A 72,089-nucleotide genomic window follows, 5' to 3' on the forward strand; every position below is an offset into this window, starting at 1 on the left:
AAGGAATGCCTGGCAGGCATTAAACCAGAGAATATTTTTAGCACTAGTGCAGGAAGATGTTTATGATCAGGACAGATCATACATCCCTGAAATAGATTCTGTATCATGAGAGGGTTGCCAGGTGTTTGTAAAACTTACAGTGCTAACATTTTACAATTAGAACCACTTTGTTTTGTGCTTTATTTCACTGACTGAGGTGCAAGAATAATGGTGAAGATGATGAATGATTTCTGACAATAATGAGTATTCTAAGGAGGAGATAAGGCATTTTCTTTTGGCATAAGTAAAAATAGTGCTGGCTCATTCAGTTGAGGATTGTCTACAGTAATTGACAGCTTCTAACAGTGGAGTTATATCTGGATGGGTACAATTAAAAGATGATTTGGCAAATGCAGCCGTTTTAGAAGTATCTTTTCAGAATATCTTAGTAAAAATCTTTGCTTAGAACAGGAAAACACTGAGTATAAACAAACATGAAATTGTAGAGGACATGAGAAGAAACCAATGGATCATGGGCTTAGGCATTAGTTACTGGTCAGTTCTGTGAATCATGGACTTAAAATAAGAGATGTGTTTAGAAGGATGTGGTTGACCCCTTACCTGACTCAGTATATACAGGATTTTGAAGTGTTTCATGTGTATGGAGCTGGATAAGATCTTTGGCCACATGGTGTCTGAAGTCATGGGTAGGATAAGAGTTTACATCTCTGTTTCTCAAGCTTACATCCCTGTAGGATACACACACCCCCTCTTCCTGCTGGGGCTGTGGAGAGGTAGCCTGTGATAGAGTGTGGATGACAGACAGGAGTGTAAACTGTTCAGGGAGAGTAGTGGGCTTTGCACAGATATGGGACCACATAATCTCTTTAATTAAATTGCTGCAGTTGCACCTTGGAACCAACAGAGGAAATAACCTGGGTTTCTAAATAAACCCCCCTATACACTTATATACTGGGTAATGTTTTTGCCTTTAACAGGTAATGCACTGAAACATGCTACTGAATTTATAATTTCAACTGATACAAGGGAGCCTGGCCATGAGTAGTGTTGACAGTGTAATTTGATTTTATTGGTATTGCTGGCACTTCATGCGTGGGACATTCTTTTCTGGTTTATTTTTTAATGAAAAACATTCTATCAGATAGTGAAAAGAACATTTTTTGTTGCCCGGTGCATAGGCAAAAAGCCTAATTGAACAAACCTCCCGATAGTATAAGGAAAAGGAAAATAAAGCACATTAAACAATACTTGACTTTTATGTATAACGCATTGTCTTCAAAAATCTGAGTCGTTTCCATCCATATAAACAAGTTATATAGTAGTAACAAAGTGCATGAAGCAAATTGCTAAATTTAACTAAGGTATTAAAATAAAAAGTACTTTAAAACAATACTTTAACACAGTTTTTTGCCATGATTCTATCATGCATCAACACAAAGCAGATCCTGAGGCAACCTGTGCCTTTGACAGTCTTTCTGTATTATTATGTAAATAAATGGAAGTAATGATCAAACTCGTAAGAGAGTGAAAAACATCAAGACAAACCATCCATTTATAACAGAGTTGTATTTAAAAAAAAATAAAAATCAAAGTGCACTGCTGGTACATCTCATTGAGCCTATCTGGTATGTGAATAACAGAGGGGCGTGATCCAGTCTCCAAAGGTTCCAAGGCTTTGTTTAAGCACCAAGGGAATAAAGAATGACGGCTGTTCTGTTCATAGCACTACTATGACTAGCACAACAAGGGAAAAATTGTACCAGAATATATACGTAAACATCTTTTGTATACTGAGGAGGCAAACACTCTTAAATTATCTGATGTGTACAGTACTGGTACTTAGTGTTTTGGTGCCAGTACCAGACTGGTCCAGTAATTAGCATTCAGATCTATTTCTAATTACAGATAAGGCATATAACAAAAAAGTAAATATTTGGTTATTGATATCTCATATGGTTCAGCAACCCAACCAGTCAGAGCTTATCTTGCCAATTTTAACAATCTTCAAACTCTTGTCTTCCATTTGTAGATAGTACTGATCTTTGAAAAAGTAGGTATATCCTGTTAAAATAAATAAACAAATATTATCAGATTCTGGAGGACTTAATTCTTGATCAAAGATTTTTTTGCCTTCATGATTTCAGGAAGCTTAATGAACTGAATTACTTATTTCCCAAAATATTCATATGTATTTGTGTTATAAAAAAAAGATACATTTTAAAACTACACTAGAATTCCCATCCTGTAGAAGAAAGCTCTTTTTAAATGGAGCCTTAATAAGGTTACTAATAAAGTTACTACTTTGTGAGTCAGAATATTCTTGGATGAAATACTTGCTGGCAAAATAGATGTTGAAAATGTGACTGAGTCAAGACTCATGTGACACCAGTGTTGCTTTCAGACTTTAGTGCATATCTGTGCAAAATTTAAGGCCCCTTAAAACCACAGGCCAGGATCTTAGCTGGACTGTGTAGGAAATTAAGAAAAATTGCAACCTAAAACCCATTCATGCCTGTGATCAGGGAGATCATCATACTTGAGTTCTGGTTGTGCTAGGGCAGGATGGTGCTGAAATGGTGCTGGGACTGTGTGCTGGAGTGGAAACTGGGGAATGTCAGGAGCTGGGAAATGTCCAAGCCACAAGGGCTGGCTCGGTCATGTGTCCTGGGGTGAGGACATCCTGTGCATCAGGCATTGGGTGGCTCCATTTGGCTCCTACTCATGGACCACAAGAAATTAGTCTCCAATAAGTTTTGCAGCAAACAAATAAGAGAGTTGGTTTGTTAAATCAGAATTAGAGCTTACCACTGTCTCCAAGGCCCAGGACAGCATCGAGGTTATCTGGAACACCATTCCAAGAGTCAGCAATGAATTTAGGGGATGCAAGCTCCATTTTCTTCTTTTCTTCATTGTACCTGAAGGAAGTTATATCTCTACATTACAAATCTGCATTTATGTTAATTTGTAACATAATTTTTCAGAGTGTCCTCAGCAAATGTGACTATATAAAACAAACAGAAATATAATAACTGAGATTGTAACATGGCTTCTATTTCATTATAATTATTGATGATTCCTTTAAAACCCTGGGAGATTTTACATCTTTCCTTCAAAAATGCAATGCTGAATTGAAAATACACTTTCTCAGGAAAGTTCTTTCCTGAAATGTAATTTGGATGGGGATCAGTGCTGAGTAGGAGGCATGTCCTGAGCACAGTGATGTGCAATATAGAGTGAACCAGGCTTCAAGGACAGCATGTGAGGCCTCAATGACCCTTCAGGTGCTCAAGAACCTCTTCAGGAGCAGCAGACTTCAGAGAGGTTGTCTTTGACAGCACTGGAGGGAGAAAACCATTTATGTTCCCGATTTCTATTTATCCATGTCTGTAGGTATCTCAGGTTACTTTTCCCTCATTGCTCTATGGAACTACTTGGATTATACCCAAAGTTACACCAGTTCTAATGAGCAGTGGGTTGGTCAGAATCAATTTAAACGATTCATTTAAATTCCTTACTATTTTTTTTCTGGGCTATTTAAAGAAAATCTAATACCTTGCTGGGTAGCTTTAAAACTTCAGCTATGGAATCTGAGCCAGCTCCTTTCCCCCCTCCTCACAACACTCTGCTATGCTCAACAGTCTTCTTATAATAACACTAAAATAGCTTGTGGCTGGAATGAAGGAGAGAGAAGGCTTCCAAAAATCCATTTAAAGTAAGTGTGATAATGACATAGGAAGGACTATGGTATGTAACTACTTTGATTCCATTGACAGAGTCCTTGTATAAAATGTAACAGCTACATACTTAAGGGTTCAACAGAGATGCTGTTCAGATTTTTTTCTGAAATATTTCTCAACTGCTTGCTTTCTTCTTTACACAGATAGAAATCACTTAATCCTATTTTGTTTCCTCAACAATAAATTATGCATTCTGCAGTGACTACACTTGATAAGGTACTTTGGTAGAAATACTGTCTGTGATTGGAGTGATGAATTAGTTGGAGGCCCTGCAGTACAGTTAACCAAAACAATAGTTGGTACAGAGCAGACCAACAGCTTTTAAACTCATGGTCTGTAGGTTTTAGTAGGAATCTGAAATGTTGCAAATGACTGTATTAAAACCACTTGTAAGTGTTTAAATGGTCTCTACAATATGACATTAAAGAATGAATAACATTCTTTAGGTTTTTAGGTTTTTTTTTTTTTCTTTAGGTAATGGAGATTACTGTCCTTAAAGTAATTGAAAATTATGATCAAGTGGCAATTGTATGGAAAGAGTATTTTACTTACTTACAGGAATCCACAGTCATTAGGATAAAATAAAGAAAGTAATTCAGTTTAATCTGAATAACATGAAATTATTGTTCACATAAAAAGACCTCAATTATACTGAGATCTTCTTTGATATATTATATAGAATATCTCTCAGAATGAACCCTTAAAGACTGGAGAATCTCTTAGATTTCTGGTGGTTATTTCTGATGCTTAACTTTCCTCTAAATTGTCATCTAATGAATGAGTCCACTTTCAGCCTGTTGTGTAATGTCTGCATTCCTGAAATAAAGTCCTGTTCCTGGAACAGACCTCTGACAGTGACTGCAGGAGTCAGGGCCTCTGTTTTGTTCTGATGCCATTTTGATAGCACAGAGTTAACTCACAAAGTTCTTCCTCTGCTTTTTAGGATGCTCTTTTGTGCCAGATCTTCCTGGCAATTATGGTAATGAAATTCTATTAAATATAATTATACAATTAGTAGACTCTTCAGGTGTAATGCAGGATATTTATTTCTACCACAGTAATAGCCTTGAGACATTTGAAGGACATTCTTTCCCAATCTAAGATGATAAGAGCATAGTAGCAGGTTACCTGAGTTTCACTGGAAACATGAAAAGGATTGAGAGGCTGTCAGAATGAATTGAAGCTAGGATTTTTCTCAAAGTACTTACAGATACACTTGTGGTTTGTTCAGATGTCCTCAGTGCCAACTATATTAGTAGAGCAAAGGTGAAAGTGATACTAGATCAGCTGCTGAAAGGATTTATAGTCATCCCCAGCATGTTTTGCCATTTCCTTTAAATCCAGTGCCTCTAAACCTGATGGCTCAGTGAAAGAATTTCTTAGGCAATCTGGTCAATCTTTGGATTCAAATGATTGGAGCTCAGTGTATTTTTAAGGAATTCCTTGCAGAGTTTTCTCCCAGCATTTGTGAGCTGACAGTAAGGACAGCTTGTCCCTTTTTAAGAGCCAGGGACTGATGTGGGGCAGTTGCTGGTACATGGGGGCATAGGGATGAGTTAGTGGTGGGCAGCCTGACAGATACTCCCAGAGACCCTCTTCCATTGCTGTTTTTGAGGCTGGCTTTTCTCAAATCCGTGCCAGTTTCCTGTTGCTGTACTGAAGCACTTTACTGCTGTCAGCACTGTCCTGGCAGCCCTTGTTTTCTGTTCCCAGGGGATGTGCCCTATGTTTGGTCCCTGCCTCCTGCAGCTCAGGGTGCATTCAGCCAACAGCATCCTACCACCACTCAATGCATCTTACTTCCAGTATCTGTCTCCAGCAAAAATGTATGTCCTCTTGTTTCTGCCCCAGTTGAAAGCTGCATCAACACGCTGCACATCAGGGGGCAGTCCCAGGCTGCTGAGTTTCTTTGGATAGCCCCTGTCCAAGTTGCTGGCTGAATAAACCCAGTACTCGTTTCCTAAGTAGAGGAGAAAAAAAAAAAAAAAGCAAACAAAACCTGTTTATTAATCACAAACAAAAGGGTATTTCTTCTTTTTTGCTTTGCCATGTGACTTTTTATTGCACTAGCTGAACCACTAGTCTTTCCAGTATTTTACCATCTGTGATTACAATCCAAGTGGACTGTGATTACCACTGCTTTTGCTACTGAAGTGCTCCTTGCCTCAGAAAGACATCCCCTCTTTACTCTTGCTTCCTCCCTTCTTAGCTGATGCACCTTTGAGGCAGACACTGCCTTGGTACATTTGGGTTACATGCTGAAACAAGCAGTTTATACAGGAAATTTTTAGTATGATGAAAATTGTCTGAAACCAGGCAGGGGCACCTGATGTTCAAATGCAGCAGCTCATGTTCACCCTTTATTTGTTTTGGTGACACATTTTATTGAGTGATTAACAGGAATTTTTCCCCCAGAGTTTCTGTTGTCCTTTACCACACAACATTATCTAATGTCTCTCCAGATGTGTATTAGTAGACTATGTAGTAGTGTTCCATGTTCTTTACATGGAATTATAATTTCCTTAGTAAATAACATCATTGGATTCTCTGAAAGCCATGGAAAGACTTATTCATTAAAGGACATTTCTTTGATTCTGTGCTAGTGGGAAAGTAAGTAAGTCAAGTATTAATGTGAGAAAAGTGTAAAGTGTGGCATTTGAGATTCTTGGAAGTTATTGATTCACTATTCAGGAACAAAGGGTAGGACTAACTGGTAAATATTTTAAGACAGTTGTGTTATTTTCAAACCAGTCTTTGTTTTCTGATAATTCATATTTTATTTTTTAAAAATGCAGGTTAGCTACGTTTTCCTTTTGTAAAGAAAAGGAGAGGTTTAGATGTGATAGAATTGTATATACTATCTGCAATATTCGAAGTGTTTTGGTTTGCCTGACTTCTCTCAGTTTTTTTTCCCCCATCCATGTAAACTAGAGCAAATGGCCTCTGAGCCATGTGGAATAGATTATCATTACTCTTTTCTCTCCTGTGCAGAAAATGTACGGCAGCTTTTGCCATATGGTTTTTACATGACTGGAGATGTTTAGTCATGTTTTTAGTAGATACTGCAGCCTAGGTTTTGCTGGCTCAGTTCTTCATGTTGAAAACAGTCTCACAGCTCTGCTCATTTGGCCACTGCAGCTGAACCACATGTGACAGACAGAGCAGAGCTTCCTGTCCTGCTCCTCTCCCATGGAGGCAGCTTGCACGGCCGCCTGCATCCCTGCCTGATGAGCCACCAAGGAAGATGCTTGGAAGGCAAAGTGGAAATCAGTCTTTGGCAAAAGAGAAGGAGACAAGGAGAGGCATGAAGAGAAAAAATAAAATGTAGTTTTCTCAAGCAGCATGTGCTGAGATAATAGCTTAAAATGGAAGGAAACAAGAAAAACAGAGCAGTGACTGGGAAAAGAGAGCTCCCAGTGTTGTTGTTGCTTTGCAGTTTAAATAATGAGACTTGTTTGGTTTTGCTTGTTCTTGAATGTCTCTTTCTAGGTGCTTATAGTTCTCCTTTGTAGTACTGGAGGCTGAATGCTGTTTTGAGTCCTTCAGATTCAGCCTTTGTCCTAAAATTCTCAGGGGGGAATAGGGAGATCTGTCACCCTACCTGAGCTCTGCTGGCTCTTAGACAGGCTGTCCCAGGTACAACTCAGAGGTAAGTGAGCATGAATGCAACATTATGCAAATGACTACTTACATTTTGAAACTTAAAACCCATACATGTGAAAAAAAAAAAAAAAATAGCCTTTAAAGCCAATACCTGAGAAAAACACAGCCTTCTCATCCTGAGGGGCCTCATAGACAGCATCAATTTTCTCTGGCAGATCGGGCCAGAATGTAGCAACAAGAAGAGGACCTGTGGGTTTTCCTCGGGGGTTTATAGTCCTCCACATGAATCTGAGCAGAACAGAAAATTGTACAGGATTTACAATGAGCTAATTCAGCAGCACATCTGTTTCTCATCACTCGTGGCATGCACACACACACACACACACACACACACACATGCGCACACGCGACAGCAGCAGCAGGCACATGTAACTCTTCTCTTCACTGACTGAAAAGCAAACTCGTTTATTTGGGGGTATGCTGCTAGAGTAGCTGCACCATAAGCTGCATGCTGGACTGCAGGTGAAATTGCTGTGCTGATTGCTTCCTGTTGCTCTTTGGCATCAGGGCAAAATTTATGCTCTGCTTTGAGTATACAAATAAAATGCTTTGAGCAAACAGATAAACTCATTTACACAACATTTAAACTGTTAGAGCCCTCCTGCTGCTGTGCATGGAGCAGATGGATGAGCCTTTGACAAAAGCAGAGTTTTGTATTCCATGGACTGCTCTTGCAATTACTATTGTAGTGACATAAAGTTCAAATTTAATAGCAGTATATCATAGTGCTTGGAAGTGAGTTTGGCTGCAAAAGAAACTACTAGCACTAAAAACGTTCATTAGAGAAATGCAAAGGGTAATTTATTGGCTATTTTATGCATAAGTAGGATGATAATTTGATTTAAGCTTTAAAGAACTCTAATTATCTTTAAATGGCAGAGCTTTGTGATAAGAACTTATGGTATTAAAAATGGCACTGCTATTTTATCCTCCATAGAATGAAGAACTTTTTTCCCCAACAGAACAAAAGTTTGGACATGGTCATAAAATGAAATATCAGCAGGCTGGTGGAGTTGCTCTTGCACCAAGCCATAGTCGTTAAATTCTGAGGTCAAACTGCTTTTCTGAAGCTCAAGGTGCTACTGGCATTTTATTTTTTGCAGAATATAAATTGTCATTACCCATTCCTGCCTAGAATCATTATACCTTTGGGAAGCCCAGAATCTTAAACTTCATTTTGTTGCCTAAAATTTGGAGGAGCAGTCCTAAATTAATTTAACAAATTGCTGTATTTTTATCAATAGTGAAGATAGTAATATGTTATCCTTGTTTTGCATAAATAGATGTATTTTTTATATGTACAAAAATATCTCTGAGCACGACTCATAATTTTAATTACAAAAAAGAGGCAAAGAATAAGCTATCTGGCTAATTACTGCTCTTGAAAGTGTTAAAATACATATGACATGCTGCAGTTGGTAATACTATTCATGTCATGCATCTCTTTTTAGACAGAAAAGCAGATTCAATATGATATGGAATAGAAATTCATATAGAAAATCTTTATAGCACCACATTCATAAAGTATTTTCTGTAAAAATCCAAGTTACAGAATTCTTAGTCAAGTTTGGACCTGATTTATGGCTGAATCAACTCCAGTAATTGCTATCTGCATGAATTTCAAACTGTCCAGGGCCAACGGAGACTTAACACCAGGTTTTTAATAAACCACACATTTCAAGGGACTTGTTAAATTGGTGAGGTTTTCTTTTGGAAAGGGAAACTTTGTCAAAGCTGAATTTTATTTTGTTTTTTAATTGGGTAGAAGGTATTTCTATTTCTACACATCTTACTGAGGAAATGGTAAAATTAATTATTTGGCTTTCTCATTTCAGTTTGAACACAATAAAATGTTTTAACTCATCCATATTAAATCTTAATATTACTTTTATAAACAGATTTAAAAATTTGGTTACAGTAGGTTTTTTACATGATATTTTAACATAATCTATGTTTTTGATGATTGATGATGATGATGATGATGATTCTCATATGCAGTTATTGAAAGTGGGCCTTTTTTGGTGTCCTGATAAATTTCAAAGTGTAAAACTTTTGTTCTCTCTCAGAATAAAACCATCTGTGGAATTGCTGTTCTTGGGCATTCTATAGAATGCCCAATAGAAAAGCTCAATTGATCTCTATAGCTAACAGCACCTTCAGTAATTCCCCTTTCCTGGTAATTTCCTTTCCTTGATTTGAGGTGGGGAGGGAAAATACTTTTTTTTTGGAAAGAATTAATCATATCTGACCTCCTTTTTGCTATTTACTCTCTTTGCCATGTGACAGTTGGATTCTATGATAATTTTCATGAATCATGAAAGTCACACAACACATGACAGACAGCTGTTTCTTGAGTTCCAAAAGTGAGTCACAATGCTGCTTGCCTGATACTTGGAAAGCTGCAAGACTGGCAGGCAAAGCCATTCCAGAGCAAAACAATTCAGCAGTTGTCTGCTTTTGCTGCATGCTGGATAAAGGCTGAGCCAGTCTGAACAGATTGTTTTGGTATTTGCACAGTTCTTAGACCAGCTGTATCTAAATGCAAAATAATTCTATTTTGTTGGGATTATATAGAATATTGGATCACTCTGCTGGTTTAGGAGTAGTTCCTTTGTGTGGCCACTGGTTTGCATGAGCAGAAGCAAGGTGGAATTCTGGCTGAAAACCAAGAGCCATGAGTGAGCAGAAGAGGAGCAGTAGCTGGGTATGGTGTGGAACTTGGTAGGGTTTTACTGCTGTGAGAATGTTTTCCCTTTGAAGATGCTGAGCTCAGGTGAATGCTTCAACACTCTTATGACTAAATTAGCAAAAGTGAGCTCAGTTTTTGGCACATCTGGGGGGGCAGCCGTGTGAAGATTTGTGTGAGGCTGATGTGTCGGTAGTGTGGGGACATTTGGTGGCCAAGAAAGGAAAGTTCCTTGCCAGTAGGGATCACTGGAATCTCAGCATGCAGCTGACAGGGCCAAGAGAAAATACAAAAGGTATCAGGGTGATCCCCACAGACCAGATCAAAACTTCTTACTAGGAGAAGGTTTAAATTCCATTTCTGCATTGCTAAAACACAAAGCCTGTGGTAAAGATTAAGTCCAACTTCAAACATAAAGCACCATTATTCTGGGTATCATGTAGATTGGATCTAGAAGGAAATACATGGAATCATTGTATTTACCCTTAAAAATCAACTAACTAACCATGGTTTTTTGTTACTAATAACTGGTGAGTAGAATTAAACCATGCAGCATAGTAATATATAGCTTCATATATCTAGCTGAAAGTTTGAATCTGGAGTAGATGGCTGGACTCATGTCACCAGGAGATACCAAAAAATAATTTTTGAATTGCTATTGCTATTGAGGGGAACTTGTTTCTTAGCTCCTGTTTCTGTGTAAATTTCAACTGATGACTATCAAGGAGCAATGAACAGGTGGGTTGCAATACTTCCCTTAGCTTGAGATGCTTGTATGTGTTTTTCTATGATAGGAAACTGATTTAGGCACACTCATTGAATGTGTGTGGACCCAGATCTTCAGTGGTGTTGGGGGAATGTTCAGGGTAGCTGATGACAAATAATCCCAAATTTGGCATTGATTTATGAGAGGGAAGAAAGGAGCCTGAGTGTCTCTCACAGGGGTGCTGCCAAGTGCCATATTCCTGGAGATGCTCTTCATTGCTGAGCAGCTGAGAATACAGGCCCTGGCATAGGCAAGGGAGCTGCAGCTGAGCAGCCAACTCATTTTATGAGGAATATCTGTTTTTGCATCAAAAATGCCTTTCTGTCTTGGAGGCTTTGCACACATGTAGCCCATCCCAACCACCACTGTCCTTGATGTGTAATTACTGCAGCCATGAGTCATGCTGTTATTTAATGACTTTGGACTCAACCTGAATTAAACCGTTTCCATTTCCCTTAGGAGTTGAATAGGACACTTTCCCATCTCTGAATACACAAAACAAAGGGAGGATGTTGTGCCTGATAATAAATATCTAGATTTTGGTGAATAGGTCCCACAGATTCCTTCAGTTGAGGCTCTCTTGTTAAGCAATTTATCTCACTTACCTGTCCTTGAAGAAAAAGATTTCTCCTCTGATTTGCGCGACCCCATCAAACACGATGTCGTGCTTGCAGAGCTCGGGAGTGACAGGGCCGAGGGTTGGCTGTGGGCCTGGGCCGGGGCCGGGGCCTGGTCCGACGTCAGGGGACACCTCTGTGACGGAGAACAGAGACATTGTTACACCTGAGTGAAGGGCTGCACTGGAGAGCAAGGCCTGCCGTGGCTTCTGAAAGGGTAAGTGTTGAGTTCTTGAAGGAGGAAACACTGATAATAAAGTCTCTTCAGGAGAAGGGAGGTTGAGCAGAGCTGAGGAAGCCGTGACTTCCACTCCTGTCCCAATGCCCCGTGTGGCCTCAATCGGGACACGGTGCCTGTGTGTCTGTCTGGGCTGAGCTGCCTCCTCAACCTCAGAGATAGTTAGGAGGGACTGTATTGCATTCAGAAGTGAACATTACAATTTGTATTTTGCTGGCTTCTAAAAAGAAGATTAAGATTTCAAAGTCCTTGTACTCAGAATTATGTGCAGCTCTGCTGAGAAAGACATCAAAGTGGATTTCTCTTTTTTAAAGAAGTGCCAATATTTGGCAAGTTACAAAGATGTATTTTGAGCCATTTGTAGGATCTTCCTGCCCTTACCGAGAATCAAAATGTGCTTTTCAAAACATGAATTTTTCCATTTGATGTATTATTATTTGGCTGCTGCTTCTCTTGAGGCATTTGCCTCTTTCTCAGACATTAGGTTAACTTACTGCATGAGAAAAAAATGGAATGTAGCTGATTTGTGATAATAATAAAGTGAGAAAAGAAGGGGTTTTTTAATACTTGTTTTACACAGAAAGCAGTTTGTAAAGGGTTGTATCAGTTAAAAAGAGGAAGAAGGATAGTTTTTTCTTGGATATTGAAGCATGCTTTAAAACAACTGGGTTAGGTTCTAAACTCTTATCAAAGGTGCACAGTATGGGCTCAGAAAACTCACTTAATCTTGACCATGTCTCAATTCCCTTCCTTAATTAAAGCAGCTAAGAATAAGGAATAATGAAGACTCAAATCAGATTTTTGTCTCATGTGATAACATTTTTGGCATATTCTTATTAAAATTTCTGAGGTGTGGAATACTGTAGAATATAGTCACAGTTAAAAAGATCTCTCAGTAGAAAAGTGAAAAGCACAGAAAGAGAAATGGAATCTGGGAATGACTGCTTAATTGTAGAATACTGCAAGGCAGAAAGTCTGTGCGTGGAAGGAATCTTAATCATCACACTACTTATGCATTTTACTAAGACTATCTGTGGAGAAAAGAACAAATATTAAAGATTTAGCTACATAAAAAATACTTAAATCCACTTTTTCTCTAGGAGACTGCCTAATACATTTACATTGAAGTTTCAGCTCCCACACTTTCTGCAAATGTTATTGTGATGGTACAGCTTGAATTGTGGGAAGGCAATGTGAACTGTTTCCGAGCTGGGACACAGGAAACAGTGTCCTTCCCCTCTTGCAGAGGGTCACAACCTGGGAAGCTCAGAGCATTGCAGAATGTAACACCCAAACCCATCCACGTCAGGTATTTCAAACTAGAGACAAACATGGCATTTCATCGTCCCAGTAAAGGCACTAGAAATTTTCATCTAAAGTTTTGTTTTTGGGGTGTTTTGATGCTCCCATCATCCTTAAGTTGTGATATTTGATTGAAGTAGCAGACTGGTAATACGAAGAGAGCAGGGGTAAAGGAGCAGAGGATGTTTTTGGCATTGGTGGGATTGTGCTGTTTGTAATTTACTGTCAATTCTGAGTCTGATATTTCAACCTGTGCTGCCTGATTTTCTGATGAGTTCTGCTGGTAGGGGAGGATTTTACCATATAGCTCCTGGATCCCTTTAATGTCATCCTGAGAAAGTCGAAAGTTCTTGGTGTAGGTGTAGATGGGGGCCATGAGAGCTCCTGGGTCCTCAGAGTGCTCTAATCCCATGGCATGGCCAAATTCATGGGCAGCAACCAAGAAGAGACTGTACCCTGAATAACACAGTAAGGCAGAGTTAGCTGCTTGCATTTAAATAGAATTATACCACACAGGTTATTCACAATAAATAATAATGATTAATATTTACAGCCTCCCATGGTGAACATCACACCAATTGCCAATAATGACATTTTACTGGAGAGATCCTAAAATCTTTTGTAGGTGATCTTTGCTGCTGTCTCCTATGCAAGTGACTCTGAGCACAATCTTAATATTTGTATGAGAAAAGAAAGTGTAGCAAATAACATTGGACATCCCTTTCAGTTACAGAAGTATTGAACTTGTAATCTAGATATCAAATCTTCCTTTTCACCATGAAAAGACTTGTAAGTGATAAACAGGTCTGTAAATATGTGTCTCTGAGAACAGACTCTAAATCAGTACTGGTGTACCAAATATTGTTAGGTTAGAAGTAACCTTTTATCATAGAGTGACATTTCAACAATTATACCCAAACAGTCTCTGAAATCTGGCAGATTTCTTTCCTCCTAGAATAACCCCCTAAATCTAGTATTTATTTGTAAATATATAAAAAGCCTTTTGCCCATGTTAAAATATGGCAAATATTCACCAAAACAATTTTAAATAGCAATATTGGCCACATAACCTTTGTGCTGTCATTCGCTTTTTAAATACGTTTTTCATCCTTCACAATATCAGTCACAAATGTATTAATTTTTTACATTTAGTGTTTGATCCTAATTCGTATAGTGTATAATTTATTGCGTACTGGTGAAATACTAGTAATAGTATATATGCTATACTATGTATAGTACTAGTAATACTGTAGTACTTTTAGCCTTGGAAGAAAAAAATGGTGGGGGGAAAACCATGTATTTATTTATTAATTTGTTCCATGGTTTTGTATTTTGGAAGGATCCTGCATCACTATAGGTCTAGAAAATCTGAATATTTCAGACGAGCTCTGGGTGTGACTCTAGCTGTAGTCTCACGCCTCAGTGCAGGGATTTTGCTCAGATTTCAGGCTGGAGTGCTGTAACCAGCAGGAGAGATGAGAGTGGAATCCCTGCAGATGTGGTGCCAGGGTGTGGGTGCTGCCCAGTGGCAGGAGGTGTCACCTTGGTCTGGGCAGAAGCCCCACTTGCGGTCGTCGTCGTAGCTGCTGGTGGAGGCGCACCACAGCTTGCCGTCGCTGCGCCCCGCGCTCGTGCACGACTCGTACTTGTTCCCCAGGAAGATGAAGGGGAACACACACGGGGCTCCCTCAGAATTCCCACCAACTGTTGACATGGCTGTGGAAAATGACAGGAGAACGCAGTGAGAAGGGCATCCCTTTGGCATCCTCCTAACTACACTGAAAGCAGAAAGGAAGAAGAAATGCTGCAGTCCTTCTAGGAACATTATGACTGAAAGTAGTATTTGAAAACTGTCAGAATTAAAAAGGAAAAAGTTGACACATTGCCATTGCAATGGATTTGCAGGTAGCTTTGGTGGAGGTGAGAAGGAGCCCTGGACTCATGTTCACAGCTCTGGGGAAGCAGCAGTTTAACAGAGTTTTATGGAAGGTGATTGTCCGGCAAGTATCTTTTAATTCTCATTCCTGGTGTTATTTTAAAGTGTTTAAGTGGAAGGTAGGGTTATTGTCAGAAAGGTTAAACAGCTGTTGAATATCCACCTGGCTGGTGAGTGTCCCACTGACAAATAAGCTTTATTTGACAGTAGGGTACAGTTTAAAATCATGTGATTTTAGACATTTTCTAAAAGAAAGCGTATATTAAATGGGGATAACTTTTTTTTAAACAAGTATTTTGCAAAAACTTGAGAGATTTTCCCTTGTTTTCTCATCTATGTAGTATATGGCAGTAATATATAAGAAATAACATTTGTATTTTCAGTTATTTCTAGAGGGAAGAGGATGTAACTGCATTTAAAATAACAGTTTAAAGTAAGTATCATGAACAGAATGTGAAAAGAATATTAAACTCATTTAAATTAATTTACACTGCTACCTGGCAATTACAGTTCCTTTCAAATGATGATCTGTCTTCTGGGGAGGTACATGACAGAAATACAGAGGTCAATCTGGTTGTGTCCCTAATTATTTTTCAGTATTTATTTTTCATTCCTTATTATTTATTAATAGCCTTTTGTACAGAAAAAAAAAAATCCTTAACTAAGGGTATTTCTTAGTTCCAGTGATAGTGACTGTGTTACCTAGGACTTTGAATACATTGATTCTAGATAAACTTGTTCTTTTGTCTGCTGAATGATACTTTAGAATTTTCTCTTTTTAACCTTGTAGCAAGTTATAATGAATTTGATCCTTTATTTTCTTTTTTTTTATTGTTTTTTTTTTAACATCTGTAATGTAAAATGGAAAGGTTACACCTGGTTATCAGAAATAACAGAAAGCTAAATACCAGTACATCAAAGCTGTATAGCAAAAGGTTAGGCTATTTTCAAGAGACCCCACAAAATCAAAAAGCAAGATGCATGTGCATTTGAATGTAGCTTCCTCTTGGCTCTATTAAAAGCCAGAGAATTTAGAATTGCCATGGTTCACTTCGTCTCTATGCTTATGACTCTGGTGCCACAAAATGAACATCTGAAAATGAACACCTGCCATGACATTCATACTATAGATTAATTTTTGTTCCTTTATGTAGCAAAACTCAAGTTAGAAAGTATAAAGAAGTGTGAAGAAAGTGGAATTTTTTTTCATGGCTAAGCCATTTCACTTAGTTCTTTTGAATTGCTGAAAAGATCTATTAATACAAGCTTAACATACTAAATAGGATTTCTTTTTACAAGTGTACATGGTAAGTGTTAAGGTAAAATATTATTCATACTTCTGTCCCATGAGACTTCCCTTCCAGGACCATTAACAAATTGTAATCTGCTTGTAATTATCCTGCAGTGTAGCCATGCATTTGTAGGCTCAATGAAATTTGTGTATTCCTGACAAACCTGTGCTGTGACACACCAACAGTTCCAGTTACATCCTTCACCCCTCTCTTGAAATTGTGTCTAACTCATCAACTTTTGTGTGCTGTGGTGAAGGTGTGCCAAAGGAGACTTAAGACAATGACCAATCAGACTGTGTTATGCAGGCAGCATTCCTCATACCAGTCTCTGGACAGAATCCGTATTTCTTATCCCTGTCGTAGTCCTCAGTGGTTCCACACCATCGGTACCCGTCTGTCCTGCCTTCTGTTGTGCACTGCTCATAGGATTGCCCTTGGAATTTGAAGGGAAATTTGCATGGCTGTCCATCACCATTGCCACCCATTGTAAAAAGTGCTGGAGGGAGAAGAAGAGAGGAAAATGTCAATGCACAAAGCTCAGTATCAACAAGGAATCACAGTGTGCCTATGGGAACATGCCGGGGTCTGGACAGACATTGGACACCCATCAGTGACGCACTTCACACTGGGAGTATCAGACATCTGGTCAGTCTATGTCTTCTCCAGGCTGCTCTGTCACTGGGAATCCTCTGTGGTAGGACAATGTGCCATGTACTGGTGAGAGGAAACTATGAAAGCAACAAACTGCTCTTGGCCTTGCCCTGAACACAGATAAAACATCCTTCACGCATTCATGATCTAATTCCCCTGGAGTTTTAAGAACAGCACTGCAGAATAACTTATCTGTTCGAATTCCCCGTGTAAAGCATGCATGATTTAGCCTTTTTAAGGTCTCCAAGAACATCTTTTCCCCTCTTTCTCACCCAGTTTAAAGCAGCAACTAAAACCCAAATGTGTATGTGGGAAGGCTTGGCAGGTTAGCTCTAACTTGGCTGTTGTCTTTGATGACTAAACAGCCATTACAGCCTCAGTGTGTAGGATCTGAGGGGGATTGCCTTTGCTTAGTCTGATACATCAGTGGGAAGAGACATTGTTTGTGTGTGTGCTTCTTTAGAGTAGCACTAAATAAACACCCCGGCTGGGAAATGGTTCTGACAGTGGAGTATTGTGACCCAGATGGTCCATTTTGCCTTTTACACTTAAACCAGTAACTGGCCACAGCACCAGAGACATGAACCTGTATGTTAGAGAATTTCCAGTCCCACTCATGAGAGGACTTGAAGCTATGCAGGCCTGGCTCTCACATGCAAGTTTGCTGAACTTCTGCTCTGCTTATGAGAGTGATTCTATCCTGCATCCTGGGCATGGGTGGGGTCCTGTCATGCAACACACACTGTGCCTCCCCAAAAGAGCAAGCTGCAAATGCTGTTTTTTGTCTCAGGTGCTGTACTAAAGGTGCATGAACTAGGACTGTGGCTATTATGACTGGAGAAGGACCTTATCTTTTAAAAAAAGTAATGATAGAATTGGAGAGCAAAATTAAACTGAGTTGTTTAGATGACTCACTTACCATGAGCTGCTTCCAGCTCTAGGTCTGGCAAGCTCTGCATTTTAATAGCCTTTTTTGTATTGGTTTACATGTGGCTAAGTTGCAAAAACCATATGGAAAGCCAGGCTCTTACTTCTCATGCAGCCTTTGAGTCATAGTCAGAATGCAGCTTTTCATTTTGCTTGAGGCTACATTATGTGATGGTAACAACAATGGTTTATTAAGTTTTCAATCTGCCCCTCCTTACTATAAAATTGCTTTAAGTAAATGAAAATTGGAGACTGGGGCAGTTTTCCAAAAACAAAAGTCCAATTTGCTTCTTAGGGGATCTTGAAAGGCCTTGCTCTGGCAAACCCAGCAATTTAAAACCTGGTGAAGATACACTGAAGTGAGAGCAGATTCAGACTGGACATTACTAATATGTGAACTTCACTTTTAGCTCTTCCTAGAGAAATCAGCCAGTTGTGATGTCAGGAAACCTCAGTCTGGAAGGCTAAAGCCCCTGTGGCACAGATCCAAGGTGGAAGTAGCTGCAGCTTCAGGAGGGTTCTGCCTGGGAGAGCAGTCAGCAGCAGCTTGTAGGATCTATGATGGGCATGGGGGAGATACAGGCAGAGAACAGATTGTACTGGAGGACCAAAGTTAGGAGCCTAAACTTCCTGTAGTGTCACTGGAGTTTGGAAATGAGAGAAATCAAGGTCCCTTGATCCCATATGGCAAAGGAGCAGTTCAGCACCTGTGTAAGATTTGTGTAATAGGTAGATAACTTCCTGCTTTACCTTCTTCTTTGACAAACTACAGTTCAATCAGTTTACAAAACTGGGGTACAGATCTGGGATTAACTTTAGAGAAGCCTGGTGCAGCACCATAGCATTAAAGATGTTTCCATACATGCACTGTGGCTCTATAATAAGAAGAACTGAAACTAACTTCAGTGAGCTAAACATGAGAGAAACAAAGGCCAACAGCCAGGAATGTTGCCCCCAACACAGACTCTCTGATGTAAATCCTCCCCTATCTGAATTTATTAGCTGGGGTTTAGCAAATGGTGCCTTGGAATAATGAGTGAACAATGCCACTCTGCATTTAATAAGAAACATCTGTGCATAACTGTTCATGGATCTTGCAAAACAATTACATCAGAAACAAAAGGCTGAAACCCTTCTGTTCAATTTCAGAGACCTTGACACTGGCATTTCCAGGAACTTCACTTTCATAACCTAGCAGTGCTTCACTGCTTACATTTTCAGCCTTGCATGACTGTAGGATGTTACAAAGATGTATCAGTCAGGGTATGTGGATCTCCATTTCTCCAGCTGTCTATAATCCGGGCTTCCTTCTGACTGTATCTGAGTGCTTGCAGTATTTTATATAAATGAGCCAAATTTTTCTATTTTCTGGCTGAAAGAATTAACCCAAGGGAGAGGAGATTTGGGGAAAGGTGGGGAATAGAGATGGCAAAATTTCACAAAAATAATGTTTATGCAGTTATGTGCATGTGCACACTTATAGCCTGCTGAAGTAAATATTCTGAAAGTCACACCACTAACAATAACTTTTAAAAAATTAATTGTAGTCTGTGTAAAGTTCTCCTGCTTGTCCATCCTCTATAGCTGTATAAATAGCTATCACCAGGGTAGATATCAAGTCTAAATATGACCTAAACCAGGCAATTAGGGGTTTGGAAATTAAAGAATATCTTTTTACCACATTAGGTCTAGAAGACTGATATATTCTGCAACAGATTGTCTTTGGAAAGCACGACCACCCTGATGCAGAAAATATGTACTCTTGTATTTGAAACTCTATGGTCTTGCTTGAAAAAGCCTAAAAATCTGCCAAGCAGGAATCCATATAGTGTTTGGCTACAGCAGGATTCCAGAGAATCCTGTTTAGAACTTTTTCTGTGTACACATACATGCAAACTTTTGAAAAAGTGTTTCTTTTCAGCCACATATTAATACATGTACATGTGTGACAGTACTTGGGTGCTGGGATATGTTGGGCTCTACTTGTGCACTCTTGGGCTGGCAAACCCCTGAGTGTGTTTTGTTAGCTTGAGGCTTAGGCATCACTAATTTTCTTTCAGCAATCTGCATTGTCTTTCCTTGTACTGACTGCATGTAGCCATAATACTATAAGTAAGTTTAGTACAATTGTTTCAAGCAGGATTAGCATGAATCTGAAAAAAGCATCATTGCTTTCTGGTTTGTTCTCTTTCATTTGTTATGACTCAGGAGTAGTAGGCAGGAGTTTAGTGACCAAGGTTTTGATAAGAAAGATAAAAAAGAGTGATGAAACACTCCCCAAAGCTAATAGTTGGTTATGTACAAAGGGAAAAAAATGAATGTGGGAAACTGCAGTACTGGGAATGGCTGTTAATGTATGTGTCAGGAACTAGCAAACAGGAGGTGGAAAGAGTGGCTGAAATCACCTTACCTCCTCTCACTGCTGACAAATTACCTCAGTAGGCTACAGCCAATTATACTTAATTGCTTCTCTAAAGGTTTCCTGCCATGTGATGTACAGGAGATTAAATTAACACTTATGCCAATAAATTATCTGAAATGTTATATCCTCAGGCTGTAAATACTCATCAAGATTTTCAAGCACAGAAATATGTGTTCCTCTTGTTTTAACAGGAAACATATTGTCATAAATACATTTGAAAGATAATAATGATAATCTTGTGTATAATTTAAAAAAGTTATGGCTACATGAAGACATTATAAACTTTGCCTAATCTGCAAATTAAGGTTTTCAAAGATGAAATAAAATTCTTGTGAAAGTTTTGTTCATATTACAAGAAGGTAGAAGTTAAGTTCAGTCTTAGTTTTTGTGGACTTCTAATAATTTTGTAAGATACTGATATGTTGTTATGATTTCATAAAGACATTTATGAAAGTCTTCCTTTATCTGAAAGGGAAGGAAGTGGGAAAAGCACAAGAAGAAGAGGATGAGCAAAGAAGAAGGGAACAATCTGCCAGGAAAAAAGGGAAAAAAACAATAGAAATATTGGTTTACTTACACTCATGGGGACAAAAGCCATATTTCCCATCTTCATCAAAGTCTTTGGTTGTGGAACACCAGAGGAATCCATCACTGCGTCCTGCATCTGTGCAGCTGTTGTATTCCTTGCCATTGAACCAGAAGGGAAATTTGCAATATTCACCATCTGCATTTCCATACTTCACTCTGACCACTATAAGGAGAACAAATGCAGTGGTGAAATTATCCACCAACTGATACAAAAAATACAGTTTCTGGACACCTTCTTTTCCTGGAAGATACTGACATAGAAATGCAGTCTGAATTTCCACTTTGAAACTCAATATGCTGCTGGTCTCTCCATTGGCAAGATGGCCATAGCTGAAATATAAACTGGTAATTTTAAAATAATGACATGGATATTACTCATGGTGTAAGTATTAGAATCAGCCCAGAAAAATATATATGTTGTTACTATGGCAAGGCAAAGTTAAAAACGTGTTGTTAATACATTTAGTAATTTAGTTTCTTAAGTAATATGGTGTAAAATGTTCACTACAGTTTCAAAGGTTCCAGGCAGCAGCTGAACATGAGCTGAACATGCCTTGTGCCTCATAAACCACTTGGGTATTTCCAATGGGCCTTGCACGACATTTGCTGTAGCACAGGGGGACAGGGTGGAAACACAGACACACCCAGATCCTGGGGCTTATTTCAGTTTGTCACATGTAGTCTTATGAATACAGTATTGGTGCTGGAATATATACTAATGTATAGATAAGTCACTTATCCATAGCATTTTTTTAATGGCAGGAATTTTACATTGCAGAAATGAATTTTTACCTCCTAATATTTACTGACAATCAATGAAAGCATTTAATGCAGCATTAAAACAGAGCAGCCAGCAGGTCATGTGTTCTGAAACATGAAAAAGTCTGGTACCTTGTCCCTCCCCAAGAGTCCACAGTTCATCATCATCAAAATGGGAGTCTCCTCCAATTCCTGGCCCTGGTGCAAAGGCATGAGCCAGGAGACCATCCTTGCCATCAAAGGGATAGCCATCACCGTGTTCTGCAGGAGCAAGCAGACAAAGAAGAGCAGTTTCTAATGACCTCAGGCAGAGTCTGTACATGAATGGTGATTATCATGTGTACTTTCTCATTCAAGACAGCAGCAGAATACTTTAGTGAGTGAATTTACTGGTCTGGGTTGTGCTAGCAAGACTGATCCACAAGAGAAGCAGCCAGTTCTTACAAAGTATCAGTTCTGCAGTTGTCACAGCATGGTATTTTATATCTCATAAATACAGTAAAAAGAAATAAAAAATAGTGAAGAACAGTGAAGTATTGTACATGAGATGCATGCCTGCACACACAGTGCTATTTCTCAATGCGGGCTGATAGGGAGTTGTAACTTAAATATTGTAGATGAGGGGTTTGTTCAGGTAGTCTCCAGCACAGAGATTGGAAAGTAAAGGCAGATTTCACTTTGGAGGCTGCTGTTTTCTGCTGCACCTCAGATTGCTGTGCTCTTTCCTTTGTGCAGGACACTCCCTGCCCCAGCAGGAAGGCACAGCTGGGTGTCTCAGCAGCGAGCTCTGAGCCCTGAAGGAGCCTGTTTCCCCTTCACTGTGAGCACTCCAAGACTCAGGCAGCTCACAGCAGCAGGTTAAGCAGCTCTCCTGCTATTACACTGTAGGCTTTTCTTGGAAGTACACCACTTGTGGGTAAGGCAGGCTGGCACGGGCATAGCCCTGGTATTCATAGCTCTCCCACCACACTGACCTGTGCATCAAAGCTGGCTGCCAGCATCTCCAGTTGCATCATTTCTGGTCTTTTGGTCTGATGTCTTGGCATTTAACAGAAGCCCTAAATACACAGGCCTGATTCTCTCCTCTGTTACACTGATTTCAGGCTGGTGTCACTCCTAGTACTAGTTCAATTAATTCCTTTCAGGAGACTAGTGTGTCAGTTGTGAAGGACAAGAATTTGATCTATATTAAGTCCTATTTATTTCAAACTAGACTCTGTATTTAAGAGAAAGGTTAAAAAGGAAGAAACTTTGTGGGTGTCGGGTGTCTCAGCCCCTGTGAATCTGACCTGCAGTAAAGTGATAGGAAAGACTGAACGTGGAAGGAGCTTTTTGCCCACAGTTTCTTAGCTGGCTTAGTCTGCAAGTACTAAAACCAGCAGAAACACTTCTGCTTTTGTAAGACTTTTTTTTTTTTTTTTTTTTTTTTTTTTCTGCAAACCAAGCCTGGATGTGGATCTGAAGTCCTGAGAGTCCTGAGTGTACAGAATCTCTGCAGCTTTTGAGGTCAACTCATCAGAAGCTAAAGCAAAGAAAACCAACTTGAAATGAAGGCTTTTAAAAAGAGTTCAGTTATTTGAACCATTCACTGAACTTCCAAAGTCTACCTCCCAAGTAATTGGCTGCACAAGTATCTTCATTAGTGTTAAAAATTCTATGACTGTTTACACTGAAAATCCATAAACATTCTTTCAGGGGAAACCAAAATTAATTGAGAAGATGTGCCCAATGAAAATGAATCAAATCACCCATCATCAGTTGTACTCAAATCATAGTTCAGCGTATGATCCATATTTTTAAATTCTTCAAGACCAAAGAATGCATTGAAAGCTTGTATTCTGTCATGATAAAAGAATGGGAACCAGCAATGGAGTGAAAATTGGAAGTCAGAAATCCAGTTTTAAGCTCTAATATGTTAGAACCCTCCCCACTGGAAAACAGCATACAGAGCTATAAATAAATTGTATGATGGCATTCCATTCTCTTCTGTGGCAGGAAGCCAGCTCACATCATCTGAAGATCTGTACCAATATGTTTCAGTTCTATTTCTGATTTGTAAATTTAAAAATAAAATGTTGCCCCTAGCAATTCTCTTTTGGAAAGATAAATATAGTGTAAGGATATTGTTACTTCTCTCTCTCTCTTCTCTCTCATACATAAGAAAGGCTTAGTGAAATTAGATCTTAGCTTGTATGAGACAAGTGTGAACTAGGACAAGGTTTGCCAGAAAGGTTCATGGGTGCTACTTATTGAGGTGGATCATTCTAAACTGAGGATTAATGAAAGGAACAAAACCAAAAACATAAGTAAAAATAGAAAACATGTACCCCATCGGCCAAAATTAATCATAATGTCTGCTTCTCCATCGTGTATTCGGTTAAATCTCAGAGGTGTGACATCACTCCAGACTTGAAAGGCTCGAGCAAAGGCATCATCGACTGTCTCAGGATCCAAATCTGGGGTATAGCCTATAATCCTGAGAGGCAAAAGCAGCAGTTAAGCAACACAAAAACATCCTCCCTTATTAGTTGTTTACTGCTCAAATCACTGAGTGGGCTCAGCAGTGAAACCAGCTGAGAGGTAACTGCTGCACATGGATCTAAACACCTCCCTTGGATTCACAGATGTGTCTAGATGTGGCACTTACTGTTTATTTTCTTTTGGCATTGACTCAGCAGCAAGAAGAAAATTATACATCCAGAGGCTGTAAAGCCTGGATGGCAATGGGCCTTGCACAAAACATTCTGGCTTTTGCTTCAGCACTGAGAAAGGAGCTCAGTAACATTCTGAAAGTTTCAAGTGTGGATTGTTTTGCTCTTTAATAAGAACAGAAAAGCAGCCCTTCTCCCTCACCTGTGTTGCTATCTGTATATTGTTTAATCCCTGTGGAATGCTAATCCTTTACCTGTGTGTGGGATACATTGGCAATGAGATACATGGGGAAATAGGAGGAAAAAGCATGAAAGATAAAGCTGTAGGCCTGACCTGAGAAAGGAAAAACTCTTAAGTGTGTTGCTTTCTTCCTCTTCATATGTTTTAATTGGACTTCTTAGTGCCTATACTATAGCCAGCTATATTCCATGTAAAGACAAATTTCCAGTTCTTTGCTGCTGGGGCTGTGCATAGTGAGGGAAACTACTTTGTGCCTAAGGAGGATGAGGAAGATTCAGAGGAAGCACATCAGCAAGTAGGGGCTGCAAGAGCTGCCACAGGGTTTTTCAATCTTTATTAGGTTAGTTGCAGCCCAAGGGATGCTTTGAGTCCAAGCTTGTGAGGGAACAGAGGACTAAGTCATGTAGCTAAGACAAATCTATTATTTTTTCTCATTGGTGGTAAATGTTTGTTCATGGACTACCTAAGGTAATGAGTTTTTTACCACAATGAGAGCTGTGTTGGTCCCTAACTCTTCAAAAGAAGATTAAATTAGAACAGATCAAACTTATTGCAATAGGCTTGTAACTCATGTTTGTATGTATCTGAAATACAATTGTTTGATTTTAAAATTTATTTAATCATCTTTTTAGGGTTGCAGAGTGAAAGGGAGTTTGGCCTCTGCAATCAATAAGTACTTTGATCCTCCTGGAGCAGATGGGCAGGTGAGATACTCCTGCTCCAGCTCCCTTGGGATGCTTGCTGCAGAGCTAAGACTAAACCCAAAATCTCTTTATTTTCAACCAGAACCAGAAAGTTGATGTCCTGATATATTACAATTTGAAATGACAGAGGTATTTGTTAAAGCATTTGGTAGTTATCCAAACACCAGAGGGTTCTAATTAAAGAAATCTTGTCTGGCCCTCTGAACAGCTACTGCATTTCTAAGTGCCTTGTTCAGCTCTTGGAAGGGCTGTGGGTGTATGTGAACAGAACCCACCATTACCAGTCTGTACCTGTATGTTATATGATTCTTTTCCCACTTTGGCTTTCTTGCAAAGAAGTTGTAATTGGCTACATCAGGGTTACCACAGCGGGGTTTCTTCATTGTCTCAATAGTATTTTGATCCAGATCTCCTGTTTCAGGCAGCCCAAAAAATTTCTGCATTTTCTTCAGAGTGTCTTTCAGGACGAATAAATTGCAACTGTCTTTTGGGCAGCCATAGTATTTATTCAGGTATTGCTTGGGGAAAAAAGCACAGAACAAAGAATTTAAAATTCATAAAATAAATAGTTAATAATTATAAATAAATAATTCCATGTTAGCTTTCCACCTGAAATTTGCAAGTTTTCTTTTCAAAAATACAATTTCTAGTCATTGAGGGACCAGCAGAATCTCCTTAATTGACACAAAGCATCTTTGATCACATGATGTTCCTAATTAAACAATCATTTCCATTATTAGCTGTCACCTTTACTTAATGAATTGTTTGAAGTTATTAGAGCATAGAGCTTTTAGAAGTACAATGTAAAAATGGGTCTGGGTTTTTTTTTTTGTTTGTTTCTTTATGATGATTAAATCTGCTTACAGTTCTAGATTTTGTGCAATGTTTTTGGGAAGAATGTGCATTATTGAGAAACTTCTCAAGAAATCAAAGCACCCCCACAAATGAGACCACATTGATTGCAAAGAAAAACCCCATTCTTTACTCAAACCAGACAGAGTTTGAATGTTGAACGTGTTTGCTTTTGAGTCAAACATTGCAAAAACCTGAGGAAGAAAGTATTTGGTAACATCTTGGCTGCTTGGACACTGCAGCCAATCAATATTTGCATACTTAAAACTCCATTGAATGCTCCAGCTCACTATAGCCAGACTGATGTTTCTGATACACCATGGTGGCAGTTCACAGAGTTCTTTCTCATTAAGAAAGAGTGGTCATAAAGAACCCAAATGATGGCACAAATCACATTATTTTCATCTCCTAAATTAATACCCACAAAAGTCTCCTTCCCTTCTCTTAAGGAAAGGTTTACTGTGTTTTATGCCCCTCTGTGAAAGAAAAGCTGCAGCCATGTGAAATGGCAGGTATTCCCAAACTGCACCCAGATGGGTGCTTGGCACTAGAGAGCTGAGAGATGCCCTTGCCAATGGTGCTGTCAGACAGGAAAGTTCAAAGTTACTGATCTTCCCAGTAAAAACATTCTGCAGCTGAGGAAGAAACATCCTTCAGGTATTGTATCCCAGATATGAACTACAAGTCCAAGGGAGGAAAACACCTGAATAAGGTAAAGGTATATTTGCTAAAAATATATGAGGAATATGATGGAGAACTGTTTCAAACTGAGGATAACAAGAAACCTGACAAAATGACTGCACATTTAAGTTCTTGTAAGTTCAAGTATTCCCAAGAGAAACCTTGTTTCATGTGTCTAGTAATTGATTAAGTTCACCCAGGAGACTGGGGATAAAACCACAACACCAGCAAAATAAAGCAGAGGATATTTGATAACTGCAGTTGGTCAAGCTTAGCTTTCACCACCTTCCTCTCAAAGCTCAGGTCAACCTCATCATAGGAAATGGTTCAGTCATTACTCAGAAAAGGATTTAATAAAGATGTTACACCATTTCCTTCAGAAGATCCTCCATCCATCATGATTAAGCACAGACTATGGCTAGTTTTTGTGATTTTTGTGACTTCTGATGCGGTATTTCTCCAGTGGGGACTGTGGCACTGGCAAATAAAGGACACAGAGTGGTTTCATCTTTGCTTCCACTGTGCTGCTCTCCACACATAGTAAATGGGGCCTGGTGGAAATTAGGTGAAATGCATTAAGAAGATAATCAAACAAGCCAGTTTGGTTCTTATCCTAATTTTCATTTCATGTAGTTTGATGGATTTTGTTATGCTTCTGCTTGCACCCCCCACTGACATACCATGGTGTAATACAGACTGTACATCAGACTGACATTTACTGAAGAACCAGGCTGCTGCTCTTGCCATTTTAGGTTTGGGAGCAAGCTATACAATCAAAAATATAAACTGAAGCATGGTCAAGAATTTTACTTGCTAGGATTCTAACTAGAAAGCTAACCCCTTTCAGTTTTTCCTAAAATGGAGATTTTAATGAAGATGAGAAATGACCATGATCAGCTGTTCTATGAGGAGAGAATCTTGAAGAAAATGTAATGTCTGTGCAAACCACATCTTGGCCTAGGCTGTGAAATGCAGTTTCCCCAGAGTCAGCAGGGAGCTGTGGTGATCTGGAATTTTGATCCAGCCCATTAATGAAACAGGGTCCAGCTGCAACTTAGCAATTTGTGTTCTGATGCTGAGTGTTGGGGCTGTTCTGATGGAGGGTGTGAGGAAAGGCAGTCAGACAGCATTGCCCAAGAATACCCCAAGAAAGACAAAGAAGAACTGCAGTGTTAAACCAGCTTGTAATTTTCCTCTGAGTATACATAATAAATATGTTTGAAAGAAACAGAGATGAGGGGGATGTGGATTGCAGTTATTGAATGAAAGCCTGGCTGTGTCTAAGAAAATAAATTCTCTCAGAGTGGTTAAATTGCTCTTAGACACGTGGGACCCCCTCTCCTCTCCCAAAGGCACTGCCCCTGCCCCCAGCTCTTGGCTACTGTGCTGCTGAGGCAGAACCTTGGGTGAATTTGTTTTGTTAACCACTGAGGAATGCCCTATATGGGTCAGTTTGTCTGTTTCTCCTAAATTTTCCGACACAGCTCCCAACTGGAAATTCTCTCTCTACCCTCCCCCAGACCTTCTTAACCTGGCAAGTTTTCTCAAGATGCACACAAACTCCTAAGGAAAAGTGACCAACTTTCAAATCTCTAGGTCCCAAAATAAGAATAATTTATCTCAATCCTCCTTAAATTTACTGCTGAAGAAGAGAAGTAATTTGGTCTATAATTTACATGCTAAAATAAGGATAATCCATCTCAATCTCCTTTTAAATGACTTCCCCATAATGCCACTTTTATGAACATCCACAGGGCTAAAAAAACATTAGAATAAAATGCTCTGAAGTTATAGCTATAATTTGCTAATATCGCAGAAATCCAAACTCCTTTTTTTTATTCCAGATTGGATTTGGGGAAAAAAAATTCTTTAAAACTCTGTGAGATTGTTTTCCAAAGTCAAAACTAGTCACAATGGCTTCTGAAATTCGAGCCAGCTTTCAGTTGCAGTGTCCCTTAAAGTTGTGTTTATGCAAGGCACAGTAAACAATCTGGAAAACACTCTTCTGAAAGCTGGGAGACATGAATTAAGGGAGCCTCAACTGCCCTCACTTCTACTTGATTTTAGTAGAAAAAATTAAATGTCTCATATTTGCCCTTCTCCCTTCTTATCATTGCAATTTTTTCATTAGAGTCAAGATGATTTAATGAAAATATTTTTTATCTTGAAACACAAAGAAAAAAAAAAAAACAAAAAAAAAAAAACCCAAACCCGACTTTCTATGCTGGCTTTAAAATTTTTAAGAGAGGAAACATTACTTGGCTCCAGTTTTAACTTTTGAAAGCTGATACCTTTGCTAGCTAGCTAGCACTTCCAGAGACTCCAGGGAAAGAATGCTACAGTCATTCCTCAGCCTCAGCTGAAACAAGAAAGAAACATCTGCTTATGAAACAACAATATAAATCTGAAGCAAAGATGAAACCAAGACTTACCACTGCTAGTTCTTTGTCTGTTTTGGGAGTGCTGTCTCCAGGAAACTTAATGATTGGTGATGGTGCAGCTAAAGTTTTGTTCAAAAGGTATACTTGCATGAACAGTACTTTAAAAACGAAGGCACAGCCAATGTGAGTCTTCATACTGCCTAAACTCGTGCTCTCCTCTTTGGAAAAAGCTCTTCCCCGCTGTCTCTCCCTTACTTTGGCTGCAAAGTGCACCAGTTGCTTATCTGCACATCCCAGCTCCCAGCACTGCTTTCCTTTTGCTTGCCCTAGCAATTCCTTTGTATGTTTAAAACATCCAGATGCGCAGTCTCAAGCTACCACAAGAGGAAGTCTGAAAACTAGTGGAAACATGAGAAAAGGGCAGTTACCAGATGTGATTGCTGTGATTTTAAGGTAGCAACAGGCAGATAGTTACTACTGCTGAAAGAGGCCGTGTTTTCCCCTTATTTGCATAAATTAAAGCATTTATTTGTGCCAGAGAACAGGAAAAAACAAAACCTGAACTAATCTTGAAGACAAGGTGTCTCACATATATTAAAAAAAAAAAAAAAAAAGAAATAAATAAATTACTAAACAGTATTTTCCCAGCTAAGCATTTTTACTATTTTTTAGGCAATTTTTATGTCACAGACTCAATGATATGCTTTAGTCATGTGTGATTATGCTCCCACACAGTGCCTTGCTGCACACATTTTGATTATGGATTTTGAGACAGACCCTGCACAGGGCAGTGCAGCTGAGTGAGGTTTTTTGTCCCCCTCCTGCTGAGGCTGCACAGTGTGAGTCTGTGCTCAGGGCTCACCGTGTGAGCCTCGCTCCCTCCCTGCTCTCTGCACAACCTGCAAAGCTCTCTGTAAATCACTGTGGCTTCTTGGGTTCAGAACCAGCCTGAGGCTTTGCCACCAACAGACACAGGGTAGCACCTTACCCCTACAGGTAAAAGATGATTAGGCAAATTCAGCAATAGAAATGAATTTCAATAAAGGATGTCAGGGAAATTGTACAAAATTCAGTGTTTGCTTGTAATGGGTGTTTGATAGCCTGGTGCAACTGCCTTAATATGAAATTTTGGTGCAAATATGGCCATTGTCATGGACAGTCCATTTATTGTGTCATTCTTAATATTGCTGACTTTGAGGTGCTAGTACAAGTGGAATATTATTTTATCTGAATATTCCTAATCTAGGGGCTTGGCTCATGATTTTTCAAGATGGGAGGCTGGCAGTTCTGCATGATTGCAAACTATGTTCTGGTCAGCCAAAGGTCTACTGAAGAGTTTCTACTGAACACAAACCCAGCTATGAAAGGAGAAAGAAGGAAAGAAAAGAAAGAAAAGAAAGAAAAAGAAAGGAAAAGGAAAGAAAAGGAAAGAAAAGGAAAGAAAAGAAAGGAAGGAAGGAAGGAAGGAAGGAAGGAAGGAAGGAAGGAAGGAAGGAAGGAAGGAAGGAAGGAAGGAAGGAAGAAAAAGAAAGAAAGAAAGAAAGAAAGAAAGAAAGAAAGAAAGAAAGAAAGAAAGAAAGAAAGAAAGAAAGAAAGAAAGAAAGTAAAAAAAAAGAAAGGAAGAAAGGAAAGAAAGAGAAAGAAAAGAAAGCAAGCATTTGCAGGGCTTTTGCTGCCCATACACTTCCACTGAGAGCCCACACAGCAGCTGTCTGCAGGGCTCCTGGTGAATCAGCCATGGGAAATGACACTTGAAGCTCAGGAGAGAATGAGGATTTACAGGAACTTTGTGCATGGATGGAGCTGTCTTTGTCAGCAAGTGGCTTTGTATTTATCCCACTCATCCTTTCAGGAGAAAATCTGACACAACTTGAGTTACAGTGAACAAATTTCCTCTAACGGTTCAACTTTGAAATGACACATTCTTTTGCAGCTTTTCCCCATCAGCAAAAATCCATGGTCATTTAAAGTGTTGCCTTAATAAACAGCAGTTCTGAAAATATGATCCAGTTTTTTCAGAACCTGGTACTTGGTTGTGGGGAATGACTCTTCTGCTTTGTTTGTGATGACAGCTCATATTTGTATCTGGCCATGTGGCACTGTGAGAGAACAAAGGCCAAGGAAGCCTTCACTACATGTGCCAAGTTACTCTTAGGTCTCCTTAACTAAGCAAGTAAAAATATTATATATCATGTTGCAAATTCTGCAGTTATCTCTGTGTTTCATGTCTGATGTAAATCTTAAGGCGTGAGAACCACGTCATTTTCAAAACAATTTTAATGCAATTTATGACAGTTTAGCAGCTTTCATTTAGAAGGGAACTGTGGTGAAGCTGTTTAAAGCCAAAAGTGCCCTGGCACATTCCTGTTACTCTCATAAGCCTCACTGAAAACTAATGAATGCTCTGTTCTCTGTCTGTCCTAATGAATATCGGATCAGAAATGGATGAGGAAACTTTTGAATGGACTGTGAGGTCTGTGCAGTTTGAAAATCTCACTGTATTTATTTTCTTATCTTTGCTGGCAGTGAGAGGTTGAGGTCACCTTCTAAATACACTTTTTAAAGAAATTGAGCAAAGTAACAGGAACCATGCAGACCTGCAGTGAAGCATTGTTTTTCACCTTTGTTTGCATTTTTGCTGGTAAATTTCTTTGCTACTTAGTGAGTGAGCAGTTAAGCATGTTATGTTCAACTAGTAAACATAATACATAAAGAAATATTGGATTTATGGGTATTGGGTGAACCAATAGATTGAGTTTCTGAGCAGTCAGTGAAAACGTTCTCTTTCATTGGCACATGACATCAGAGATCCTGACTGAGCTGCCCTCTTTCAGATTGGCAAAGGAAAATACATGCTGGTGACACTTTGTGAGAGTAGAAGTCCTATTGTATTGAGGCTAAATTTGAGGTAAAATGTTGGTTTTCTCCTTATATTTGTCTTTAAGCTCTATGCCATCAAGCTGCTCTTAGTGCTGCTTTTCCAGGCTGGGAATGCAGTGGTGCTCAGCTCTGGCAGTGGGGACATTCTGCTGCTGGCTGGCCTCTGCTTTGAGTCAGAGGTTCAATGACTCCTGAGGTCTGCTACAGCCCAAATTACCCCATCCACTCCTGCTGAATTTGAACACATGGTATGATGGTTTTCTTATCTCTACTAGATAAGCTCCAGATCAGGGACAGACTGAAGGATCTGAAGTGATGCATTCTGACATTGATGGGTTAACTGCTGGTAGTGTTTGGTGCACAGACATTCCTCAGCCCTCCACACTCTGAAGAGATTACTTCTGACAGTAACTAGTGACTCTGGGTAGACTTTCTGGAAGTTACACATTAAGGAAAGATGCAATACAAAACACAGGGAAAGAAGATAAAGCCCTGCTGAGAACGTAAGGCCACCTACAAACCTTTTGGAAACAATAATCTAGATCTCCTTTCTCTTACCTTAATCTTCTGTAATATATGTTTTCTATATATGCTACCTCTGGATTAGCTACAGAAAAAGAACAGAGTTGTATCTCCTACTACTGTGTTTATGTATTTGTGGAACAAATTAATTTCTCTGCTGCATATAATTTCTATATTAGGTATTTATCTGATATACACACTGATGTAACTCTCCTGAGTCATAAAAGGCTCCTCTACAGTTACTGAGTTTGTTTCAGGTTGGAACCACTCTATATTGAAAATTTTAAACCATCTACTTTGTGAGTAAGATGCCAAATTTAGTTTTTAAATGTCTACTTTTGTACATTAGTAGCTATTGTATGGCAGACACCACACAGTCTGAGAAGGCAAATACCTCTTTTGAGGACATACTTCAATAATAACAGTAAAAAAGGAATCATGATGTCTTTTGAGCTGTAAGCTACAGATCTCAGTAGATCTGACTGTGATAAGAGAAACATGAGCATGCGTTAACATGCTGTTTTTATCAAAGGATTCTTATGTTTCAGAAAATGATTTTTGAAATGATTCAGAAGCACTCAGCAGTTTCAAGATTAGACTTCAGATGGTGTCCTAGATAATTTGCTCACCAAGTGTCATCCCTCTAGAAACACACTGTAGCAATTCCTACTGTCACTTATTCCAAAATTTTATCAAAAGCTGATGATTTCCTCGTGGTTGCAGAAGAGTAGGCAGAGTGTCATAAGCACAGGCCATGGGAGGATGATGGATTTATTCCTTGTGGAGTTTTATGTTTTAAACTGAAACCTGTTGCTAGGCTGAAGAAATAAATAATCATCAGGACAATTAAGGTCTTAAGAAAACAGCTGATCCTCTGATTACCAGCTCAGCTGGTTCTAACTGGGTGCAAAGTGATGTGTCTGGAAGTAAACTATTACAGGATGTGTGTATAACCTCTTCTCATGTGTTTTCTAGGTCATGTGCTGTCAGTTTATAGCTTCTAGTTTAGGAAGCCAAACAAGTTAATAATGTAGATGGACTTGCATTTTAGCAGGATTTGAAAAATTGAAAATTTAGCAGGAAAAGAAAATAACTCATTAAAATAAATAACTCATTAAAGTTGTCAGAGCTACTATAGTGTTCTCAAAGTGTTTTAATCAGATCTTCTAAGAAACTGGAAAACCCAAAGCTCAGGTGATGGAAAAGTTTGCCTGAACTTCAGGAGAGGTGCCAACGAAAATATCCCAAGGTCCAGTTTAGCCAGACCTTTGGCTACTTTTTGGTTTTCCAGGGTTGCCTTGTGACTCATTCTCTTTTCAGAAATCCCGTTTTGCAATGTCTCCTGGATCAGCATTCCAGAGCCTTCGTCCGTCTTGTCTGGGGAAAAAAAGTTTATAAGTACCAAGAAAGCAAAGAGCTTACAGAAGAAAGCATGGGACTGGACTATGCTGAAAAAGGGATTTTGGTGCCTTTTACCACGTCTGACTTGTGGTTGAAGTAGCCAAGGCCATGAGTGTGGTGCCAGACTGAGGCTCCCCTGAGCCTGAGGTGTGTAGGGATCTTGTATCTACTCACTGCTCCTTCTCTGAAGGTGGCCCATCTCTACAAAGAACAGCAGTGACACACTAAGGGACTGCATTCTTCCTGGGATTTGGCACTGGCCAGTCACTAAGCTCCAAGCTCTGCCTGTAACAGAAACAGAGGGTGCCTGCTGCAGCTGGCCAAAGGAGATGTGTGCCCCTGTAGGGAAGAGGAAGGTGTGATATTTGCACTTCTCTGTTTCAGGAAGGCTGTCTCTAGGAAGCAATGGTTAGTCTCAGCAGTCCCCACTGAGTTTAAAAGGATTAATAACTTCAGCAGGAACTCATTTATATTGCAGACAATTGAGCTCATCTAAGCCCTGAATGTTGAAGGGTTGATCCTGACAGAACGTAAGCCTTAAACACCCACATCATCTATTATCTGGATGTGCTCTGTCTGCTCAGCAGCTGGCTCAGGCCTCAGTGATCTAAGTCACCATATCTGACCACCACATGAGGGAGACTTTAAACTGCTGGAAATCAGTGTGTGTGTTTGTGTGCACGGAGAGGTAGAGTGGAACAATGTACAAAGGGTCAACCATTGGTAACAGATGTGATTTTCAGCATTTAAGGCAGAAATTATATTTTTCTTTTGTTTCTCTCATCCTTTCTAGTTTTAGAAAGTTCTAAGGATGTGAAGTTCCACTGACACATGGATATAATTTGTTAGCTTGCTACTAAATAAGAAATGATGTTTTTTTATTTGATAATGAACTGGACTTTGTGGATACAACGTGCGGAACTAATTTATCTTCAAACATGGTGGTTCCCTACTGGTGCTTCCACGTACTGGTGGTTCAGAAGAAGTCCTGATGATGCTGCATTTGGTTAAACTTGGCAAGCTCTGTATGATTCTCAGTAGCACTGGGAACAGATCCTGCTGCCCACACTGCATTGCCTTGTGCTATATGCCTGTGGAGCTCCATGAGGCACCTGTGTAAAATGTGAGTAAAGATGATGGGACCAAGTCCTTTGCTAGCCAAGCAGCCACCCCTAGCTCCATGGGAAGAGCAAGAGCTAAATGGATGTGATTGCTATTTCTGCTGTCCAGATTTCAGAGACAGACCCTAAGGAATGCTGCACTGAGTGACACATTTCTCAAGTGCTCTGAAGAGGCACTTTACTCACAAACAGTGCCACACCAAAGCCTGCCATTCCCCACTGCTGTTCTGTTTGTATTCATGGGAGACCACTTTGCTGTAACAAGGGGCAAGTGCAATCCTGAACATGTCAGAATAATAGTTCTGCTTGCCCTGCTGCTGCTGCTGGCAGCTGCTTGTTGCTACTCACTGCCCACCTCACTTGTCATCATAGTGTTGGTGTTTAGACACTGAGGGGCCTTCATTAATGACTTTCAAGATATGGTCTTTTATAATTCATACAGAACTTTAATTAAATCAAATATATAGCAGTTGAACTAGCTGAGGATTTAAAGTGCACAATCTTTGATGGAGACAGTGATTCCCTCTGACCACTGGTGATGGACACTGAATGCAAATTAAAATTCCATTTCTCCATTTAATCACAGCAGATTCAGGACAGAATCTTTTTTTTTTTTTTTTTTTTTTTTTTAAGCAGAGGGGTCCCTGTTGTTGTAGACTGGGAAAATGGTAAGGTCAAGAGGCCTGCAGTCATTTGATTCTCTCTCCTACCCCCATCTCCTCCTCTAGACTCTTCATGTATTATAAATGTCTGTATTGGTAGGGAAAAGAAAAGGACACAGTTCTGTGTGATGCTTATATTTATTTACTCATAATTAATGTAATTATACTCATTTCTTATTTGCAGAGATGGTGTGTAGAAGTGCTGTGCATGGTTCACATACACACTCCAGGACTCTTGTCAAAGCAGTAGGAGAATTCTTATTTCACATAAAGGGAAACTGAGGCAGTGCCTTCACTTGTACAATGCAGGAGAAGTTCATGGAATTTTGAAGATTCAGCCTGGTTCACAGATGGAGTACATGTCTTTCTGGTCTATGTTGGGATGACTGGGCTTAAGCAAACATGTAGAATAATTATTTCTGTAGATTAAATCTGTTGTGCCAGGGAGCATGATTTGCTTATGACAGTTGAATTATTTCACTTTATTTGGATTTACTGTCTAAATGGATTAATCTAAATTTCTTTAAAAATACGGTTTTTATCTAGGAGACTTATTCTGCTATCCCACTACTGCCATGATTTTCATGGAGTCCTTTGAATAGATTTCATGGTCTTGCCTACTGCATGGATTTCATGGATACTCTGCCTACTGAGAGTAAATATTCAGAAGATACTTGTAGCTTTGATTTTACAATTGTGAGCTGTGTTTTAAATTTTATCATCTCATTTGGTCTGCTAATCTTTCCTGTGGGATTAGTTGATTGTCTGAGGTTTCCAAGTTTCCCTTCCTGTGTGTATGAAGGTCAATCTATGATCTTACCAGAAGAAACCAACAAACAAACAAACAAAACCAACCAAGAAGAATACATATACAAAAGCTAATAAATAAAACAAAATGTACAATTTAATAGAGCTAAGAAACTGGTCAGTAAGTCATGTCATGATATTTCAAAAAAATGGCCGCAAGAGAGAGAGATGAATAATGGAAAAAATTGCATTTGAATAAATTAGTCACTGCAAGCTGGTAAAAAAATCAGAAATGTCTTATTTAATAGCTATAGAAATGGTTTAATAGTAAGAAAATATGATTCAAAAATGTCTTTGCTAAATATTGACAATCATTCAGCCATCTATAGTTACCATCTTTACCTTTACAGCAACAATAATTTCTTAGTTATAAACATAAAAATAGGAATATATCTTATAAATAGAAAATAACTTTCCTGGAAAGGAGGAAAGGATTTCCTCTGTGGTTGCTCTTGGTAATGTTGCAAAAAGTTCATTTGTTTTATATTACTAACTTTTCATGTAGTACTTCAACCAACTGCTAAAACTACAATTGGTGAACTGTTAAAATGGAATTCCTGGGCAGAATCATGGGGGAGTTTTATTTGAAGTTTCTTTGTTTTGTTTTTATTGTCAATTTGCTACAGCAAATCATTACTCATATTGGATTATTTAAGGCTGTTTGTCTGGCAGATGTGTTTATATGTGAGTCTTGGTAGCACTGGGCTGTTTCTGCAGATCTGACCATGGTTAGGGCAGTGAAGGCTCAGCTTTCAGAATGCCAAATCAAAGGAAATGTCATAGAATTGCAGGTTCTTCTCTGGTTGATTTTGTGGCGCCTCATTATAAAAGCTTTGGCTGATTTTCCATCTGCACTGTGCAGGGGGATGCTCAGGGTTTGTCCAAGCCTGTTCCTGGCCCTGCTCGTGGGGCGGGAGCTGCTGCAGCAAAACTGTTCAGGGAATCAGACTCTGACTTCCCTGCTGGTGCAATCAGGTATCAGGGTCAGCTTTGCCTTTAGCAGGGTCATCATTTCATCATGGGGATCACAGCAACAGAACCACAACCTCAAAGATGCCAAAAAGGAGAAAAATCCAAGGGCTGCATGGAATCCCACGGGGGAGAAGTGAGGAAATCCTGCAGGCCCACAGAGCTGCTGTGGTGGTGTTGAGTTCAAAGGGAACCTTCCATTAGCTGGGAAGGTGAGGAGAGGCACCACCTGCCTGTGCCCCTGCAGGCTGAGCTCCTTCTTAATGGGAATGACTGAATAAAAGCAGCGTTTTCATGGGCAGGGAGAATGTTTCTCTAAAGGGATTAAATTCCAACTTTTTGTCTTTCAATGTTTTTATTACTCTTCCTACGCTTTTTATGAGCAGTTAATTTCTTTCATACTTGGCCATTATTAATACAGAGCAAATAAATGGCTAAACTACTTTCAGAGGCAGCTTGATGACCATACAGCAGGTCTGCATTTTCCTGTCAGGAAGGGCCATTTGCACACATTTATACTGGGTTTTATTCCAGATTTCAAGATGATATTAAAAAATATGAGTGCTGCTGCACACAAAATCTGGATCATGCATTTTTTTTTCTCTGTTAGTTAAGAATAAAGTGCTTAAGGTTTTACTCTGAAATTTAAATGAATATTTATTTTGGCTTTATCCCTGGACTTTCTAGGCTCCCTCCCTCCCCAATCTGCTATGATGTAATAGACAAAGATTTGAATTGGGAATTATGATCATAAGCAGATCAATACATGTTTTTCTGATGATAGCAAGATAAGCAGGGGGCAGTTCTGTGTAAAATGATGGATTAACAGGCATTACTGAAAACATGGCATCTTCTGTGGACCTGCAGCACCTGTACAGTATTACTAAGTTTACCTTATTTAATTTTTCTCAGCATTGCCATCTGTGATGGAGTCATCTTCCTATTCCAAGAAGAGATAGAATTTAAAATGCATTGAGCTGAGTTGCTTTCAGCTTTTCACATTGAGAGCTTCTGGAACCTTACAGCCTCAGTTATAGGTAATTATTTTTTCCTGCTTGATCTCCTTAATAGCTTTGGGAATATCAGTCCACATGTTACCTGAGATGGTGTTTTACCCAGAACAGTGGTTTCTTTCTGGATGCTGCTTTTACTGAGCTTTTGTCCACTGCTCTGATGCCTTTACCTGCAGACTACAAACCTTTCTTGGGTAATTCCAAGAGCAAAAATCTGTAACCTTAAACCCCTCAACACTCTGAGTTCCCAAGGGGAAGGTAGGACATTTAGCCTTCTTTGGGGAATTACATATGTGATTTATCATTTATTTAATTCAGAGATCTCATAAATCAAGAAGCCTTGGCACACTCTTGGTCCAAGATGAAGTCCTACTTCTCCAGCACCCCTTTCTGAGCATAGTAACACTCAGCATTTGCTGCTGCCAACTGCAAATTAATCTGAACTAAATTCCTACAAGAACAGATCCAATACCTTTCATCTCTGCAGAATTTGATTTTTGCTTACCTTAATAATACCTAAGTTTCAGGGAAGGAGGGCTCTTCATGTGTCTCAGCTTTATTAGGTTTTACATTGCATGTCCACTGGAGATTTTATACATTACCTCTTCCAGTTTTCTGCTCCAGACAGAAAAGCCCTAGATTTTATACATTACCTCTTCCAGTTTTCTGCTCCAGACAGAAAAGCCCTAGATTTTCCTCTCAGAATTCACCATTTCAAGAAATATTTACAAGTATGTCATGAATTAAGTCTACTATGTGCCAGGCTGTTTCATGGGCACATCAGCTCCTCTGCATAGAAACTTCCATTTTCATTTGTTTCATTGAAGTTCATCAGGTCTGTCTGTACAGTAAAGCTGCCAAGATCTTTCTAGGAACCTCCATGATACCATATGCAGAAGGGAAGATAATCTTCTGCCTTTAAAATCAGATGAGATCCTAATAATCTGTAACTGCAGATTACAAACGGCAGCCCTCCCACAATGAGTCTCTGACCTAATGCAGCATCTCAGGAAAACCAGTCTAAGTGAGCTCAGGTTATGTTACATTCTGGTTTATTGCAGATAGCATGAGAATGATTTATAGCAGTTTGTTATTAAGGTGAACATTCAGATCAGAATTGATAAAATATGCACAGATACACTGTGTGTACTCCAGAGGAATTCAGGAGTTGTAGTTCAGAGGCTGCACAAACCTCTTTCAGTCCCAGACCAGCCTCCTGATTATATAAGAAATCTAACTACTACTGATAAGTGAAACAGAAAGACAGCAGAAATGGCTGGAGACATTGTTGGTGCATCAGATTCTTGTAGATGTAGGAAATGTACCACAACTGATAAAACTGCAGAAGAATACCTGGCCCCTGTGATGAAGGGAAGAATATTCCTCTTCCCTCAAATTTAGATTTGCAATTAGTGTTGCTTTCCCCTCCAAAGTCAGAACAAGGTATAACAGAGAATATTGAAGTTCTAGGGGAAGAATCAAGTCTATGATGGGAAATAAATGTATTTTTTCTTACTTGTTTGAGTTTTCTAACCTGTGTGTATAGATACCACATGAATTTTGGTGGGACAACAACCAAACTATTGATAGTTTCTCCAAGATTTGGAAGAGAGCTTTTTTCTAATCAGAGTTCAACTGCCAATTGCTGCTTATTCTTGCAAAAACTCTTATGGCCTCAATTTGACAGAACACTTGAGCACTTGTTTTTAATCAATAGTCATGTGAAACAAAAGAGATTAGTCTTATGCTTAAATGCTGGGTTGGAATATATTTGGTTGAAGAAAATTAAATGCATTTATCATTGCAAAGAATGTAAATTCTGTACTGTCAAATTCTTATGGGCTGAAGTTCATTCACAAGAATAGCACTGCTCATAAACAGTACAAAGAGGAAAGCAGGCATATTAGCAAGGAGAATATTTAATACTTCCAAAGCACCTTTCACCCAATGAGTTCACATTGCTGTGTGCATAAAAATTATCAACATTTCAACACTTCTGTGAACTAAGCTGAATATCTCCTTTCTCAGATGGGAAAGTCAAAGCACAAAGACTTTGAATGATTTATCTGCATGAATTGATAGCAGAGCTGAGAATCAAATCTTGGCTTGCCTCAATCTGCCATTGCATTATTGCTCATATGAACTATTCAGTCATTTCTACTACATAGAAGCGACAAGCTCTGTCATTCAACTGGATAAAAATAATTTAAAAATATGATCTCAGTATAGCTCTTGCTTGCCATTCTCCAGATCCTTTTATTAGAAGTTTGCCTTTTTGTCTCCCATGACATCAAGCCTTGGATTTAAAGTTTACTGCGTTAATTCTGCTTTTCACTTCCACCAAACAAAAGGTTTGGACTGGCCAAGTCACCTTGTCCAGTGTTAGGACACTGCTATAATAAAAGTGAGAACAGGCAGGGCTGTGTGGAAAAGTGGTTTCCCATCTACAGGCATATCATAGATGTGAAGTTTGTTATTTGCTTCTCATTGTGAGAGCTGCACAGCAATGAATATTTGGAAGATTTGTAATGTACTCTCCTGAAGCAGGGGCAGAACCTTTTTGTCACACAACTCGGCTTACTTCTCTCTCTCCCAGCCCCTAGGTGTCTCCTCTGCCAGCTATGAATCATGAGAATGAATCATTTATTGTCTTTTATGCATAGAATGTCACACTAAAAGTAATGTTCTTATTATGTTGCAAACTGGAATTTCTATATCCTGGAAAATTGTCTAAGATCCTTAAAATTATGAGTTCTTTACAACCTGTGTGTTTTTACCAAGAACTTTTCAAGTGCAGTAAAACCAAAATATCTTTTACTCCTGGAAGTTTTGATGGTGGATTCTTCCTCTTGTAGACCTTGGAATGTTGGTCATTCACTTTTCTGGGGAACAAGACAGGGTTCCTTACTTTAAAGATCTTTGATTGCTTTAAAGTTTAATATTTCTATAGTATAGAAGCCAGATGCTTTTCTTACTCCATCTTTCTCTCACACAATGCCCACATGCATGTCTTCTAGTTTACATGCTACAAATAGCTTCTTAAATGCCATTACAGTGAGGGAAATGACTGTAAAACAATGGCACTTGCCCCCTAGACCTGCTCCCCATATGTCTGACATATCTGCTTACTTAACAGAATTGAGCTTTTATTATTGCTAGCAATTAAGAGACAGTATAGTTGTGGGAAAGTGAGCTGGTTTTTGCTCTGTCTGGGATATTAACAGCATCACTCTCAGGTAAATCCCAGTTACTGATTTTTATTATCAATGATGATATTTGAGCCCTGAGCATCAGACTTCTGGTTCCAGGTTGCATTTGCACAGCTGGCAGTATGGAAAAAGGAAGGGAAAAAGGGAGAAAAAAAAATTCCTTGCCTCATAAATTGAGTAGACTTAGCCTGGAAGAAATTGAGAGACCAATGGTTCATTAAAGCACATTTTTCTTGTTTTTAGCTTCAAACAAAGTTGGTGGGGAGCAAAGAGGGTTGTTAATGGTGTTTGTAGGGAAAAATGCATCAAGGTATGGTGATATCATGATGGCTTGTGGGTCTTTCTTTTTAAGAGCTGTTACATGATCTTCTTCTGTTGCCTGTTTTATGATGTGCCTCTTCTCCAGGACTTCAGCTCCACCCCATCATGTGGCTGCATGCACCCCCTCCTCTTTGTGCCACTCCAGCCACATCCCAGGCTTCTAAAGAACATGTCACAGTTTCATTCAGATGTGACATGTCCAAAGTTATCTCTCATCTTTCTCAAACACATGTACCTTGGAGGCTCCAACCTGTGGGATGCAGACACTTCTGCAGGCCTGACAAAATACCTAACTCTAAAAATACATGAGCAAATGAACTTTGAGGGAGCTGAGCCATTCCCATATTCTGATCATGGCAGGAAATATCTGCTGTCTCTGGTGTTCAATACAGCTTTTATATAAAGAGAGCTGAACGATGTGGGGTTTTTGTGGATTTTTGGTTTTGTTTGGTTGCTTTTTGTGCCTGGTAATGCAAAACAATTGTCAGCCCCATTTAGCCATGAAGTTCAGCTGTATCTTTGGCTGAGAATGCCTTTGGGAACATGATGGATCACAGAAGCATGGAATCACTTGTGTTGGAAAAGACTTTTAAGATTGTTGAGTTCAACAATTATTAATCCTGTTATTGGCATAACAGGATATACAGCTTTGACTCCAGACAAAGGAATGTTGGATAGGATAGCATTAGGTTATATTCCAGTGTAATAGAGAGCACAGCATAAAGGCAATTCCTACAGATGTGGAAAAAAGAAAAAAGAAATTGTCATGTAGAACCTACATTTCTCCACTAGGATGTCTTTGTCCTACTGGGAGGTCTGGAGAATGCAGACTTGCTATCATTAAAAAGTGTGTTCAGTTCCTTTGCAATGGAGAATGTCACAAGCAAAACATGAACCCTTAGTGTCTTCTCACTAATTCTGATGTTATTAGGGAAGTCATTCACGTTATTCAGGGAAAAATACAGAACCCCACTAGTCAGCCCAGGGTCTGTAGTGGCTTTGGGTATAAAGAAGCTGAAGAAAGGTCACTTGATACAATAACAGATGGTTTCCTGTGGACTTACAACTCTTTCCTAAGGATCAAAATTCTTCCTTTGATGAGACATGAGATTACTGACTGTATGACTTGGTTTGTTATCAGAATTAGAATACTGTCATGCTTCATTTATGAGTATTTGCATAACTCAACACATCTTCTTTAATAAGATGTACAATGCTAAGATCTTAACTTAGGCTAGAGTTGCTTCTTCCCTCATATTTTATGGAGCACATGGACTTGATTTTTAAATTTTTAATTCTAACACATCTTATTAAACGTGCAGGCATAGAGAAGCACCACCAGTCAAAGACATCATTATTATATGCATGGAGGGTTATCTTCTGCCTTTCTACCCTCATCATTCATTAATGATGCACAGACTCTTGTCATTTGTCTTTTCAATTCTTTGACTTTATATTATTGCTCATATTTTATGACACATGGAGAGCTCTGTAGCAAGCATTCATCATCTGCTTTACATGTCTATGGAAATATAATCTCTCTTAGGCCAGGAAAAAGTACCTTTTGTTCTCTTTGGATTTCACCTATGAACTTGGTCTAACATCACTCTCCTATTGTTGGTGTTTCAGTCTAAGTTGCTAAGAAGATAACTAACAGAGCTCTGCTGAAAAAGCAGCTAACCCATCCAGTGGAATGCATGGCTTTTACTGACCTGTATCTCATTTCATTGCTGCTCCTATGAAATCCCATCAGGGATAGTCATTGGGACCTCAGGTGTAACTCCAGATTGCCATTCACATGGTGATCCTAGATCAGATTAAGATGCCGCTCAGTGTTTGTGAAACTGCCAGATAGATATCTCTCCTGCCAACTGTGTTGGGTGTGTGTCTCTGCAAGGCAAGCTCAGGTCCACTGGGACCAGTAAGGAGATTATTAAAGCAGTTCTGACTTCTACATGTCACTTTGGAAAGCCCCCCAAGATACTCTGATCACAGTCTTTGGAGTGTTTTAAGTTTTTCAAATTCAGTTTAAAGAGCTTAATCAAACTTTCTGACACAACTGGCACACATTAACATTTTTCAGCTGTAAACACACAAACCCAGGAATTTCTAATTGCCAGTAATTAAAGTGTGTGGTTGGTTTTGAAATGCTTTCCTATTGAAGGAGTCTGAAGTGGTACAGCTCCCTAGTGATGTTCCCAAGGAGACAGAGGCCTGCCTGAGGCTGCCTTGCTGCCTCTCAAAAGGTAATGGGGAAAAAATTGGGCTGTGTACTCATCTTGCATAAACATTTGAGTTGGGGCTACTGTTGTGTGTTCATAGAAAAGTCGGATAACTCCTTTTTATTAAAAAAATTAATTAGTTCACAGTGCCAAATATCACTTGCTGCCTGATATGACATTTAAAAGGACTCTGGTGTGCATAACTTTTTTCTGAAATGGTTCAAGAGCTCAGAAACACAAACCCATACTGTCCCAGCAGGATGTGGGTGGCTTCCACTGCTTTATTGAAAACATTTATGAGTGAAATGTTCTTTGGACTAGAGCTTACCCTGAATTACTCTGAAAAGATCCAGACACCAGTTAGGGGCCAGGTTACATGCATTTCCTCAGAGCTCTTGGAGCACACAGAGAGGCAGCCCTTGTCTGATGCTTCAGTGCTTTATCCAAACACTGACTATGAGAAGCAGGGCTGGGAGGTCTCCTGGGGAATATGATATACTAGAACTGTCTCAGTTTCCTCTGGAGCATCTGGGGCTAATGACTGCTAAGAGGAATTTGATAGGAGGTACAGCCTAATCTAATATGGTAATTCCTAGATTTTCATGATAGCTTGATGCTTGACAAAATCCACTGCTGCTTTTCCCTTCCATGTACTCACAGAAGATTCTTGCATAATCTGTCTTAAAAAATCCAGCAGAGCTGCTGAGCCAGGCTTGGCAGTCCATCCTCTAGGGACATACTTGCAAGTATTTTTGTTTCTCAGAGTGGTATATCTGGTGGCCACATCACAATTCAGTTTTCAAGTGCTTGTCTTTTATTATCTCTCGCAGGATTTCTTGATCTTCCTGTCTCTTCTAGTCAGTCCAAAAATACAGTAAGAGCAGCCTTTATTGTGGTATTCTGGACCTTCTGTTTTCAGTTTCAACTATAGCGAGGAAGCCCAGAAGGGAAAAAAAAAGCCTTTTTTTTTTTTTTTTTTTTCTTCCCTGTAAGAGTTTAACCATTTACAGCCTGAACTGGTTTAGAAAAATGCAGAATGCGGTGATGCTTCTTACTCTGAAGATTCAAACTGAAAAAAAAAAAAAAGATAACCCAAACTTTATGCATTCACACCAACATGAAATTAGGTTTATAATTAAGATTAGGTTTATAATTAAGTACTTAGAGGGGAAGAGTATTGGAGGATTAAATTGCAGACACTTAATTATCCTGAGTCTTTCCTTAAGTGTCTGTACTCCAGAGTGTCCACCTACTGCACAGTCACCTTATCAAAAGGGAAGACAAACTGAGTACATTTCCATGCAACATGGATTGGAAAAGAACAAGAATCAGAAGCTTAACAAAGCATTTATTGCCTAGAATTGCCTTCTATTTTTTTTAAATTTATATTTTATTTTACATTCTTTAAACAAGGGAGCATGAGTTTGGAGTTTTTTACAATGCACAATCAGTTCTACTCTGGTGTGGAGGACAGATTCTGCAGTACTTTGGGTATAGTGATAAAATGACTCAGGTGTTAGCAATTCTGCTACTTCCTCTAGAAGACTTTCACAGCTGCACAAACATTACCAGAGGAGTTCTTCCTGCTGTGCTTTCATTCAGAAGTGAAGAGGGTTGTGGTCCCTCTCATTCAGTAGGGCAGAAACATCCTGGGTTCACTGGGAAACATCAGGAAGGTGTTTGGAGGAGAAAAGGAAAAAGCCTAAAAGGGTAGGAGAGAAAACATGTGCTGAGGACCTGGGCTTTAAAACTGAACTGGACAGTAGGAGATTGAGAGTAAAATGTCCATTCTCCTGAAGGCAGCTACAAATATCAGACTGCAATTATGGAATAGTGATGTTTTAATTTGTACTTCTGCTTCCAGATCCCACTTGTAGGCAGAATCCATTGAGTGGAAACAACAAATACTCAGCTTGAAGTCAAGCAAATCGCTTTTAAAACAATGAAGTAGTGGAACACCAGAGCTTTAAATGTCCTCCTTAGAGCTTTAGCATATGAGTTTTCAAATACCAACTCTGACATTTGAAAGTCCAGACCAGAGTTTCCCCACTAGCCTCCTAGAAACCTATGGAGCAATTTTCCAGGGATTTACTCAGGAAGTGGCCATGCATCTGCCTCAGCTCTGCATGGACAGCTTGTAGCTCCAGGGCTGGAATCAAGTCCCTGAAAGTCTGAGCAAATTACTAGAAATATGGGATTACTTGGGCTTCATAAAAGTGTGTTGCAACCAGGATCCAGGGGATGTCTGCCCTGCTTTCTCTTATATCCCAGGGTAATGAAAATTTTCCACTCAAAGTGTTTTAATGAGGATAATTACACACACTTGCTGTATTTAGTTTGTGATGCTCTGACTTTCCATCTCAAACTAGCAAAGCCACAAAACAGAATGCTATTTTTAGATGGAGACACTCTCTTGGATTCATGCTGAGTATAAATATTTATAAGAATAAGAAGCCCAAATAATTCAAGAATGTTAAATTCCTCTAAATACTTTCAACAGTGGGTGAAGTTGGCAAGTAAAAAAGTTTATCTCTGTTATCTCACAACAGAATTTGCTGAAGTTACAGTTAATATATATTTTCCAGGCTTGTATTTACTCAGAGATCTTCTAAACTAATGGCAGAAATAGAGACACTCTAAAGATTTGGCATTGTCATCTGTTTGGGTCTTCTGTATCAAGCAGTGCCAGGCAGTTTTCTCTCTGCAGGTAGCAAGTGCTAATGAAGGCACCACAAATGTTGAGGGGACACCAAGATCTATCCAAGTTTGCTGCAGCCAGCTGAGAGTGACTTTCAGGCTCTCGTGCAGAAGGCATCACCTGGACAGTGTGTGAGTGAGCAGCACTAGTGCTCCCACTCCAGAGGCAGCTGTGCCAGGCTTTCTTCTGAAAATTCCTTTGCTGAAGTGTCAGGAGAAAGGACCTGTGCTAAGTGTTGTCAGACTTGGTAGGTGTGCATGGGATTGTGACACAGGGAAATAGTGTGAAAGTTGGAAATTGCAATTTGTTCTCCTTGTTCCAAATTTAAGATGAATCCAAGGCAAACATGACCTTTACTCCCCTTAGACTGACAGCAGAAGTACTCATGGGAATCCATACAGATGCTGTACACGTGAAGAAAACACATCTGGAGGGCAGCTAGTGCTATCCCTCAGTTTTTCAAGCTCTCTTGTGACCCAAGTGCTGCACTGGCAATCTGTGCTTCCCCTGGGTGTGTGTGCTGACTGTGCTCAATACCACACCACTGAGCCATGGAAGATCTGGGAGTCATGGCTCTCCAGAGCTGCCAGGTAGGCTCTGTTTCCTCAGGTGCTTCAGTTGCTGGGTAAAGCATTTGGTGATGAAAACTCTTCTGCTGTAAACCTGTGAACTCTTGAGCAAGAAAGATTATGAACCACCTCAAAAGAGCAATGCCAAGGTGGGCTGTGTAACTAACTATTCACTTGCATTAAGCAGTGAAATACAATCTCTGCAGCTGCTGTTTGCAACCCACAGATTAGGCAGAAAATGTTACTGTCAATTAATATGCATACAGCCATGGTGAATAATGCCAGACCTGTTCCTAATTCTAGTACTGAGCCTGTTGAGTTCATACTAAACTCACTGTGTTCAGAGATCAGTCCATTGCTGCTGATCAATCCATCCTCCTCTGGTGGTGCCTGAACCCAACTCTTAGAAGCTTGTAAAATTTATACATGGAAAAACCATGATATGGGCTTATTGCCTCATGTTCTTCTCCAGACATGCATTCTTGACCCCAACAGAGGCTTTTTCTTTGAACTATTATGACTTTTCTTATGTTCTTAAGATAAAGGCACCCTCTACTCTTAACTTTTGGTTGAGAAACAGGAAATGCCTGTTGGCAAAAATTTAGGAACTTTTTTATATGTGTCCCAGACAATGTAATTGGGAGTGACACCATATTAGTCTTTTTGGATCAAGATAATTTGCTGTACAAATCAGAGACTTGGAAGCAGAGCTGAAAAGACAGGTATCCCATACAGTGTTGGTGCAAGAGAAGTGTTCTGCTCTCACCAGGCCCCTTCAGGCTGGCTCACAGGGTCAGCCTTTCAGAGGGCTCTGGGATTTCCAGTCTGTGTGGCTTCCCCAGACACACTGGGAGAGCATTGTACAACATCTGACCCAGCTCTGCTGCATTCACTAGCTCAGGGCAACACAGGAGATCAACTCCTAAGTTTTGGATATACTAACAGTTGTTAAGAAAGATCTTTTTATTCCAGGGAAATGTGAAGGACAGTCCAGCATCATCCTGAAGAGCTGTCCAAAACTGAATGTTTGGATTTTGAACTCCTTAAAGCATGTGTTTTATGTCTGCATTTATCTTCAAAATGCCTTTAAGCACCCTGTTAAAAATGCAAACATTTATAACCTCTAGCCGTTCCATTTGTGCTTGTTTAACCATGAAAAAAACATTCCTCCCCCATCTCTCATTCTCATCCTTATCCTTTTTCAACTTCTCATTCAGATATTAAGGAGTGATGGTCTGTTCATGTCTTCTGTGGTAATAAAGGTTCTTTCTGACTCTTCTATTCTGCTGTATAAAGACAGCAAAATTAATGGATAACATGGGTAAGAAATGAGTGAAACAAAGGCATGGCTTGCTGCTTGTGAGAGAAAAGCAATCAGATGAACTCTGGGTGTGCAGCAGAATGATGATCCCACTAGGTGTTGTGCTGTTGGGTACTATCTGGGATGCAGCATCAAAGAGAAAAGGAGCAGTCACCACAAACAGATGATTAGAAAGTTGCTTTATAACTGCCTAGCATAGCTTTCAGCAAATTAGAGAGAGATACTTTTCTTTAATGCTTGGTGGCACATGCACAAAACCCCCAGTACATCTGATTTCTAAGGCTTCAAATGATGGCATGTGTTTCTCTGCCATCCAGAATATAAATAAATATGAAAATACCTCTTCATCTAATACTGATTATGGTCTCAGTTCTGAGCAATATGGAGGAGATTAAAGGCTGATGCTTCTGTGTACAGCCTAAGGCACTCTCACAGTGGGAGGAACAGCAGTCCCCTTGTTCCATGTAGTGTTCCAAATTCCATAAATGTCTCTGTCGCTGCTGTCACCTGCTACCATGTAAAGATCAGTCTGGCTCTCCATGTCAACTTTGTTAAGTGCTCGTTCCTATTAGCCTGAACAGTGACAATTTGTTATTGCAGGCTGCTCTGGGACATTTCCCTCTCCAGCAGTGCATTGTTTGCCAAATCTACGTTTGTGTAGTGCAGACTGCCTGGGAGGATAAAGCTAGGGTTTTAAACTGGAACACTTTGTAGCTGTAGGCCAAATTCTGTTTTCAGTTACATCTGATCAGATAAAGGCTAACATTTAGTCATGTCATACAAATACCCCAACTCCTTCATTTACATCAGGATAATTGCAGGCAGAATGGATCACTCAGCCTCAGATATGTTGTTTATTGAAATTTAACAAAGCATCTTTTGTGTTAGTTTGATTTGTACGGTTCCATAAAAGCATTAAAACCATCTAGGTGTTTTGAGTTTCACTGAAGTCACTTAAGAAAACAAGAAAACTATTTTCAGAGTAAGGCATACCAGGGCCATCTGATGGAACAAACCAAACACTTTTGGAGTCACTTCTATCATAGAAAGCCTAGGGCAGCTGCATTCCTAGCAATGGATTTTGGCAAGGTGCATGAAACCCGACCAGGCACCCTCCCAGAGGCAACACAGAGGCTTTATATCTCCTAGAACATTCTGTTGTGGTGTCTGCAATGCATCCTTAGCCCTCAGTGTGGGGGGGGGTGAGATGTACTTATAACTTCCATGCCTTCTTTTGTTATATAGTTCTCTGGAGAAATGGAACAATTCCTCTACAATGTGATAAACATTGATTTTAAGCAAGCAAGATGTGCAAAGGTGGGCAGGAACTGAGGTGCACAATGTTCCAGCTCCTGCCCTTCCCTGAGGTGGCTGAGAGCTGCTGATTTACAGCTGTGCAGGCCCATGCTCCACACATCAATGGCTTCATGGGATCTCCATAAGTAAATACATCTACAGCAATGCCTTCAGCTGGTGTAATTCAATGAACTCTTCAAAGTCAGCGGGAATTGGAATCACTTGTGCCACCTAGATTTGCAGCAGCTGAAAATCTAAGTGATAATCTGTATTTCAAAGGGATCAAAGGGTTTTTTCCCCTCACTCCCTGGAGCTTGCTTGCACTTAGGAGAAGTTAGTCTTTCTGAGTGCTCAAGGACATCTGCATCTTTGTTTAAGGCATTATCTGCTACAAAGTAAGTTCTACTCAATAACAGGTATTTTCCTGTGTGTTTCAAAGAGTGTGTGAGTCATGTAGAATTTTTCAGAGGGACTTTACTCTCTTTACTTTCTTCCACTAGAAAACAAAACACCCTTACCAATCGTTTAGTATAAAATTTAATTTTAAATAGAAACATCCTCATTTTCTGCTTTAAATATATAGTTAGGCCCTTTCAGTTGTTTATTTAATAAATATTTGTTTGTTTTTGGCAATAATTATTGTCAATATCTCTTAATGAATGCATTTATGAAAATGAAGCTCCCTAATGTACCTTCAATGAAATCAGAAGCCCTGTATTAGTTTATATTAGCTAAATGTTTTAAGCATGTGTAGGAAGCAGAGAAATTAAGTAGCTAGAGATCTTTCATTAATGGGATGTGGAAAGTTTTATAGGTCAATAATACAGTTAATACTTTCAGGCTATTGAATAACAAACTGTGTTTGAGACTCAAAGGAGCTTGAAACCAATTTTCTGTCTCTCAAAAAGCAGCAAGTATTTTATGGGTCAGGTTTTGTGTGTTTTGTACCATTTTCTTACCTCATGTGTCATAGATAAAGCTGGAACATGTGAGAAGAGATGATTAACTCTGCAATTCTGGGCCTATGTACTTTTGGGATGTCTTGGTGATAAACTGGTCTGACCATTTGGTGACCTTAAACAAACTTCAGAAAATAAAGCCAAACTTCTGAAATGCAGCTTGAAAATGTGAAGGGCTCTTTCATTAGGTTAATTGAATCTTTTGAGGTGTGCATGTCTGGGTAAGGATAAACCCTGATTGTGGCATTTTTTTAAAAAAATTGCACTTATAATTGAACTTGTGCTGATTATTATTCTTAGGTACTGTAGTTCTGCCAGGAGACCCTGGAGGTACTGCAGACAGTATATCTGGCCCTCTCAATATTTGAGAAGAAAAGAAAACAAATGTGTGGGATGGAATATTTCCTAATAAAATATCATGTCTTGAGTATTTTGTTCCTGTTTAAGAATGGTATCCTGTAGTGGGGATTGATGTAATCTCAACATAAAGAAGTTTAGACTTTAGTCAAAGCAGCCTATGTGTTTTGATTATAAAAAAATTCCTCATTGCCTCTAAGTGGTTTATTTGGGTTGCTTCTAATTATGAAGAGTATCTGTGCTAGGCTGCTTATGAGGACAATATAAAAGATAATATGATAAAGGGCTTTTAAAATTTATTTTTCCAACTGCTTCAAGCCTTAACATAGACTCATCTGCCTTCAGCCTTTATGAGCCAATTTGACTCAGATTTCTATTGAGAGAAGGTAATAAATTTCTTCAGGATTTTGGGAAGCACAAATGTGATGTGTATGTGCCCATAACTGTAAGGGACTAACTTCCCAAAACTAATTGGACATGCTGAGTAAGCAAAACCAAGATTTTCTGCCTGTATTTTCAGTTTTACTGTGTACACAAGGGAAGATATTCTCACTTGTGAAAGCAACTTTGCCTAAACCACTGTCAGTAATTGTGCATCTACAGTTGTAGAGCTGAAGTTAGTATTTTGTGCCAGCTCATTTGGAAATCCAGGACTTGAGAGTACTTCTGGCATTGTCTAAAAAATAGTATTGAAAATTATTGTTTGCAATTTACAGTGAGTGTGTATTTGTCTCTGCTAAGCTTGCTTAGTTTAACTCTGTGACTTCAGGGGTGTTCTCTGTGTGTTTTGTAGTAGATGCAATTCACAATAAGAGGATTAGAATGTGATGTGCTGCTGGTTCATTTACAATTGTTTTGTCTGAATCCAGAAGTTATGAAATTTGGTAGAGAGGGAGAGAATTCAGGAGTGGGAGTCTGAAAGTTGACAAACAGTTGGAAAGTTTTCTGTGTCTAAATATTTTTTTTTTTTCTTTAGAGGCAGTAAGAGATCCAGTCTTGTAGCTGTGGAGTCAGTCAGTAGATTGGATGGTTTGGTAACTTTTTTCAGCTGTGTCATCCCCCATCCCACTCTGCAAGGTCATTCAGGGCTGGAAATGTACCTGGCACTACAAACAGTTTGTGGGATTCACCTCTCTTTTATACCTGAGCATACCTGGTGTGCCCCATCACAGAGGGGTTACAGATATCTCCATCTGAAACTCAGCAACTGTTGGGGCTTTTTTTTCCCTCCTGTGTTTAATTTACAGATTTGCTATATCGACATTTCAGTTAACAAATAGTGCAGCTTCTCTGGCATATATTGGTCCTTTTGCCTGTAAAAAATAGTTGAGTACAACTCTTCAAACAAAATTGTCAGGCTTGGAAACATAAATGCACTGCATTCCTGCATTATTTTTCTGATGGCATTAATCAAAAGTCCACTGAAAGAACATGAGAAATAATGCTTCAAATAATTTTAAATGGAAAAAAAAAAAAAAAAAGGCAAGAAAAATCCCCAACCAACTCTATGATCCTTTTCTATATTTGCACTTCTAAAAATATGTTTTAGAAGGTTAATTGTGGCCTTTTCCCAGTTTGGGAAATTTAACCCACTTTTAATACATCAAAGAACATGACACGACCTCTGGGAATTTCTTGCATCTTCTTTTATTGCTGCTGCTGAGCCACTAATAGTTCCTTATTCATATTTTACATAATAGTCTGTGCAATTTCTATTATCTTTATGGTACCTTAGCAGTTTTTGCTTTTTCCATCCATTTAGATTTGCACACAAATCACTCTGTTGTTGTGCATTATGCTGCAGTTTTATTTCTGGTCTGCATGTCAGAGGAGTTTAAGTGGCCATGACATGCCCTGACATGTCTTGTAAATTATTTTTTTAAGACAAAAAGGAAAAATGGGGAGTGGAACAAAAAAAAAAAAAAAAAAAAAAAAAAAGTCTGTGAGAAATTTAAACCCCTCTGGGTTGATACCCTCTGGTGGAGGTGTCCTCCAGGCTCTGGTTAATGCAGAATCCCTGTGCCACAGCCTGGAGCAGCTCCTGGCCTTGCACAGCTGCAGCTGGAGGTGGCAGCATCTGTGCCCTGCAGCTCCTGGTGGGAGCCATGAGACAGGATTTCACTCAGAAAGAATGTCCTGGTGGGAAGCAGCCTTTGGGCAATGTGTGACAAATGTCTTGTGGAATAAACTGGCTGTGCTTGCCAGAAGTGCAGAGCAATGTAGGGCACCCTGCAAAGTGAGCAGGTTTAGAAGTTTGTATTATTGACAGCAGGAAAAAAAAAAAAGAAAAGGGAAGAAAGAAATTAAATGACACATTGCCCTGGCTGTTCATGTGTGAAGGGGATAGAGTAATTGAGATGTCTTATTATTATAACCTTGAATTTTCAGTAATTGGCCAGTACAGCCACAATATTTTTTATTTTTTCTTTCTGAAATTTAGGTCAGTATATGATGGTTTGGTGTCCTGTAATGGACACCCTAAACTTTGGCTCTGCTTAATGTTCAGCTCAAATCTTGGGATTTAGACCTGGTTTTGGGCTTCTGGAGTTTATTTCAGCAGACAGTTCAAGTCAGATGGGACTTTTTTTGGTGTGAAACTAGTGTGGGGTAGAGGGATTGAGTTTATCTGCAGAATTATTTTATATGTATCCCAGATTTTAAAGACGAGCCCTCTTTAAATATTTTACTACAACAGAGAGGAAAATATTTGTCAGAGTGATTGTAATGAAAGTCAAAATTTAGAGAGCTCTGTGCTGGAATGTTAAGTTATTACTTCCAGCAGTAGATGCAGCTTGTGTGCCTCTGTTTCAAAAAAAAAATTAAAGCAGATATGAAGTTATTTTAAATTTAAGGTATTTTATGGTATAATCTGGGCACTCAAATGGGGATGCTCTTGGAGAAACACTGCAGAGTGCAGTGCTCACCAACGGGACCAGTACTTTGAAATCCCAGGCTGAAAGGCCTTGATTGAGTAAATATGGGCAGTCCATAGTTGTTTTCTGAGGGGTATTTTCCTGTGACCTTCAAACAGCCTTTCTGTGTATTTATTTTCTCTTTAAAAGCAAAAATCTTTTGTGAGAACTTGTTTTAAAATGAAAAAATAAAATCTAAGTAAAATGTGCTTGAAATGCTGCAAGGCAGCAGTTTCTGCTTTGCTCTTGTCATGGTGATTGGTTTCTGTTCCAAAAGCCTCTGGATACCAAATGCAGACAGGTAAGTGCTGAATGAGAGGAAGAAATAGTGCTGGGGCTTTGCTATTTGCTGTGGAGTTTCCTGGTAGTGCAGCACAGAAAGTCTATGGCTTGGCAGGTCTGCACAATGTTATTTAACACATCATAAATGCTCCAAAGTGCCCTTCCCAAGGTCAGATATCTGCAGTCAACTCCAGAGTGGTTCACAAACGTGAAAGAATGAGTGTGAAAAACCAGAGGATTGTTTTTGAAGTGCCTTAGTAGCTCCAGTGAGTTGTAAGCCCTGGTAACTGTGATGCAGTATTGCTTTGGGGGATGGACTGACTCTGGTAGGAGCAGCTCTCCTGGTTTCTGATTGCCAGCTGGGTGCAGGCACTGGAAGTGTTCATGGGTCTTGAACCAAATGCTGGTTTGGATGTTGCACTGCTGCATCTACAGCTGGGAGGGCAGGATGGAACAGACACTGCTGCTGGGCACAGTCCCAGCCCCAAACATGGCAGGGAAACCCTTCTATGAGTAACCTGCTCCCACTCTCCTACTCTTATCTTCAGGCTTCACCAGCAACTGTAAACAGCCAGACTCGAAAAACAGCAGAGTTTTGGGAAGGCTTTTGATCTCAAGTGTGAGGGTGGTCAGGCATCATGGTATGGTGTAAAAGAGTACTTAGACTTGCTTATCCTAAAGCAGTTTGTGGGATTTCACTTCTTACCAGGATCAGGGTTTGCAGTGTGAACATCTCATTCTTCAAATTGTCTCCATGAGAGATGCCAGACTCCCACAAAAAAAACCACCCAACAAAAGCCCCCATGTGCCATGTCAGTGGCACTGTGAGCTCACTGTGGGGTTCTGTAGGGACCTGTGGCTCTGGAGGATCCATCTGTGAGCAAGGGGAAGAGAGGGAGTGGCATTAAAAGCTCAGTGCCATCAAGGAGCATTGTAACACTCTTAGGGCAGAAGTGCCATCAGGGGATGTTCCTGTTCCTTCACACTGAGTTGGCTCCACATGGCCAAGCTCTAACCCTTGAACAGATCTGGTGCAGCTCTTGGTGTGTTTCTCCTACTGAGACAAACATCTCTGCTTGCTGCTCCCAAGCACAGGGAGCATGTTAATGCTGAGCTTCCCTTCCTCTTTGTCAGGCTCTGGCTTTATCCTTAATCACCTGAACTGTGCTGAAGGCTTTACTAGAGTTTGACAAATCAGTTTTATTCTGAAGGGAAGGGAAAAGGAGATGGCTTCCTGCCAGTTCTCAAAATTGTGGGTCCACATGGGAGAGACATCTTGAAGAGGGAAGAAAACTCTGCTGTAAAATATTTCTTAAGTTGGTCTTCCTGTGTAGTATTGCCTAAATGAATCCTACCATAAAAAAGTGACTGGTCAGGACATCCTTGAATTAGTTAATGAGATTTTTTTTTTTTTTTTTTTTTATTCTGAAAATTCTCAGCTGTAATGACATCATGTTAAACTGTGATGTGCCGGGGCTAAAAGACAAGGGAATGCTGCAGCTTCACCCCTTTTTTATGATTAAAGAAATCAAGGTCATCTAAATGAATTCAGGGAATTTATTATAACAAAGAGAGACATCAAAGCATAGCATAACTTTGTCTTCAAAACATTTGTAAAATTCAATATTAGTCATTCAACTTGGGGAATAAAATTTGATGTGTGCACATGTCAGTGCTGTAATCCCTCTATCGACATCATGAATCTGAACTTTCTCAGAGTTTGATTGAAGGTTAACTGTACAGGATTCTTTTTTTTCCTCTATTAACTCATTTTCTTCTTTGCACATCCTCTAGGGCTTTCACTAATGACATCTTTCACAGTATTTAACAAACCCTCAAATAAATAAAGTATCAAACTGGCAGACCTGGTCATGTTCTAGAAGTTTGATGAGGCTGAAGACCCTATTGCCCCTAGTTTTATTTTATTGACCTATAGAAGAGAATAAAATACTTTGATATTTTTAAGGGATGATTTTAAGGATACTTCTGCTGCTTCTATTGGGGATAAATACATTTTCTTTTCAGGGTCCTTGTTGAAATCTGCTAGAGTTTGGCTCTCAAACACATCTGGAGAAAGTGGCAGAGTAGGAGCTATGTGCAGAAAATGTTGAAGCGGATAGATTAAAAAATAATTTGGGAACAAGGAAGAAGTTTGGCTTCAATGTTGCTTGTTCTGGCTAGTGGGAGATTTTCTGTCCAGAAATTCATCCAGACTGGAAGTTGCAAAATGTACATTTATAGCAGTTGTGTTCCACAGCAGGATTATGAAAAGATTTGTGGGCATGGGAGAACTAGTTTGGGTCCAGCTCATTTAAGGGGTCACACATTGTGTTCCACTCAATAGTAGGACTGCATTTTGTTCTGAAACTATTCTCTTTTGGAAGGGCTGTTTTATACTTGAAAGGAATGCTTTGGACCTCCGTGAAATACAAACTACTGTTCCCATAAATATGAAAGAGAAAAGAAACTCTCAAGTCCTATGTTTATTTCATCTGGGCAGATATTACAGAACTGCCAATTTCTCCTGTCCTGTTGCTCCTTTACTTGTATTTGATAGTATTTTTTTGTTTTGGTGATTTTTTTGTTTGTTTTTCTGTCTTATTCTTTTTTATTTTTTCCTATGCTAATCCCTTCCCCTGCTGAAGAAAATTCCAACATTTTTCTTTTTGATGTTGTCAAGATGATGATGCACAGCTTGTAATAGACAGATACAAGAACCAGTCCTGCAAGAGAACGTGAAGGACCTCTATACTTGACCATGGTGTATAAGAGAGGAGTATTGTAAAAAAATCTAATAGGCACAGGGATTTTAAGTTAAATTTTAAAGGCATAAAGTTGACTGCATTTATCAGTTTGTACACTTGAGTCACATCAGAGGAACCACTGCATCCTTTGGATAGATGCAGGTTTGAAAGAACAGGTGTGGGATCGATCCCTTTAAGTCTATTGACTCCTCTCCCAAAAGTTTCACTTTGGACAGCAGTGACTGAAATATTTTACCCATGGAAACATTACAGAAGCAATCTCTTAGTTACCAAACCATGCACTGTTCTGAAACTAGGAATCATTTAGCAGCACAGTTTATCAGGAGGTCAAACCTCTCATGAAGCCTTTATTACTTCCAGTATTTATATGGCTAAATCAATTTTTATTGTTCCTTGGTTTCCTTCCGAAATTTAAGGACTTGGTAATTTTCAGGTTCAGCTTAAATAGCCACGATGAGATCACAAATGTATCTGCACAGCCACTCATGGAGTGGTTCAGGGTTTTGGCTTTGCTTAAAGGAGTCATTTTTTGCAAGGTGTTCTTCTAGTGGGGTATTTTTTCTCTAATGACAGGTGAATATCTGATACAAAGGTATGGGAACAAACATTTGGGACTGTTTAAAAGAAATCAGTATCTTTGATCTTCCAGAAAATTTGGTAGTTTTTTGTAGTTTGTCCTGATACTCTGTCTCAGAGTTAACCACAGCTAGGAACAGAAATTAAAGACAGTAGTTTGCCAGATAATTTTGAACTGCAAATAATATCTGGCTCAAATTTAGATGAAAATTTTAGATTTTTCATCTCTGCTTTCTTTTTGTTGACGTAAGACCAGTTAGCTTTGAACCGAATGGAGATTAGGGTGTGATCTAAAGCTTTTGCAGGACAATCCCAGTGATCTGTGATCAATGTGTGTGGTAGATCACAGGGTTCCTTGAGTATCTGACTAGGTTCATTTGTTTGGGTTTTTTTTAAAGTATTAATATAAATGTAAAACCTGAAAGATTTGAATGCAATGTGTAGTTCAGAAAAAGCTGCAGTGAGTCTCCTCTTGTGGTGGGACAGGCAAATTCCTCACTCTGTAGATAACCAGAAACCTGGAAATATTAGAAATGGGTAAGACTTCAATAGCAGGAAGTGCAAGATGTTGTATTTACAGCTGAACCTCAGAAATTTTCACTTTGCACTTGGGTAGCTCAGTGACCACCAGATTAGTGATACCTGGCCGTCTTTGCTGCCCACTTTGTCTGATTAATTCTTTATGTGATGTTCAATGCAGTATTTTCCTGAATTTATGAAAAATGGAGAAACTTTGCTGTTGTTAAACCAGTTCATGCCAGGATGAAGATAAGGATGAGCATGAGATGGTAATAATCTTTGGGTTTTTTTCAGGTTGATTTCAGAATTTCTCTGTAAGTCTTCATCTAAACTATTGCTTTTATATGGAAAGATATGTCCAGTGATGCAGAGTAGGAATGAGACTTGCTGGAGTGTCTATTTAGACAAGCCTGTGCCTTTAGATGCAGCCTAAACACAGATCAGTAAAGTGAGATGCATTCTCACTCCCAGAAGCAAATTTGCAGCTTGGGAGGTAGCTAATACATATTTTAAGTGAGTGTGTGTGTATATATTTTACTTGCTCTTCAGAAGCACATGCTTTTCTTCTGTGTTATAGAAAACCAAAACCAGGTAATTTTGCAATCAACCCTACCCATGATTTGAAAATGTGCAGTGGTTAACTGTCACTGTACTGGTTGGGGTCATAGGATGGAATTGGAAATGCCATATGTCATTGCAGAAATTAAAAGAATAAGGGGAGGAACTGGCATTCCTCAAAAATCTTCACTTTACAATGACAATTGAAGGTCCAAATCCTGTTATTTGCAACTAATTTTGTAGAGTTGAATTGGGTATTTTTTTAAACTAGTTTCCTCCATTCTTAACAATTGGCTCATGGCCTTTGGCCAAGAAGCCAGTGTGTTCTGGAGTTTTAAATGTGTGCAATGATGTTTTTGTTGGCCTGGAGTATCTTCACTGCTGTAAGGCTTTCTGCAGGGCTGGCCCAGTCTCTGAAGGACTGTGCAGAGCTGTTTCAATCTTGGTGCCAGCTGTGTGTGATGAAGCTGGAGCCACACCCTTTGTGCACACATTAGTCCTGGCAGCCACTGCAGCCCCTCTTAGCTCCCTTCCAGTGCTGAGCTTCACCCCTGATGGGAGAGCACTCAGCTCCACTTGCAGCTTTTTCAGCAGCCTTCAGTTTGCAAACCAGCAAACTTTTGCACAAAATTATATTTTGTTTCTTTGGTAGTATACTGAAAATATTTCACATCTTCCCCTGAGCGCTATGTTTTTAGTACTTGGATTTTTGGTTTATTTTTCTTTTCTTTTTTTTTAGTATATTTTTTTTTCTTTAGCTTTAAGTTAAAAATAACTTAATTTGGAACTGAAATTAGCTTTTCTACTGCAAAATGCAGCTCCCTATTGTAATGCAGCCTTATCAGAGCAGCAGACTGCTGTCTCCTTGCCTAGGATTCCTCATTGTTTCCTACTTGTGGTCAGGCACCTTTTAAAGGGGCACTGTCAGCATAGAATCAAACTGGTTTTGGATTTGATGAAAGGTGTGTAGGCAGCAGCAGGTTTTGTAGAAGTTAATTTTAATATAAATCTACTCCTTAGTGTAACCTAGTGGTGTTAGGAAGCATAGGTCCTGTAAGTTTGATGCTAAACAATAATTTAGAATATCCCAAAGGAAGTTAGGGCACATTTTTTGTAACTTGTTTCCAGGTCTTCATCAATTGCAATGCATGTTTTAAAATTTTTGCAAATACTGAAGTTTTAATTGCATGGAAAGCAACAACTAAACCAGAGACTTAAGTTATCACATAGCTGTAGAATGAATATAGATGGTCTTAGGAAACAAATATTCTCATAGTGCCAATCAAATTTATTAATTAACTGCTTGTTTATGTAGTGACAAGAGGTCAAATGTTACTCTGACTTTCAAAGTTATCTTTGCTTTCCTTGAGTCTTAGCATTGGCTGGGACATTCATGCACTTGTACTCCAAGATTTAAAGGGTTTGGCAAATATGACATGGAATACATGGGGCCAAACAGGTCGACCTAGAGTTGTAGGCAGATTTTGGTAAGTAGCTTGTAGTAAATCAGGGAATCAGGTACCTAGCATGAACAGATTAGTAGCACTTGACTGGTTTTAGTCTTTCCTTTCAGTAAGATTTATTTAAAACTATTTTCATATCTGACTCATATTTTTTAATCTCTGAAATTAAGAGGTTAAAAGTGAAAAAAAAAAACCCAAAAAAACCAGTGCTGCTTAATGTAGTAAGACAGAATTTGTTCAGCAGCAATGACTTTAAAGGTTTGGGGGGTTTTTTTGGTGCAAATTATGTTAAACAAAACAAGCTATTTTATCCTCCCTACAGCTTTGGGTTAGACTTACCAGAAAGATGTGGTCTGGATTCAGTTTTGCTCTCCAAAGTAGGAAACTCTTTTTGTTAAAACTTGTGTTTGTCTAACATGAGAAGTTTTATTAGATATGCTGTGCATGCTTGCATGGGGCCAGAGCAACTTTTCTGTAGGCTGGGTAAACCCTCCACGTTTGCACACTGTGCTAATGTGAAATGACAGCTTGGTTTGAGGTGCCCTCTAGTGACAAATGGGATTTCGGATGAGGCAGCTGAGATAAAGCCAGCTGGAGGAAGAGCAGGCTTCAAAGCCGGGTCACCTTTTGAGAATGATCATTATTGCCCTACTTCATTAATTCCTGCTCTGGCAGCACAGTGAGCAGAAGTAAATAAGGATGTGGTAATACTTGCCAAGAATTCTTCCTGCAAAGTTTGTGGATGCAAGGAAATAACATGAATAGAAGCTCCTAAAGAAATTTGTGCAACTAGAACCAATCAGAGTGTGAACTCTGAGCAGCTGCAGGTGCAAAGGTTTCTCACAGCCACGTTTTGACTGTTCTTGAGGAAGATGTTTTTAAGTAAAACTTAAATTTGTGTTTTCTGAACTTTCTGCTGCAGTTCAGAGAGATGTTACTTTGATTTGCAGTGAAATTTGACATCAGACTGGGGAAGGTGCAGTGGAGTGGCTCCAGGCTCCTGCAAAGCCACCTGGTGAGGATGGTGAGCCTAAGGCAGAGCATGTTCAAACCCTCTGGTGCCACGTCTGCAAAGCCAGCACTGAACTGCCACAGGGTGGACTTCACCAACTGTGTAGAATCAAGAAAAGTGTAATTTCAGACCTTTAGTGAATGTACTTTGTCTGAGAAATGACACCAGTGAATTCAATAGACTGGAGTGGGGAGAGAAGTTCACTGTGGAGGACAGTGCCATACCTGAGCTCGGGGCTTATCCCCTTCTGATTCCTACTCCTTTTTAACTCACTTGTTCTCGGGGTGCAGCTTCAAGGTGTTTATTCATGGAAATCCTGTGCTTCCAGCCAGTGCATGCATAGGGAAAGCACATAGTGCAGTGTCACAAAACAGTAAAATGAAATTAATCCTCACTTTTTATTACAGAGATGCTGAAGGTCCCCTTTTCCTCTTGCAGTAACTGTCAGTGTAATAAAATGCTCACTGAAATACTTAGCAAAGCAAATGCACATTTCACATATATTATTTTATTACTCTTGTTATTGTGAGTGACACTGCAGGAATATTAGTATTTAATGTACTGTAATGACAGAATTTTCAAAATAACTCAGTGTTGGAAGTATAAAACCATGTATTTATGTAATATTTTTCATGTCTATCAGCTAGAATGAGAACTAAGAATCCTTGGAACAGATTTTCCCAGGATAGCAGGCATTAAGCAGTGGAGTCCCCAGCCCTTATTTTTATTCCATTGCACCATCTAGTGGGCACAAACACCCAGATCCTGGGATGGGGCTGTCAAAGCCTCCTCCCCTCGCTGGTGTGTGCATCCAGCCCAGCTCCTCTCGGGTGCCAGTGCCTGGAGACATTTAGAGAGGCAAGCAGAAGTTTAAATATTGTCTTTCCCACGAAGTGCTGCCTGTCAGAAGGACACAGTCTGAGGCAGCAAGCAGCTCCATCCTGCAGTGTGTTCATCAGGATCCTCCTGAACGGGATTCTGCAGCAGCTGTAACACAGAAAAACATTTTCATTATCTGCCTCTCCATGAGGATAGCTGGGATTCCTGGTGCATCATGACAAATCATAGGTGTCCTTAAGCAGAACTGTTACTGGAGTGTGGACACATAAAAACGTAGTTGGGAATCACCTATGGCTTTTGTAAGAAATAGAGGTTTCTTATGCTTGCTCACCTGCCAAAAGATGTAAAATCCTTATGAAAATAGGTCAGTTAATGGCTTTCACCTAAATTAGTTGTGGAAATAGAGAAAATGGGAGAACAACAGACTAGAAAAACACATTTTCTACATTTAATGAGGGTCCACTGTTTCATGATAAAAAATTAAGTGCTTTCCATCTAGTGATCCTCAAATGCTTTACAAATGCAGTTACCACACTCTTTGTAATTATGCTGCATTCTCTTATCTGTAATCTTTCTATCTTCTTTTCTGTAAAAGAAAGCATTGAAAATTCAATCTACCTTTTAATTAAGAAATAAACAACAGAAGTCACTGGTATGGGATGTCTGGGTAAGTTACTACCTTGAACTCAGTTTGCAGGAAGCCCAAGTACTCTGTATATGATACTATGATAGCAAGTAATGTGGGGTATTTTTAATATCACAGTGTAGAGTATCTCAGGGCCAGTCTGGGTTACAATTCTATGATTATGGATCATATAAAGGATTTTTTTTCTCTTGGATAAAACCAGAGGCTATATTCATGTCACTGTGCTAATTCTTCTGTCCTTCTTTCACACACTCTGCACTATTCTTTTCAATACTGTCCTTTGAAGGATGATTTTTAAGGAAATGCATGTATTTCAAAGGTTTCTCCGGGTAAAGTAGACCATTTGGCTATTTGCAACATCTGAGAAATCAGTCAGGATCATTTCCTGTTCCTCCCAGAGGTTAAAAGCTTTTTCAGTCAGTAATAGCTGGTCTCTTGCAAAAGAGAGGGGAGAAAAAGGATTCCAAGAAAATGCTCTTTATTTTGAGAACAAGTTTCAGTCATGGTACAAGGAAATTTCGCTTAGCAAGTTGATTTTTTAGTAAAACATCCTGGGAATAGGAAGAGTCTTGGCCCTTAAAAGTGCCCTTGCCCCCTATTAGTTTCTTGGGGATGGGTGAAAAAGGAAAAATTATTCATAGCTTAAGATTTTGGTTTTGCTGTGTTTGCAAAGCTCATTAAGAGCTGTGTGTTGAAGCATTAATACAGGTGAGAGTACTTTTTAAAAAATTACTGATCCATCCAATTTTCTAGTCAGCTAAGTGGGAAGATCCTTTCTAATAGGAGATGAAAATTCTCCATGTTGTCTGCTTTTTCCCATATAACAGCAGGTTTCTAGGGTTAATAAGGGAATAGTATTCTTATGGTTTAAAATAGCATTGGCTTGAAACAATTGCATGGAATGTTCTCCCCAAAAAGATAATCTGACCCAAAATAGAAGTCTTTAGCATGTCGCTTAATGAATTTCCTGTTTTTTTTTAAAGGGGGTAAAGTTTTGCTGGAGTTAAACTTTGCTTCAAAACAGCTGATGCTTGAAAACTCTTGTATGGCTTTGCAATACAAGACTTTGGTGGCACACAATCCTACTTTTATCTTCTGCCTTGTGAAAACCATGGCTCTGGATAAAATTCTCCCTTTCTATTTGTGTTGTCTGAAGTCTGTTCTGAAAAGGTTGAAATAAGTAACCAACTTACCCATACATGCTGGAGAGTAGGCTGTAAGGGATTTTCCATCTGGTTATGTAGTTTTTCAGTCTACCCCCTTGAATGTGGTGGTGGAGAAACAATCTGAGCAACTTCTAAGTGTCCTGTCCCTGCTGGGAAAGCTCTTGTGTGAGGACTCCTCAATCCCAGTGCTGCGCTATGACCTGTATGGAGGGAGTGTGTGCCACTGGGTTTCTGTGTGATCTATTGGTGTGGGTGTCTTGTTGTACTGAGGACTCTTATAGTGTGTTCAAAGCTTGTCTTGCTCAGGAAATAGTCATAGGCACAAGCTGCAAGAGCAGGGTGGAAATGAATGACTCTAAAAGGCAACAGGAGTGAGACTTGCCAGAGCTGCTCGGTGCTACTCTGGTACAGTCAGGCTCTGAAAAATGTTTAAATCTCCTCCACTATTTTTGAATTGCATCTGTGGCTTAGCAAGGACTCCCACTTTGTTTTGTGCTCAATTTTTCCCAATCCTTTTCTCAGTGATGCCTTTCCCTCTTCTTTTTTCTGGGTGCATATCAGCACAGCTCCTCCGCAGGGCTTGCTTTTCCTGGCACTGTTGCATTAATCGTGCTTCTGCCTAATGCTGCCCTCTGGGGCTCTGGCTTCAGCCTTGCCTACACCCCTGTGAGCAGCAAGAAGCCTCAAGTTTTGCCTGTGCCCAGGCATGTGCATGGCAAGCAGCCTATCTGGAAAACATGAAATGGGATTAGCTCAAGCAAGTGGGTCTTGGTAGGAAGGAACACTGTGAGTTAGGTTGAAAGTGTGTGAACCATCTTGAGAAGACACTGCCTGGTGCTTTAGTGTTAGTCCATCCATACAGGCAGAGAGATTTAAAAAAATTGTAGGAATTTTGGTATTGTAGGAGTCATGACAGTCTGCTGGAAGTAAATATACAAGAAAAAGTAGCTGTGAGGATGGAAAATGGCTGGCTGTGGCAGATAAGTAGTGGCTGGAGAAGTCTTATCAGAAATCCTCTAGGAAAAGCAGCCAAACCCCCATAGGGCTGGGAGAAGTCTCTATCAATCAAACCAACCCAAGAAAATTGTGCAGTGAAGCCAATGTTCAGTTTTGCCAGATTTCAGCCTCCTCTCTGGCTGTGTATTGTATTGAAACACAACTGCATCAGCAGCCTGAGCAAAGCAATCTGTGCAGGGTAGGGATGGAGAGATGCTGGGTGGTACTAAGAACCACTCATCCACAAAAAGCCCCCAGGCCCTTGTGAATCTGCCTGGCTCCATAGGCAGACCTGTGCCCAGTTGGCATTTTTCTTCACTGCCACTGGGAGCCAGCACTTCTGGAAAAGTCAGAAATGGTGAAGTAAACTGACATGTGAAAGACCTGGCTGGCTTTTCTGCTTCCATGAGTTTTGGTCCCGGAAAGGTTTTCAGCACAGCTGGGGCAGTTTCCAAATGAGAGAGGTTTTGGTTTTGTCCACAAGTGGGAAGGCTGTCTTGGTTTGGTGAGATTTGGAGAGCTGAAGTTAAACTTTGGGACTCAAATACTGTGGAGGCACTTCGGGTGTGAAACAGAAATTCTCAGTGCTGTGTTTTAGTCATGTGTTGCTTTCAGTTTTGCCTCTCCATTTTGTCTGGCAAAGCTGCTTTTCTGCAAATCAGAGCTGGTTTAAAATGGTGTTATAGGGACCTCTGTCCAGTGCCTTCTGCACCCTTAGCCTTTGGTGATCTGCTTGGAATTTTGGAAAATAAGCTTAGAGTGGATGAGCTTATTCCTACCCATTGTTATATTGCTTAAATGTTTCCTCCCACATCATTAGAATTTAGATTTAGCATCTGGACCCTGAAATGAGCTTTTGTCTAGGGGCCACAGAGTGTGTAGTAACTAGTGCAACGATTGGTGAGTTCTGCTCTGTATTTTAACTTTCATTTGAATAATCTTATGGCTTTTTCTTGATATCTACTGAGGATCCTGTATCTACTGATAAATATATCCAAGAGGCAAAGGAAGCTGGCAGAATGTAAGGAAGTTTAATACGTAACACATTGCACTTTTTTGTTGACTGCCCCATCATTCCTCAATCCTTTGTTTTCTTGATAGGAGACAGTGTATTATCACTTCAGATGGATATTTGCAGATGTTACTGAATCAAAATTAGAAGCAAAATCTTTCTGGTTTGTATCTAGTGGGAATTCTTTCCTGCAGTCATAAACACTGCATGTTTCAAGCCCTCCAAACAAAGCCTGGAAATCTATGTAACCTGTATTCATCTGTCCATTTCCTTTGCCTCATTATTCCTGTCCCTTACCCTTATTTTTGAGGTGCCTCTGTCATTACAATACTCCACGCTTCCCTTCAGAGGAGCACTCTTAAAATCACCAGTGCTATGCACTATGAGGAATTGGCCCAGTAGAGGAACAGTCCTATCAAAATTGCTCTCAGGACACCAGATATATCATGGGTGTAACAAATCCCAACTGGCTTCATTAAAGCTATTTTAGAGAAAATAAACTGGTTTAATAGATGGCAAGTTTCTCTCTGTTCCTACTGTCACCATACATTTTTAAATGTAGAATGTGGCTCCACTGTAGAAACCCATTAAAGAGATATAATATTTCATTCAGGTAAGTATTGCCTTTCTGCTTAAAGGGAAAACACCATTGTGAGCTTAGTGAAGAATTTAATTTGATGTATATCTGCAGGAAGTAAGCCTTACATCAAAAAGTAAGTACCAGCAGCTGGGTTCAATATGGGATTTGACACTGTTTTCTATAAGCTCTTTACCAAATGTGTGCAGTTTTTGAAATAGCCACATGCCCACCTTATTATGATCCTTTCCTGGAAAGAGAAATACCTTTAATCTTAAATATGACATTCACATGCTTATTTTTTAAAGAATTGATTTAATATGAAGGATTTTATTTCCTGTTTTTATTAAGATCCAGGTTCCTTGTCAAAGTACTGCCGTAAGTAACAAGCTATTGCACATCCTGTTCTTCATTAAAACAGGCAGGATATCAAAGTAAAAAACATAAGAAACATAAATGTAGAGGAATTTTAGGATTGAACTGTAATCTATACCATGCAAGTGACTTAATAAGGATCTCAAATGATAAAGGAATTCAAGTCTGGGCAACATAACCAGAGCAACTCCCCCCCCAGCTTATGGATTAAACTACTATTTTTCCCTGTAGTTTTAAAAACATCATGTTCTTGAATTAATATTTAGGTTAACTTGGAAGAGATGCACAATCAATTATTCTTGCTACTGCCGTTACTCTTCTGAAGTTCTTATTTTTCATGATAAGTCACCATAGATAAATGCAAATCTTTTCATTATTGCTTTAAACAATTAATGTCAGCCATTTCTGGTCATTTTCAGCAAGAGTTTTTTTTTGTTCAATTAACTGTTGTGAGCTTCCATGTGAAACAAAGTCCAGGAACTGGTACACGCTAATTTGGTCAGCATAGGCAATATTACCTAAATGTAATTTTATTTGACCAATTGCACCTAAGTAATAAATTCCTGCTGAGTGTGATTAAGGTGGAGGTGGAATATGGAATATCCTTGGGGAAATGGAGAATGTGGGTCTGTCTGTAGATAAGGATACATTAGGTTTAATCTAGACATCATGGCTCACCAGAACAACATAGGAATTGCAGGACAGGCTTCCATGTAAGCTAGTGACTAGAGGATATCTCCAGCAGTTCTGGTGGGCTTGAAGGAGATTATTTTGACTGCCTTTCACTAGTTCTGTTTCTTGTTTTGGCTGGCTGAAGTTGGTGTGAATGTATCTAGCAGAGCTGTGTGTTCATCTGGAAGTGTGACAGAGAATAGAATAAGACAGAATTAGTCCATGTATATATTCTTTGCTATTTCTGTATTACTTAGCGACAGAATCAAGAAAAATTTTATCAAATTTAATAGAGGGGAAAATCAGCAGTAAAACACATTGTTATTGGCATTATTATTGAAAAATTTAGATGTGGGGGGAGAACGGCCCAAATCAAACTGGAGTAAGTAGAGTTTTTGGATCCCCAAATCTAGCAAATATAGGGAATTTTTCTGGAATAGGTATGTGATAAACCCTGGGAGGCCTTACTGTATCATGTAGCTTAGTGTTGCGCATAAACCATCCCTGCATCAGGAGCAACCAGCACTAAACACAGGCAATTACCTCATGAGGTTGGGTTTTTATATAAAAAACCACACAGAATGTAAAGAGCATGAGGACAGACCAGAGAGGGGCTAAATCTAACACTGGGCAGGTTTTGACTTTATTCTGTAGTGTATAAAATAAGCCACTACTCATCTCTGTTGAGATGAATGTGAGCAGTTGCACTGGAATTGTGTGTAAAGTACATCTAACACTCCCTGAGAGACACAGGCTAGCAAGGACTTAATCCTCTCTAATCCCTGATTGAAAAATTACACAGATAGCACAAACTTTGAAGAAAGAATACATTAAAAGAAGCCTTGGAGTGGGAAAAAAAATCCCAAGCTTGAAAACATTTTACAGAGGCCATGGGATGTCTTCAGCAAATGTTTCCAGTGGAAATGCACCAAACAGGAGAGGTACTAAAGGAGAAGTTGTCTTTGCCCACTGCCCTAATCATCTGATACAGATCAAAAAGCTACATTGCTGTCTGTAGGAAGGGCCTCTTATCTGCAGATGCAATTGGCTTTTGATGAGAGGGTGGTTGTGCTATTAACTGAACTGAAGAATGTAGCAGAGCTCCTCTACACAGGTCAAATACAAATCCTACCCTCTGATATATGCTCCTGTTGCAAGGACCAAGGAATATGTGGATTAAAGTGAAATGAGTAGATACTAAAGGAAATGTCAACTGTTGGATCTCCAGGTTTTATGAATATTGCAGTGTTTCTTCAAAAAGTACAACATGTAGCCCTGAGAATATAAAATTTTGATCTATTTCTACTACCCACATGGGAAAATAAAACACCTTTCAATTGTTTTTCATAGATAATTTTGCCCATCTGCAGTTTTTAATACACTAATAATGCTGTACAGCTTTCATAAAGCCCTAAAATAGGTCAGATTTTGCAACCAGAAGATGCTCACCAGTGTTCTGCTTACAGTCTTGTAGCAGCAAATGTAGACAATGTATAAAAACATGGCACATGTGTAAATTTGCCATCTCACTGCTTTTGCTGCTCTGGCTCTATTGTCAGTAATAATACCACAGCAAGAACGGCTGGAGGGAAGCCAAACGTTTATTTGGTCTTTAGGCTTTGATAGTATGTTGGCAGCTGTGTGATCTTTGTTAAATTCAGAAATGCAAAGTGTAGCTTGTTTGCAAGAATCAGATGAGGCTGTTGAGACAGATGCTTTTTGGAGTGATACCCAGCGAGCTGTGACACACATGTAAATGGGGCTGCTCGACCACTTGCCCGTGTATATTGAGATTTCCCTGGTCTCTGGAGCTATTTAATTAAGTTGGGATTCAGTGTTACACAAATGAAACATTGTGAGCTTGGACAATGGAAATGTGCCTTTCCACTTGCCTGCTAGCTGGGAAGCCCCTCTTCTGTAGGCAGAGAGCACACTAGATAAACATCTCTTCTATCTGGGACTCTCATAATGGTAATCCTCAAAGAGAACATGGAGATTTATTATTTTCCAACTAAGTTAGCTCTCTGTGTTTCATGTGGTGTGTCTGTAATTAGTCTGGTGTTGGTGTCGACAGTGGTGCATAATAATGCCATAAAAAAGCAGTGGTGGTGCTCCTTTAATTTTTCAGTTTCTGGTGTGTCCAGACTAAGCAGGAATTTTTGTAAACATAAACATGTTTATTAGATGAAAAAATAATATCTCTGCTTATATGGCTGCGGGTGTGGTTTTATTTGCCACCAGTGGGACTGGAAAGCTTTTTTAATTTTGTCTTCAAGGGTGTTTTAATGATGCAGAAAAAGGGGCTTGGGAATGAGTAAATTACTGGGTGCAGGAGTGTGGAACAGGTTCTGTTCCTGTTGGAAATCTGTTTTCCTACAGCTTCTGCAGGTGTGAGCAGAGGACAGCAGTAGGTTGTCTGTCACTCACAGCTGCACTGGACCAGCCAACAGCTGGCAGCAGCTCCTGCTGCAGTCAGACTTTTTGTAGAAACTTAGAACAGTTGTCTCTAAACTTTCTTACCACTCAAGTGCAGATTAGAGAGAGCTGAACCAAAGTGTATACATTCCTTTCTCATTACACATCTGCAGCCAGCTGTGTATTCTGATAGACAGAATCATTTAATCAGGCAGGGAAGCAGGTTAACAGGATCAGACTGTCATCCAACTGTTTACATTTATTTATTCTTCTTAGTCCATTTATGTCATTTTATTGCTATAGTAATTTTGGAAGTGAAGTCTAACTGAAATGTGATTAATACACCGATGGTTACTTGCTGTGGGCAGAGTGCAGCACAGGAGAGAGTTCAAGTGCAACCAGCTGCATTATAAACTGCTTAAACTAAGGAAAAGTCCATGGAGTAAATGAAACTACGTCAGCAAGATTAGCCCCACCAATCACAGCCAGAATAGAGAATATTAAGAGGACCAGAATACTTTTGAAATGAGAATGACCAAGTTAAAACAAGCAAAAAGAACTTAGCCAGGAAACTACTTATCTTTTGAGTCTTGATAGTCCCCATGAAACTCCCAGAACCACATTTCCTTCTTTGAAATAATGAAGTGGCCCAGAGCCACTATCTTGCAGAGCTGCAAGGTCAGCTATAAAAAGCTGCAGGTTGCTGAACTCAGCAGCTATTTTTGTTATTGAGGTTGGTCTCTACATGCCAACATGTTCAAGCTGAAATGTAACTTGCCCAGGAAATTAGTTAGTGTGCACACAAATACAAGATTATAATTACAGCTACAGAATGCTGCTCACTGGAGAATTGAACTTGGATGGGAAAGCTAGTCCTTTTCTATGCCCATTTTATTTGGAAAGAAAAGAAACAATGCAAGCTGCCAATATTTTGATGTCAGCATCCTTTGTTTTTTCTGGCTATCTGAGACCTCTTTGATCCTCATGCTGCCAGAAATGTTTGCTCTGGATGTGCTCCTTCTTTCTAGCAGATCAACTATTTTGCTGCAGGTTGTCAGAATGAAGGTTTTTAATTTGATGAACTTCTGAGTGTGTGTCTTGGACACCTGTTTCTGTCCAGAACATTTTGTGTTTTTCACCATGTGTATTAATTTGTAAGCCATGACAGTAAGTGACATATGTAGAACTTGAATTCATGTTCTCTGTCTTTGCTCAATGATGAAATTCTATTCAGCACTGCAAATGTTATTGGATATATAGCATTAATTAACTGTGGTGACCAGGGTAGGTTGACATGGAGCATCTTTTCAATAGCAAGATACAGTGCTGGATTATGTAATTTGTGGAATGGTCTTGCTGTCACCTTTGGAACTTGTTGGCTGAAAGTGAATAAGACTCCAGCTACACAACACTGATTAGTTACTAATCTATATCCAGGCAAAAGAAAGCCTGTGTTTTATATTGTATTTGTATGTTTGGGGTTCTCCTGTGTCTGACAATAACTTTCCAGCTGGGACAGAATGAAAAACTTCCCACAAAGCAGAGGACTCATATTGGTTAGTCCAGTTATTCTTGGTACTAGAAGCTCCAGTTATAATCTTCTAGGAGACAAATCATATTTTATATTATACAAGGAGAATATATTAATTTTTCATATTTTTCTAATTTTTCTTGTCTGACCATCTGTATATATAAAGTATTAGTGAGATTAATCTTGTGATAGTTGAAATCCAGTTGGATGTTTTTAGTTGAAACACATATAAATAACTGAACTAGTATCACACTGTAATCCAAAGCACTGATTTACATTATAGTCACATATCAGAATTTTTTTTTCTTTTATGGGAGATGTTTTATAATATTTAATGATTATAGCAATGTA

At 39.3% G+C, this 72,089-nt stretch overlaps 1 protein-coding gene across 1 annotated transcript; it reads right to left on the reverse strand.

Annotated features, from left to right (window-relative positions):
• Positions 1-1,042: 1,042 nt before the first annotated feature.
• Positions 1,043-29,481, reverse strand: MMP2 (matrix metallopeptidase 2). Its single transcript, XM_056500506.1, has 13 exons — positions 29,146-29,481; positions 25,472-25,698; positions 23,912-24,060; positions 21,717-21,845; positions 20,815-20,988; positions 16,560-16,733; positions 14,552-14,725; positions 13,310-13,465; positions 11,458-11,605; positions 7,492-7,628; positions 5,538-5,697; positions 2,806-2,915; positions 1,043-2,061 (listed from the first exon to the last, which is right to left on the reverse strand). The coding sequence occupies exons 1-13, from the start codon at positions 29,287-29,289 to the stop codon at positions 1,958-1,960; spliced, it is 1,986 nt and encodes a 661-aa protein (XP_056356481.1). The 5' UTR covers positions 29,290-29,481; the 3' UTR covers positions 1,043-1,957.
• Between the last annotated feature and the right edge of the window lie 42,608 nt (positions 29,482-72,089).

The sequence above is a fragment of the Oenanthe melanoleuca genome, chromosome 11 (genome assembly GCF_029582105.1).
Source record: "Oenanthe melanoleuca isolate GR-GAL-2019-014 chromosome 11, OMel1.0, whole genome shotgun sequence".
Lineage (NCBI taxonomy): Eukaryota > Metazoa > Chordata > Aves > Passeriformes > Muscicapidae > Oenanthe > Oenanthe melanoleuca.

Bases quoted from the DNA above. Each gene is read 5' to 3' on its own strand.
- MMP2 (XM_056500506.1), bottom strand. From the start codon at position 29,289: ATGAAGACTCACATTGGCTGTGCCTTCGTTTTTAAAGTACTGTTCATG. The intron at 16,734-20,814 runs GTAAGTAAACCA...TTCTCCCTCCAG, and splicing joins TGGCTTTTGTCCCCATGAGT to CACTTTTTACAATGGGTGGC. The intron at 2,062-2,805 runs GTAAGCTCTAAT...TTATTTTAACAG, and splicing joins CCTGGGCCTTGGAGACAGTG to GATATACCTACTTTTTCAAA.